At 37.7% G+C, this 60,948-nt stretch overlaps 2 protein-coding genes across 3 annotated transcripts; one reads left to right on the top strand and one right to left on the bottom strand.

Annotated features, from left to right (window-relative positions):
* Positions 1-227: 227 nt before the first annotated feature.
* On the bottom strand, positions 228-18,787 carry LOC127628772 (angiogenic factor with G patch and FHA domains 1-like). Of its 2 annotated transcripts, XM_052105644.1 has the most exons (16): positions 18,732-18,787; positions 18,558-18,614; positions 18,071-18,287; positions 15,979-16,078; positions 15,713-15,894; positions 14,079-14,216; positions 13,745-13,945; positions 10,212-10,278; positions 4,824-4,926; positions 4,660-4,711; positions 4,463-4,564; positions 3,838-4,003; positions 3,497-3,576; positions 2,291-2,418; positions 2,016-2,115; positions 228-1,775 (listed from the first exon to the last, which is right to left on the bottom strand). In XM_052105644.1, exons 3-16 carry the CDS (start codon positions 18,272-18,274, stop codon positions 1,569-1,571), a joined length of 1,830 nt encoding a protein of 609 aa, XP_051961604.1. In that variant the 5' UTR covers positions 18,275-18,287; positions 18,558-18,614; positions 18,732-18,787; the 3' UTR covers positions 228-1,568. The 2 variants fall into 2 exon arrangements, with proteins under 2 accessions (XP_051961604.1, XP_051961603.1); XM_052105643.1 differs by having other exon boundaries at positions 18,558-18,751.
* Positions 18,788-52,702: 33,915 nt separating this feature from the next.
* On the top strand, positions 52,703-60,805 carry LOC127628773 (corticotropin-releasing factor-binding protein-like). The gene is made up of 7 exons (XM_052105645.1): positions 52,703-52,811; positions 55,921-56,017; positions 57,294-57,451; positions 58,604-58,814; positions 59,776-59,918; positions 60,090-60,207; positions 60,333-60,805. The coding sequence occupies exons 1-7, from the start codon at positions 52,725-52,727 to the stop codon at positions 60,485-60,487; spliced, it is 969 nt and encodes a 322-aa protein (XP_051961605.1). The 5' UTR covers positions 52,703-52,724; the 3' UTR covers positions 60,488-60,805.
* Positions 60,806-60,948: the final 143 nt, after the last annotated feature.

The following is a 60,948-nucleotide window of genomic DNA, read 5'->3' as shown; positions in this document are numbered from 1 at the left end:
TAAGCTGTTAGTGTCTTAACAACTGTTCCACAGGTGCATGTTCATTAATTGTTTATGGTTCATTGAACAAGCATGGAAAATATTGTTTAAATGCTTTACAATAAAGATCTGTTTGGATTTTCACAAAATTATCTTTAAAATACATTGTCCTGAAAAAGGGAAGTTTCTTTTTTGCTGAGTTTATATACACATGCATATATATATATACACATATACACACACACAAATATATATACAGTTACAGTAAGGCCGTTACAATGGAAGTGAATGGGGCCAGTCCATAAATGTTCATTTAAACATAAGTTCAAAAGTATTGCCACAAAACAAACATTATACGTGTTAACATTTGTTTAGTGTGATAAAATCGTTTACTAACCTTTTTTTGTGTAAAGTTATATACAACTTCGTTGCCATGATGGCACAATTCTGGTGTATTCTGATGTATATAAAGTATTTCGGTTTAATTGGAGTGGTGGTGGCATGGTGGGCTAAAGCACATAACTGGTAATCAGAAGGTTGCTGGTTAGATCCCCACAGCCTCCACCATTGTGTCCTTGAGCAAGACACTTAACTCCAGGTTGCTCCGGGGGGACTGTCCCTGTAATAAGTGCACTGTAAGTCGCTTTGGATAAAAGCATCTACCAAATGCATAAATGTAAATGTAATTGTATACTTTACATTACATAAATCATAATACTTTCATTTAAAGGATCCTCAGTTTAGATAGCTGATAGAAATTTGCAATACAATAAAAAAAAAACTGCATAATCTGAAATACTTCAAGTGTTTGAGGCTTTGTTTACACAAACTCAGGCCAAACAATAGCAAAACAAAATAAGTAATAAAATTAAAAGCGGTTGGGTTGCATAAACTGGTTACGAGCCATCTAGAGACAAAGTTTGCCACAAGAGCTGACTCACAACATACGGGACACTTGAAAGTAGTTTCACATGGGTTTTAAGTTTCCCAAACTACATTTTTTGTTGCCCTTCAAGGGCCACAAACAGTAGTAAAGCACTTGATACCTTTTGACAGACAGAAGACTAACTGACTAAAGATTCTATTTTTGAAGTTGTGCAACTCGTTATTTTCTGACAGACGGATAATATGCTGTTCCACAGGTCTAACTGCAGCTGTCACAGTAAATGTTGCATATTATCCACAAAACACACACCTTTACAGATATTGTACAGCTGAAGATTGGAAACCTTTAAACAAACATCTCAGAGTTCATCTGCTACTTGTAACATACATGAATATGACATACAACCATTTGCCGTTATAATGGGAGACTACCGCAAACTCAACTGAAACAAATGTATCATTGTTTTATAAACATTTATTGTTTATTTGTCCAAGATATTATGTTTGTATTTGAAATGGGAAAAGAACAAAAAACACACTGTTTGTTTAAAATGAACTAAAGTCTATTTACAAACTGTTACAACTTCAAAAGAAGCGTCTATGGTTTTGTTAATTGTAAGGACTGGTGCAGCTAGCCGAAATCTTGGCCACGCCCTGTTTTTTCTTTGCAAACCCAAAAATGGCCTTAAAGAATGACCGATAAATCACTCCGTGTCCTGACTTTTGACAAAAGTTTTAGGTGATTGGCTTGTTTCAGAATGGGCGGAGTCAGCCCTGCAGGCATCAGAGTACCGTTCCCGTATGCGCTCCCAGTTCCTCTGGGTTTTGGCTCTGGTGAGCGGAGCATCCCCTACTGACATGACGACTCCAGAACCAAGACCAGACTGGGCCTTACGTACCTGCAGCTGGATCTAGAATGCACAAAGTGAAATGAGAACTAGCTTGCCATGCAAAACCCAGAAACGACACGTTTTATCAAACATTTTTTTAGCGATATCGCAAATAAACAATATTTGGCTGGACAAACTAAAACTTGGGAAGGCGTAGGTACTGCGTTTTTGCTTGGTGGGGTAGTAACTTTACAAGTATTCATCTGATACAATGGACATTACATAAACAAAACATTGTGCAACAGGGGAAATTAGTATTACTGGGTCTTTCATTCCAGCTCCATCCTTGCCGAGACCTTCTCCTCGTTTCCAGCCCATCTTCTCCAGCATCTGTCTGCCCTTATTCTCATCTCCAATTTCACTATCAACCAAACAAAAACAGATAATGACGAAAAGCCCAGACTCTGCAGAAATATCTGTAACCTTTAAGACTTTCCATTCAGCTTCACATTGTCAGGTGATACGTGAGAACTATACAGTCATGTACAAGTCCTTTATAGTGGTAAATGTTTGACAATGAAGGTTTCATGACATACACGTGAACAGAAGCAGGGGCATCGTCTCTCTGGAACATTTCCTCGCTCCCAACTGTCTGCCGACGGTTTTCCGCTCTGTCTTTATACCTGCTGTTCTTCAGGGCCTTCTGCTCCTCATATTCACTGTTCTGAAACACGGACCCAAGTGTCTTCACATAACACACACTGAGCAGTTTAAAGCTACAATTCATTTTGATATTACTACAACAACAACATGACATTCAGTTACGAGACACAAGAACCATCAGCACATGCAATCACAGACTGCATCTGAACAAGAATGCAAACACAGGGGGCCTGGGTATCTCAGCAAGTAAAGACGCTGACTAGCACCCCTGGAGTCACAAGTTCGAATCCAGGGCGTGCTGAGTAACTCCAGTCAGGCTTCCTAAGCAACCAATTGACCCGGTTGCTAGGGTGGGCAGAGTCACGTTGGGGTAACCTCCTCATGGTTGCTATAATGTGGTTCTCACTCTCGGTGGGGCGCATGGTGAGTTGTGCGTGAATGCTGCTGAGAATAGCGTGAAGCCTCCACACGTGCTATGCCTCCACAGTAACGCGTTCAACAAGCCATGTGATAAAATGCGTGGATTGACCGTCTCAGATGGGGAGGCAACTGAGATTCATCCTCCGCCACCCGGATTGAGGCAAGTCACTACGCCACCACGAGGACTAAGAGCGCATTGGGAATTGGGCATTCCAAATAGGGGAGAAAAAAAGAATATTTCAAACACAAATGAGATTTGAGAGTTATGGTAAAGGGACAGATTTTCAGTGAATAATGACTTAAAATTCTACTCATCACACAAAGCTATCGTAGAGTCATATGGACTATTTGTATTATGCTTTCCTGTCCTTTTTGGAGCTTGAATGCTTCTGGTCACTATATACTTTTAGTGTATGGAAAAAAAAAAACAGCACCAATATGAAGCAAAATTACTCCTTTTGTGTCATAAAGGTTTAGAACTACACAAGGGTTAGTGAACGAAGACTGAATGAAAACATTTTGGTGAACTATTTCTTTAACGCCTAGGAACCATGTGATGTCCACATTCCTGACCATCAGATGGCAGCACTGGGCATTGATCATCAACAGCACTGATGTTTACACAAACACCTGACAAACATTTTAAAAGCATCTTGTGTCACCAAAAGAGTTTGTGTAGGTTTAAGCATCATTTTTTAATTAAAGAGGTGACAACTTACTTTGAGACCATATTTGACCTTTATCATCTTTAGTTCTTTTTGTCTTTGAATCTCCTTATCCTCCTTACTAAGAACAGGTCCTGAAACAACCACACACACGACACACACACACACACACACAAAATACATGAACACAACACTCAGTCTAAATGTGCGCAGGGAGGGGTTGATATAACTTTAACAATTAAAAAAATCGAATCAGCTATGCCCACGTCTCAAACACAACTTTGTTCTCAAACACAACTTTGACAACCCAGTGACCCGTTTTCATGTGTGCATTAATGTGCATATGTGTGTGTGTGTGTGTGTGTGTGTGTGTGTATATATATACATATACACACCAGAGTTCTCCTCTCTTTTATGGCGATTCAGATGTGCTATGACCTGCCCTGGTTCACAGCCGTCACATGTGTCCGTTCCTATGTGAATGTGGAAGGACAAAACTGTCTCTCCCAACTTCACTTCATCCCCGTGGGTCAAAGGGCAAGGGTCACAGCGAACTTTGGGCTGCAGGGACACAGCAACACACCAGAGTGTTAAGCAGTGATTACATTTTGATTAGTGGTGCACCAATCCAGAAATTTGAGGCCAATACTGATCACCGATATTTTAACACTATAGTTGACCGATAACGATCCGATCACTGATATGATCCCTCCATATTTTTGCAAATTATATGCAGTATATAGTTATATATAAATACCCACACACTGTAAATTCACATTCAATTAATATGAATTATGATGAAATTTGCTAACATTTATTTGAATTGAAAACAGTTCTTTTGTCACAATCAAAGAGCATTGTGACATACTGCAACCAGTAAACACCACGAGAGCATCACGCACAGCAGAGCAACTACTATCGACCCACCGCGATCGATCATGCATCCCTCATTCTGATGTATTTTTGTATAAATATTTCAAATATACTATGAAAGAATGGCTGTGTTAGTTTGAGCGTTACCTGTAGTATTCTGTTCCCATTGATGACAGTTCCGTTTTGACTGCCCTGATCTATTAGCACATAACACTGCTGTTCCTGGTCAAAATAAACCTCTGCATGGGACTTAACACACACAGAATAAAAGGTGAGACTACAATCTTCACATATGCATAAAACTGTATCGCTGATCGCAATGCACCTTTTTGTGTTTGTTTTACCTTACTGACTGCCATCTCAGGGATTCTGATGGTGTGATTACTGTCTTTCTCTCTGTGAACAGATGATACACACAAACATGTATAAAATAACCTTGTCTGCAAACTTCATAACATTAGGGATGGATAGAACCCCCCCCCCAACAACACTCTCAAAATCTATTAACCTGCCGATGGTGGCAACAGTGTCAGCCGTGAGAATGAAGAGGGTTCCAGTCTGCAGAACAGGAGAACGAACCACTGTTACCCGAACACATGGTGGCCAAGCTTCTGTAACACAAATACAAACACATTGGCAGTTAACACACAAGAGAATATCTCGAAAACACATCCAGGTCAAAATTCTCCCCAAAATCCAAAGTAAATCTAAGAAATAATATTGTTTGTTAAAAAAAAAAATGTATCCTCTATTTAGGACCATTATGTTTTTTTGCACTACGACATTATTTTCATGACAACTACACACATTTAAACCCCCAAATTGTAATTGCTGTAATGAAAAAAAATTATCTACATTTTAAAAAAAAAATTCAATAATTTTAATAAGGCTGTTGATTTAACACGTTAATTCAGTTTGATTAATTATATAAAAAATAATGCGTTAAAACATTTGTGCAACTAGCGCAATGTCCCCGGACTGTAATAAGGAATGTTCAAACATGAAGTACCACCTGTTTTCAGCAGGGGGCAGTAAGCAAAACTCCAACTACACAGGCAAGGCACAGCTGATAACAAACCACACCCAGGCTTGCTCGACACTAGCAACAGCACAAAATGAGTTCCCGTAGCTCAGCTGATAAAGCATGGCGCTAGTAATGCCAAGATCATGGGTTAAATTCCCAGGGAACACACAAACTGATATAATGTATACCTTGAATGCACTGTAAGTTGCTTTAGATAAAAGCATCAGCCAAATGCATAAATGTGAATGTAAGATGAAAATGTGTTCTTGCTTTCAAAAACAGCTGGATGGAGTGCAAATCCAAATGCAAGGATCTCCAGATGTGATTTTCTAAGTTTCAAACTAGGTTTAACTTGACAAACCTAAAAATGCTAATTAGGGGTGGATGTGGCTGAGCGGGTCGGCCACTAATCGCAGGGTTGGCGGTTCGATTCCCGGCCCACACGACTCCACGCTTGCATTGCAGTGTGAGTGTGTGAATGGGTACTCTTTTTTTTTAGATGTAAACAATTACTATTGTATCCGTTAGTTTTCTTATTATTATTATTTTGGTTGGGAGTCAATGGCAGCCCTATGAACTGTACATAGGAAAATGATGAAATTTGGCACACTGATAAAGGTGGGCATGAATAGAGCCCACACAAAATTTGTGGTCTCTAGGACAAAATCTATAATGCCATCACCATGTCAAAAATTGTATTTTCTTTTGTGCATATACCGTGAACCATTTGTCCTAGAAACAAAATTATTTTTCATCTGATTAATCTCTCTTGATGATTCAAACGGACCCCTTACATTAAAACTCTGTCCATTACAATGGCAACCAACTTGAAATAAGACGTTTACAGTTTAAACATTTCACATCCATCAAACTTGGTCTGATTTTCCCAAACAACGGCTCAAAATATTCTCCAGAAAGAGCCGCACAGAAATTATAATACAAAACTTTTTTTGCTTTGGTTTAAAAGTATTTTATTTGTTGTATTGAATTGAAACTTGTTCTTCATCAAGACCATGATCTGAGGGTGCATGCAAAGTTTGGAGTATAAATGGCAATTTTTGCCAGTAACTTTAGTCCTAAAATCATGAGGTTGGTGTCTTTGGATTCTGTGGGTCATGAGAATTCCAATGATACCAAATTTTCCCATATCGACTACAATGTGGCCATGTCAACTGAGTAGCTCAGTGTGTTTAGGCACTGGTTTATGGTTTAAAGGGTCCAGGGTTCAAATCCCCAGCTCTGCAAGTCATGCTTTTTGTGTTGTAAGCTTACTGAATGGTTAAAGGGATTTACACAATCAAATTCTAAATTTGATTTCTGTTGAAAAGTTACATGAATACGAAGATGATCAATGTGATTTATTCTCGCAGTGGATAGAGCATTGACTTGTGGAACGGAAAGGGATAGGTTTGAATCCATCCCAAGGTGACTTGAAATGTTTTTTGTGTTTGCCCTGTATGTCATATGTGATATTTGGGTTGTGCAATGGTTGCCATGTTGGTGCTTGGCCTTGTAAATGCTGCTTGCAGCAATATTTATTCTTCTTCTTCTTCCTTCCAATGGGAATCTATGGCAGCCCACCGAACCGTAGCCCCCATACCAAATTGGGGATCTCTAGGACATACCCTATAGCACAATCACCATGTCAAAAATTCATTTTTGTTTTGTGCGTATCTTTTGAACCATATATCCCAGAAACAAAACTATCTTGCATCTAATTACTCTCCTCCTGATGATTCAAATGGACCCTTCCAGTAAAACTCTGCCTATTATAGTGGTAGCCATCTTGAATTATGTCATTTCTAACTTTTTTGCCACTCTTCCTTGAAATTTTGTCTGATTTGCCCAAATAACAGCTCAAAATAATATCCAGACTGAGCTACTCAGAATGAATACAGAATTTTGTATTTGTATGTTATGTTAACAAAAATGTAACAAGTTCAATGTAAAAGTGTCTCGGGCTCGTTGGACCGATACCCGATACATCTAAAAAATTTCAATATCAGATCAGTGCATCCCTAGTGCCATGTCCACGACTCTAAATGATATACAGATTGCGGTTGTAACGTAGTCCAAATAAAATGACTACCCAACGTACAGCTACCAAGTGACATCTCCCTCAAACATTTCTCACATGCGTTCAGTTGCTCTTCCTTCTCACCTTCATGAATTTGCGTTTCCATTGCTCGGTCTGTACCATCATGTTCTGGTTGGATAGGAGATGTAGACGCAGATGATAATTGTGATAAAGGTTCTTTCTTTCCATCAGGCTCTGTGATCGCATGCTCCGAGCGGGACTTCCTGTCTTTGCGAGTCTCAGAGCGTGATCTCTTACTCCCTTTCATCTTCCCGCTGTACGCATCATCAGAAAGCGACCCGCTCTGTCTTCGTGTTTTCTTTCTGTTCGTGGAGCGCACTCTGCTTCTGTCTTGACTTTTGGCTCTTCTGGATCTTTCTGTGCAAGTGGGTGGGCTTTGGGATCGAGACCATCGTTCTTTCTTATGCAAATATGTACCATTACCCTTTCCTCTGTGGTAATTCCTTCAGGCTGTCTGTCAAATTCAGGCCTTGCCTCTTTATGGTTCTGTCAGTGAGCAAACACTCAGCCAATCAGGGATGAGGAATCTACTTCTAGCATCTTCAATAGTGTCTTCGCAATTGTTGATTTGAGGTGAAAATTGTTTTGTACAGGTCCTTCTCAAAAAATTAGCATATTGTGATAAAGTTCATTATTTTCCATAATGTAATGATAAAAATTAAACTGTCATATATTTTAGATTCATTGCACACCAACTGAAATATTTCAGGTCTTTTATTGTTTTAATACTGATGATTTTGGCATACAGCTCATGAAAACCCAAAATTCCTATCTAAATAAATTAGCATATTTCATCCGACCAATAAAAGAAGTGTTTTTAATACAAAAAAGTCAACCTTCAAATAATTATGTTCAGTTATGCACTCAATACTTGGCCGGAATCCCTTTGCAGAAATGACTGCTTCAATGCGGCGTGGCATGGAGGCAATCAGCCTGTGGCACTGCTGAGGTGTTATGGAGGCCCAGGATGCTTCGATAGCGGCCTTAAGCTCATCCAGTGTGTTGGGTCTTATGTCTCTCAACTTTCTCTTCACAATATCCCACAGATTCTCTATGGGGTTCAGGTCAGGAGAGTTGGCAGGCCAATTGAGCACAGTAATACCATGGTCAGTAAACCATTTACCAGTGGTTTTGGCACTGTGAGCAGGTGCCAGGTGCGTGCTGAAAAGTGAAATCTTCATCTCCATAAAGCTTTTCAGCAGATGGAAGCATGAAGTGCTCCAAAATCTCCTGATAGCTAGCTGCATTGACCCTGCCCTTGATAAAACACAGTGGACCAACACCAGCAGCTGACATGGCACCCCAGACCATCACTGACTGTGGGTACTTGACACTGGACTTCAGGCATTTTGGCATTTCCTTCTCCCCAGTCTTCCTCCAGACTCTGGCACCTTGATTTCGAATGACATGCAAAATTTGCTTTTATCCGAAAAAAGTACTTTGGACCACTGAGCAACAGTCCAGTGCTGCTTCTCTGTAGCCCAGGTCAGGCGCTTCTGCCGCTGTTTCTGGTGCCTGTGCACAGTGGCTCTGGATGTTTCTACTCCAGACTCAGTCCACTGCTTCCGCAGGTCCCCAAGGTCTGGAATCGGGTCCTTCTCCACAATCTTCCTCAGGGTCCGGTCACCTCTTCTCGTTGTGCAGCGTTTTTTGCCACACTTTTCCTTCCCACAGACTTCCCACTGAGGTGCCTTGATACAGCACTCTGGGAACAGCCTATTTGTTCAGAAATGTCTTTCTGTGTCTTACCCTCTTGCTTGAGGGTGTCAATGATGGCCTTCTGGACAGCAGTCAGGTCGGCAGTCTTACCCATGATTGCGGTTTTGAGTAATGAAACAGGCTGGGAGTTTTCAAAAGCCTCAGGAATCTTTTGCAGATGTTTAGAGTTAATTAGTTGATTCAGATGATTAGGTTAATAGCTCGTTTAGAGACCCTTTTCATGATATGCTAATTTTTTGAGATAGGAATTTTGGGTTTTCATGAGCTGTATGCCAAAATCATCAGCATTAAAACAATAAAAGACCTGACATATTTCAGTTGGTGTGCAATGAATCTAAAATATATGAAAGTTTAATTTTTATCATTACATTATGGAAAATAATGAACTTTATCACAATATGCTAATTTTTTGAGAAGGACCTGTATTTGCTTGTGTTGTCAAAAACATTTTTAAAGTGGCTGTTTGGGTCTCAGTTTTGAGTTGGTTCAAGAAAATGTCACTTCTGACTTTTAACACACAGTGCGAGGCAAAACCCCCATCCAAAAACTCATAATTTGAAAAGCATCCCAGTTTTTAATGTTGGCCTTTTTGATACTATTATTGACAAGAAATGAGGAGAGGGCAGAATGGGATTGGATAATGTAAAACACTTAATATGCACACTATAATCAATGAAACTATACTATACTACAACAATAAGTGTTCAACTGAATACCATACCAGACTAAAAACAAATAAAAATGAGGAAAATATTAATCACAGTTAACAGAAGTCAAATACATAATATTGGTATTGCATTGCCATGTTTCTCTAATCACATTTCACAGATTTCTAATATATGGTCGCTACATCAACTCCAGGGTAAAATATTACCAAAAACAAATCAAAACAATAATTTGAAACACAGGATGAAGTCAAGAACAACTATAAACATAAAAACGTAAAATATGGCTGCACTGAGTGACTTGTGTTTCAACTTGTACTATCTGCGCAATTATAGCCATTCGAAAACAACTGATGCTAAAACTAGCTGTGAAACCAGACCTGAACCTACCTCTGACTCCAATCCGCCTCAAATGTTCTATCTTCAACTGAGCCATTGAGTTAGTCAAATCCTGAACCTACAGCAAAAGGAACAGCACACTGTCAGCTCCACCAGGCATCAAAGCTTCATTAAAATACAACTGTTTACGGGCCCCTAATTGAGATCACTGACTGTTATTAAGACCCCACAATTCAAAGATGCTATTAATGAGAGCGAGAACCAGAAGCTGTTTTTGGAATGTTGTTAATGGTAACTCTCAGAGAAAATGCTGAAAACTGAGACTCGAACAAGATTTTTTTTTTTATTGAAGACCACCACAAAATGAAAATTGTCATTATTTATTCATTCCAATGTCACTCCAAACCCATAAGACTTTCTTCCATGGAACACAACAGGTGCATTTTTGTAAGTCTTCACAGTTAGGGTTTACTTGCTATATCATGAAAGCAAAGAGTGACTCCGGTCTGTCAAGCTCGACTCGTACATAGAGCTGCACGATAAATCGTTAAAAGATCGCGATCTCGATTCAGACACCCACGCAATCTCATTAATAATTAGTCATCATTAATGACAACAATTCTGCAATGTATATTAACGTTCCCGTGGCATACCTTTGTAAGGCGTTCAAATTTAAATTTGAAATTCACTTCAAGACACCTTTTTAAATGTTGATCTTTTAACCTTTATATGGCATCTACAAAACATAGCGTTCCTGCAAGAGACCCTGAATAAACTAAAACACACAACACCCAAAGACGTTTGTCCAGCACAGTGGTTTACAAACTGAAGGGATGCAGCCACTATTAGCTAGGAGTGTGATGGAATCTTTGCTCAGTTCAATATATTAATAGTAACTGATGCAAAAAAAAAAAGTTAAAAATAACAAAATGACCAAGATCGGACTAAATTCGCTACCCGGGCAATGTTTGATTGCAGCCGGCTGCTTTCAAATGCTCGCTTGCGTGTGTCTACAGCATTCCTGCACGAGACTCATTAATATACAAGCAGATGGGACAAATTCTTCAAAATGTTAGATCTGTGCGATGTCTAAATGTATATAAACTGTCTGATATAGGCATTCAGTATTAATGTATATCTAATAATCACACAGTAAAGAGTGTTAAATATTTCAGTAGTTTCATTTTGCATTAAATTACTTTTTTAATGTTTTTAAATAATCTTGAATGATTCCTTTAAAGGTTTTTTTTTTCTAACAAGAGAAACATTGAAGGCATCATTGTTTTAATTTAAATTAATTATACATTTTTTTGATTGTATATTTGATTGTATATTTGCCTACCAGTGCAAAACCAAGTTAACATCGAACTGTTAATGAAGCTTTTTTCCACTCATTTGGCTTTTTAATTCACATGCGAGAAACAGGCTAAATCGTTTAAATTTTGTATTTTTTTATCAAGAACTAAAAACAGCAACAACATTTTTAACAGAATGTAACCAACAACCGGAACAAAGTGATTTTCAATTGTTCCGGAGAGAAAACTTATTTGCCATTGTGGATGTCGAATTCTGTGAAATTAAGACCTTTTTAACAACCATGTATAATTACAACATATACAGCTAAACAATAATGAATTATTGTTAGATATGATACATTTATACAGATATGATACATTTATACAGACTTGATGCTGTCTGGTTTTGACTGAGAAGCAGATCTGTAAATAAAATGATATTTAACTGTTAATTAACTGCTTATAATGATTTCTATGTCGATAAATCCACTACACAGGAAAATAATTAACTGCTTATTTGTGTTTATTTTGGTGAGGCAAATTACTTATTTTTCCTCTTACAAGATCTGGCAACACTACAATTGGTATTTCACCCACCCCTGTGCGTTATTAACCATTCTTTTATTTTGTTCTAACCGGTAAACATTTGGAAAGGAGGCTGCAGAACTTTTGAACCAGAATGAAACATTTGAATGCAAAACTTTTCCTTTTTAGTACCCGTTTTTTCCCGTCTGCACTTTTTTTCTCCAAAGGGATTTTTATAATTTTTTTGCAAATAGTAACAAGGTGCTGCTTGGTTTATGATTCATATTCGTTGCGCCCTCTTGTGGATTTATGACATTTTAAATGTATATATTTGAATTACAACTTTATTGCATTTTTGCATAGATTGAAGCAGAGAACATTGTCAGAACATCTTACTATGTTTAATACCCTTATGTCCAGGTTTTGTAAATCACTGAAAAAAGCATTTTTCTTCAGAATCGTGATCTATATTCTAAGCAAAAAAAAAAAAAAGTGATTCTCAATTTATCCAGAAAATAAAGCTCTTAATTCAGATATTGTGGCTACGTCATGAACACCAAATCTCGTTATTTCTCATTGAGACTCAAGTCACCAAATGTCATGACATCATGTCCTAAGAACCAAGGTGAGGTTCTGATGCTATCAATGCCATTATGGATGCCCCAGATTATACGGTTTCAATTTTCACAGTGATTAAAAATATCATATAAAGAATTTAGAATCTACAATTAAAAAACTAGAATTTTTGTATTTACAAATTGCAAAAATATGATATATATATATATACACAATCTAAAATAGTTTTTCGTCAGATTTTGTAAGCCTAAATGTGAAAAACTCTTGTGCCTGGGTCGGTAGTAGAGCTGTTACTATGTTACGGACGGTGTCCGCGTGGTGCTTGGCCAGGTGTTGCAGACTAAACGTTAACTGTCCATTGATGTGAAACTGGGGCTACACACGAACTTGAAAATATATACACACACACAAAAAAGGGACTTTAATTGGCTGTTTGGAAGCATTTAAATGACTGAGGATTACTGAACGTGAAGGATTAACAACATGCAGGCAGACGTCAAAAACTGATGCCATTACACGTTGCGCACCCACATTAATCTTGCAGTTATGCACTCCAAGCACTCTGGTTACATTTAATCGCATCATTCTGCACCTGGGATGCGGTGTTGCGCCCTATATTGCAGCATCTCTTATTACATACTTCTTATTTATTTGTTGTATATTTATCAGTTTTCATATTGTAGGGCTGTGCTTAGCATCCAAAGAAGATCCCTAAAAAAACGCATCCACTAACACATTCAATTGCGATATGATGACTTTTTTCAGTGCTGTTGCATAATAAGAAAATGTGCAAATAATCGTAAAGCAGGTTAACCGCAATTTTTTTCTCGGCCAGTAATCTATCTGTCAAAAATGTTCACCATGGCATCACTAGCCGCCATTATTGTTTTACAGAGTTTATTAATGATTGTATTTCATTTGAGATTTATATAGCTTCAGAAGACTTGGTATATCGTGCAGTGCATTAGTCGAATTGATTAATTTTACTGTGGTTTTATGGAGTTTTTTTTGTCACTATTTGAGCTTGACAGAGTCAATATTCACTTTCTTTACATGGCAAATAAAACATTTTTAAAATTTCTGTGTACCAGGCGGGGTGGGGGGGATTGGGCTGAAAGCGAAGATTCTTCAAATTGGGTGTCTGATTTTGATGTCTGAAAAGACAATGCATTTCCATGTGTATCTCACCTCTCCGTCGGGATAGGAAGCTCTATCTGTATTCTTCACTGACTTCCTGTTTTTCCAGTCTTTGGTTTTCCTCTGTGGTGTCTGCTCCGCTTCGGGTTGTGCAGCAGGCACCTCTACTCTAGAGTGGAATTGGTATTTTCCGCTTTCTGGGTCATAGTAATAGTACATGCCTGTGTTGGCATCATAGTACAGCTGACTGGTCTGGAGAAGAGGAAAAAACACATTAGCACAGGCGATTAGTCAAAATTACACAAATAATGACAAATAAACAGCAGTCAAACGTCCCACGAGAACTTCATCTAGAGATTATATAGATTGTGTAGAAAGAACTTACAGAGTCATAGTAAAATCCAGTACTGTGGTCGTAGTACATGCCGGAACTTTCATCAAACACAAAGTTGGTCTGGTACAACGCCTCCTCGGCTGTTGCTCTGAGCATGTCAGCTACCGAGCCACCTTCTCCAGAGGCCTCCTGACATGAAAACATGGTCACACCTTGAATAAACTGGCCGATAAATATCACTGTTTTAATAATAATTCAGCATTTTTATTATCGTTACTGGATATAAATTGGCTATATTTGTTTTGGCAATACTCTGGATTATTATAGACATAATTTAGACTGTTTATGCTATTGATGTTACGTTTCGAAACCGAAGCCTGTGGCAAAAAAACAACACATTCCACATTGAAGCACTGTATCACAGCTTGATACATTTTTTCAAAAACCAAGTGATCCGTGATGTCCGAAACTTATTTTGGCTGAAAACCACATGACATTTACATTTTATGCATTTGGCGGACGCTTTTATCCAAAGTGACTTACAGAGCCCTTATTACAGGGACAATCCCCCCGGAGCAACTTGGAGTTAAGTGTCTTGCTCAAGGACACCGTGGTGGTGGCTGTGGAGATCGAACCAGCAACCTTGTGATTAACAGTTATGTACTTTATTCCACTACGCCACCACCACCTAATGAAGTCGCATATGCACGGTCCCATGTTAATAAAATGTTACTGCCCAGCCCACAAGCATATTTTTTCCCCAACCTACACGTTCAGTTTTTTATGTTCATTCGTGTATTAATGATTAATTCACTCTCATATGCTGTATTTTGACATTTTATCATAACACTTGAGTCTTGAATAACTGGGTTAATTATAAACACTTAAGTGAACAAAAAAATTGATAATAATTGTTATTGCTTCAACCAAATAACATCGTCATCCACTGAGGCTTACTAGGTGGGCTTAATTTTTTGACCAACAGATGGCAGTTTATTGAACTGTGTACAGAAGCTTCCAGTAATGAACCCATTTTCAATACATTTGCATTTAAAGCCCCATTGCTTCAGAAAGCTTAATTTGGCCATCGCTAGTTTATGCTTCATTTTAGATTATTTGAATATATAATAGGTTGTTTTGGCTGCATGTTGGACAATTTTGACCATTTAATAAAATGGTTGGATTAATTTGGCTACATTCTGATCCGTTTTGGCTATATGTGGGATTATTTTGGACACATGTTTGACTGGTTATGCTATACATTAAATATACATCCAAAATAAACTAACTGTTTGGGCTATATGTTACAATATTTAGACTACTTTGGCTATAGGTTGGACAATTTTTACCATGTTTTAGACAATAGTTTATGCTATATTTTAGATTAGTTTGGACTGTTTTGGCTACATGTTTAATTATTCTGTTGGTTTATTTCAGCCATATATTAGACTGTTTATGCTATTTATTTTGGATGTATATTACACTGTTTTGGCTAGATTTTGGAATGCACTGATGTTATTTCTAATTATGTAACATGACCACAAAATTAATCAATATTCAACACTCTTTATAAAAGTCTATTTTCGAAATCTGCCGAGCAACAGGGTTTTGCAAAATGACTCTTCAATATCAAACACACAACCCATGTCAATAGTCTCATACATAACCGAACACGATTCTAATACCTCTGTTTGCAGGAAATCTCTCAATCCATCTGTCTGCTCTGGATTAGATGGTTCTGTTTTTATGGGATGCAACTCAGTGTGTTCCGATTCTTCTTGAGTTTTCGTGACAACATTCTCCTGCGTTTCTGCTGCTGTCTGCGTTCCAGACTGATAGTATCCGCCATAGTAATAATTATAATAATCTGTTTTCAGAAAAAGACTTTCACATCAATGCTGCAAGTGACCCGAGTCATTAAGCTATAACACAGAAAAAGAAATATACTAACCTGTCTCTGTCCAGGTGTATTCCTCCGTCTGAGTCTCAGCATCCACTTTATCTTTCTCTCTTTTCTTTCTCTCATGGATTTCTGCACTCAGTCTATCAACCTAAATCACAAAAACCAACAGCAACAAACAGAATGCCATCAAGAAACACATCACCATCAACAAGCAAATGTCCTACACCAAGTTTTTCAAGACTTTACACTCCTCATGACATTTCAAGTGAAGCATTGTAGTTACTGGTTCAAGCGTTGAGACCAAAAGGTATAAATGCATAGTTCAACCCAAATTTAAATTAGGTCATCATTTACTCATAGTCATGTTGTTCCAAACCTGCACGGCCTTCTTTTGTGAAACAGTAACATTTATTGCATTCTTTTCCACACAATGAATATGAATGCAGACTAAAGGCCCCGGAGCCAAAAAGAAGTTCGAAACAGCAGAGCACCGGCATACTGTTTGAACATTCAGATCATGGCCACACTGCTGGGGGAGGCATTAAAAGGATGAAGCATTTAAATATGAAGACGCTCAAGACCAGGGACTAAAAATCGTTCAAGGAACGAGAACCAAAAACGAATGAAAGTTTTTGCAGAATGTAACCAAAAACCGGAACAAGTGATTTTCAATTGTTCTGGAGTGAAAACTTTATTTTGAAATGCTGCTAACCGGTTATAACCAGTTCATCTTGTTCCGATAACTTTTTCTTGAAACTAAAAGGCCAAAGATTATATCACAGTACATTATTGGAAATACATCACTTCATGTTGCCCCAAAAAATGTAATGTGCTTTGATCCTGAGGGAATCACACATTTGTGTTTTCAATGACTTTATGCCTCATTCGTAGAATTCACACAAGATTAGTAAAATAAAACCACTCTGTGATTTTAAGTCATATATGCAATATATAATGTGTAATTTGTTATGTTTACAGTTTGCAGCATGCTATATGCAGCCATAATATGTGCAGATTACAATCTGTTATCGGAATTTATGATGACACCGATACTACTCCAAAGAGTGGTGTTAAGCAAGCATATCTTAGATGTGTGAATGGCTTTTGGCTGTAGATGGTGCATGAGTGAAGCAGCACATACATTTTTATGTAGACTCATAAAAAAAATGCATGACATGTTCTTGGAAAATGTTTATGCAAACGATCGTACAGATGTAGGTAAATTTGCACTACCTCGCTAATAACTGCTTGCCAGTGTGTACATGTTGACTGATCTTAACTGAATGAATGGGAATTAGCTGTCAGTATCAAAGTAGGTGGAGCTCCAGGTCACACCTAACAATGACGTGGCAGTAAATATGCCTTTAGTAGCCAGCAAGAAGTTTTTCTGATAGTTTGTCCCAGTGAGCATTACAAACTCAAAAACACTTTCTTTTTGGCCACATTTTTTTCAAAATGACATCATCCATTCATTCTTCGATTTCGTAGGAAATGTGCAGGGGTCTCAAGGCTATCTTTCCCTACAATTCTGCCTAACATCATTTTTCGTGCTCCACTGAAGAAAGAAATTCTTTGGAAAAACATCAGATTAACTAAATGATGATCGAGTTTCCTTTTTTGGCTGAACTACCCAGTATATTAGAGCTACTAATACAACTTACTCCTGGAGTCGCAAGTTCAAATCCAGGGCGTGCTTAGTAACTCCAGCCAATTCTCCTATGCAACCAAATTGGCCCAGTTGCTAGGGAGGGTAGAGTCACATGGAATAACCTCCTCGTGATCGCTATAATGTGCGGTTTTTGCTCTCGGTGGGGCGCGTGGTGAGTTGTGTATGGATGAAGTGGAGAATAACATGGGCCTCCACACACGCTACGTCTCTGCGGTAACGCACTCAACATGCCACGTGATAAGATGCACGGATTGACGGACTCAAATGCGGAGGCAACTGAGATTCGTACTCCGCCACCCGGATTGAGGTGAGTCACTATGCCACCACATTGGAGCACATTGGGAATTGAGCATACCAAATTTGGGGGATAATAAAAAAAACTCCTTTGAACTACTACCCCTTTAACAGGAACAGAGTAAGATTGTGAACTGGCTCCAGCAAAGGAATATGCCAGCACAAACTGAAGCTCACCTGCTGTCTGAGCTCTTTATTGTAGCTATCTGTTGTCTTCTGCAGTCGTTCGCTTTGGCTGAGCTGTTTCTGTAACTTCTGAAGTTCATCCTTACATGTATTCAGTTCCTGTTGCAGTGCCTCTGCTTGCGATCTCAATGAGAAAAGCTCTTCTTCCAAACACAGATCATTGGGTTCAGGGTCTGGCCTATCCTCCGCAGCCATCACTGGGTATGTTCTGTTAGAAATATGTACATCAGAAAAATAAAGAATAACAGACAGCGATTACACAGAGAAAGCGTCACATTATCCAAGAAGTCGAACCAATCAGAGAGCAGCACAATGATGAATATGCATCTTATGCAAATGATGTGCTAACCATCACTACTAACAGAAACTAGCCATCACAATTACCTTAATCTGCGAATTGCAATCACATAAACGAACATAAACCAGATTATTTAAAATATGTTTATATTAATGCACATTTGTCACCCGTACTCCTCACCGATTTAAAGCACCCGTTTTCTCTGCCCTTTATAACGGTCCCCACGCGCGCGTCAATCTGTAAATCAAAGGTAAACATCTTATGACTACTGTGCATTGGACACATATTCGTGTAGATGTTTGTGTGATCGTAAAGTACGTTACAGGGAGCAAACTCGACGAACTTTAATCCTACTTCAACTTTCACGTTGAAACGTCATGGCGTACGCGTAGCTCATGCGTCATCTTCTTCTTCTTCTCGTTTTATGGCCGTTCACTCCTTTGGAGTATTACCGCCACCTACTGTATACTTTGCGCACATGAGTAATGGATCTGATTTAAAAAAAAAAAAAAAAAAACTTTTACCATCCCAGAGTATCAGAGCCCGAGCTTCAGCTGACGCTGCGTGTTCAGCTCCTCCAGCTTCCACACTGAGCTCCTCAATCTCCAGGATGATCTGAGCTTGCTCTTCCTCCTCAGGCTCTAGATCCTGTGATCTAGACCTGTAAGCTCTAAAAATGTTATCACGTCCTTAAACCTCTGTCTATCACTCAAACCCTTTCCCAAAAGGTCCATGATACTCACTGGCCTGTTCTTTATATTACTAAAAAGACCACTACGCTGTTCTTCATATTTACTACAGTTAAAAAACACATGTTCTACTGTTTCAATAATACCACATTCATCACACATACCATTTCCATGCTTTCCCATTAATGCCAGTGTTGATTTTAACCCTGTATGACCCATCCTTAGTCTAGAAGTCATTACCTCTTCCTTTCTATGTCTTCCATAGCACGATTCTTTTTCCCTACTGATTTTACAATACTATAATACCACCTACCTGTACTGCTACTTTCCCATCTTTGTTGCCATAATCTTATTATTTCTCTATTAATTATTGATCTAACTTCATTTCTTCCTAAAGGTATCTTAATATCTACCAAGTCTTTCCTTAACGCTTCTTTTGCTAATTTATCCGCAATTTCATTTCCTACTATCCCAATATGTGCCGGCACCCAACAAAAGTATACAATTATACCCTCTATGTTCAGCCTATATAATAATGTATAAATTTCTACTATCAGGTCTTCTCTGTCAGTTTTTGTTGACAATATACTTTTAAGTGCTGATGCAGAATCTGAGCAAATTACAGTCAGCCATCCTATTTGGCTTAGTCTGCTCTAACCACTGCAGTCCTACTATTACAGCTGTTAGTTCTGCTGAATATACAGACATTTTATCACTCAACCTTAAACTTATTTTTGTCTCAAATTTTGAAATATATACTCCTACTCCAACTTTTTGTTCGACTGGGTCTTTAGATCCATCTGTATAGATCTGTATACAAGAATAAAAATGTTCTCTCATAAAACCATTGATTTCATTAACTATTAGTATATCTTCCTTCTGCTTTCTCCCGATCCTCCAGCAATCTCATTTCAACATTAGGTTCAGGAATATTCCACACTGATACCCCTTTTAATGGCATATTGGGACAAATAACTACATTTTCCAGACCACATTCCTTAACCCATTGTTTATACTTCCATCCAAAACTATTCCCATTATTCTTCTTATATTCCCAACAGTCATTTAAAATTGCTCGTGTACAATGACTCTTATTACAACCCTGCAAATTAACCCAGTACATCATTGTAAGCTTTTCCCTTCTTAAATCTAGTGGCATCTCCCCCATTTCAACCCTGATGACATCTAGAGGGGTTGATCTTATTGCTCCACAACAGATTCTAAGTGCCCTAGCCTGTACGTTGTCCAACTTCTTTAGCTCTGATTTTGCTGCACCACCATACACTGCACACCCATAATCTAAACTAGACCGTATTAAGGCTTGATATACATGTAGTAGTGCGCTTTTCCTTGCTCCCCACTCATATTTGGCTATTGAAGTCATGCAATTTATTACTCTTTTGCACTTGTTCTCAATTTTCTTAATATGTCTATTCCATGTTAATTTTCCATCAAATATTAGTCCAAGGTATTTAAATTCTGTCACTCTTTCTAATAATTGACCATATAATTCCAAAGTCAATTGTTCCATTTTTCTTTTCTTAGTAAAAACCATATATTGGGTCTTTAATACTGAAAATTTTAGACCCCATTCCACTGACCACCTTTCAACTTCGTTTATTGATTCTTGTATTCCTTTGATTACATTCCCTAAGTTCCTACCTCTTTTCCACACTGCACCATCATCTGCATACAGTGCCTTCCCTATACTTGGTTTAACTCTTTCATAAATATCATTAATCATTATGTTAAATAAAATTGGACTGATTACACTTCCTTGAGGAGTCCCATTTAGAATATCATGCATTGTTGAGATTTCTTCCCCTATCCTAACCTGAAATGTACGTTTAAACAAGAAATCCAATATCCAGTTGTACATTCTCCCCCCTACTCCGATTTTATCTAGCTTAATTAATAGTCCCTCCCTCCATAAAGTGTCATATGCCTTTTCAATATCGAAGAAAACAGCAACAAGAAATTCTTTCATTGTTAAAGCTTTTTAACCTCACTTTCGAATAATAACAAAGCATCCATTGTAGATCTTTTCCTCCTAAACCCACTTTGGGCTGATGACAAAATCTCATTTTTCTCCAAAAAATAATTTAATCTTCTTACTATCATTTTTTCCATCACCTTACATAATGTAGATGTAAGAGCAATTGGCCTATAACTACTAGATTTTGTAGCATCTTTACCTGGTTTTGCTACTGGTATCACTATTGCATTTTTCCACTCTTTGGGTAAGGTGCCTTCACTGCATATCTGGTTATATACATCCAGTATTACTTTAATGGCTACATCCGGTAAGTTTTTTAACATACTATAGCTTATCATGTCTCTCCCTGGTGTTGTATCCTTTGAATTACTAATAGCAATTTTTAGCTCAAAGAGATTAAAATCATCATCCATGTTACTATCAATTTCTTGTTTTTTCTTACAAACATTCTCATACATTTTATTTAACTCTTGTCTTCTTTTTAAAAACACATCACTCAAGTTTTCAATACTATGGCAAATGTTTTGGCCAATATTTCTATCTTTTCTTTATCCGTTCTGGCCACCTTTCCATCTTCCTCAATTACAGGAACTTGTTTGTGAGTATTAATACCATTCATTTTCCTTACCATTCTCCATACCACATGCATTCCAGTCTCTCTCCCAATTGTGTTACAGAACTCCTGCCATGCTTTCCTCTTTGCACTTTTAATTACCCTTCTTGCAGCTGCCCTTTTTTTCTGATAATCTATTACTGTATCTTGAGTTATTAACCTTTTTAAAACCCGGAATGCCTTATTCCTTTCTTTAATTGCCATGGTGCATTCTTCAGACCACCATGGAACATTTTTCTTTCTTTTTTCCATTGCCTCTTATTAATGGAATAGATAGGTTCGCTGCTAAAATAATTTCACTTACTACTTTTTTATATCTCTCCTCAATACTCCCTTCCATCTTCATATTTTTGAAATTTTCTTCACACAACACACAAAACTCCTCCCATTTTGCCTGTTTAAATCCCCACCTTGCACACTGGTTAAAGGGGTCATGACATGAGAAACCAAATTTGCCTTGATCTTTTGGTATATAAGAGGTCTTTGTATCATTAAAACGTCCTGCAAGTTTAATATTTTAAGACGTCCTCCCCATTCTAAACGAATCATTTATTTAATCAAGCTCAAAATACAGCTCGTTCTGGATTCATGGTTAGAAGTGACGTGTCGGTTAGAAGTGACGTAACAGCGTTTGCATATGACCGCCTCCAGCACAAGATAACTACGCTTTAAGCGCAAGACAACTACGCTCATTTCAGTATCGCCGTCGCCTCACAAGTGTTCAGTCGATGGACAGCGAGCTCTGACAGAGACTACTTGTGCACAGGAAAATTACGATGCCACACAGATGTGCTGTTCCTGGCTGTGGTCAAACAAAACCTCTGAATAAGCTGCCGAAAGATCCAGGCGTCAGGGAAAAATGGATGCAGTTTATTTTTTGCGGACGTCCCAGTCACGGCAGTGTTAACTTAAGTGTTTGTTCTGTACATTTTAAGGATGACTGTTTTGAGAACAAATCTCAATATGATGCTTTCTTTGCCAGAAAACTGTTGCTCAAAGATAAGTCCGTGCCGACTATTCTGGGAACAACGACGACGCATAAACTGTAAGTAGGCCTAATCTATTTTAAACTTTAAACTACTTTTTAAAGCGCAATTTCATTCATTATGAATAATCACAGTGTTTTTACTTAGTTTACTTGCATATTGTTCTGGCTGGGGCGTCAATAATTGATACATAGGCACTGACGTTAGCCAATCATAACAGTGGGCGTTAACACTGAAGTCTTAAATGGAAAACGCCCCCAAAACAGACTGTTTGAATCAGAGGATGAGAAACAGGGTGGGAAAAGGTCATAAATCACTAGATTTTAAAAGTTTTTCTTAAAAAAAAAATATATTAATACTATAATTGCACCTAAGGGAACATAATAATACAATAAAAAAAAACATGTCATGACCCCTTTAAAACTTTGCTTTTGTACTGCACTCTGAATCTCACAGACTATAGGCCAGTGATCACTGCCCAAATTATCCTCTTGTACGCTCCAAGTGCACTTACCTGCTAATGCAGCTGATGTTACTGTGAGATCCAAACATGACAAGCCGCCTTTAACGATATCCATTCTTGTTGATTTCCCATCATTCAAACATACTAATGAGTGTTCTTCTATAAATTCTTCTACAACTAACCCATTATTGTCTGTACTCTTACTACCCCATAGACCATTATGTGCATTAAAATCCCCACATATAATGACTTTACCCTGTGACTCACCCATCACATCTTCTAGAATACTATTATTTATTTCTTTGCATGGGTTATAAAAGTTTGAAATTCTAATTCCTTCATATCTCCCCGTTACTTCTATACTTACACATTCTACATTATTACTTGTGTTTATTCTCTTATATATTATATTTTCTTTAATAAATGTTGCACACCCGCCCCCTCTTCCAGTTACTCTGTCTTTCCTCTCTACTACATATCCATTGATCTTAAAGTCCAAAGAATTGTTTAACCATGTCTCTTGAATGCACATGATGTCTGGTGTCTTTTCCATTTCTGATATATGTTTTTTAAATTCTTGACCATTTGCTATTAAACTCCTAGCATTCCAATGTAGTAGTAGGAAAGACATCGTCCAGCTAAGGTTTATTACTCTGAGTCATACCCATGGCAGCAGTTCCTTCCTCCGCTTTCAAAATCCCATGCACCTCCTCTGCTGAAACTCCTGTTAACTTGAGAAATTTATTAGCACATCCTACGATAATCCTTAATTTATCAGATCGCTTTTCCACTTGTGAAGTGCCATTCACCACCGCACAAATGAATGCCACAAAGTCAATTTTGTTTACTGTGATATGCAGATCTGGCTCATTCCTCTCGTGATTCACTTCTCTCTGAGAATAGGATTCCATCCTTTTCCTGGCACATTATTTACCTTCGGTTCAGCTTTACTTTTGTCTTTTACCTTACGCATAGCTTCTGCATATGTTAAATTTTGCACAGTTTTTATTTTTTGAACTTCGCGGGCTTCTTGTTGTACAGGACATCCTGCGTATGCTGCGCTATGTCCACCGCCACAGTTACAGCATTTAATCACTATGCCCTCCTCACACTTGCCATATTCATGTTCCCCCACACTTTACACACCGCATTCTCCCTTTACAAGAATTTGCAGTATGTCCCATCCGTTGGCACTTGAAGCATCTCAAAGGTGGAGGTATGAACTCTCGCACCAAGAAGCTAACAAATCCTAGCTTCACTCTTGTGGGCAAATTACTCCCTTCAAACAGAATCATCACACTCAGACTTTCACACCTTTTGTTGTCTTTCCACATCTGCAGTCTTCTAGTAGAGATAACTGTGCCTCCACTTAGATTTCCTTTAATATCATCCACACTTACATTAAGAGGTACTCCTGAGATAACCCCTCTGACTCCATTACCTATTTCTGTGCATGATATCTTTCCTCCTGCCAGCGTTTTCATTTTCAGAATTTTTTGTTTTTGCTTTTCATCCTTACATTTAATCATTATTCTTCCATTATTTAGACAAGCTACAGCTTTCACAACTCCTATCTCTTTCTCAATTGCTTTTGATAATTTAACAGGATGAGTTTGTTGTTCTGACTGCTTAGCAAAAGTAATTAGGACCTTGATTTCTCTTTCCTCTTCTTTATCAGCTTCACTTCTCGTTTGTTTTACTTTATTAATTGCTCGTTCACAATCAGATCCATCACCCATGCTGCTCTTTTTCTTCCTTTTATTATACCTTACTTCTTGATAATCCATTTCTTGTTCATTATCGTCATCCGATGTTTCTCCCCACACTTTCCTCCCTTCCGCCGCCATTCTTCCTCAAAAAAAACCAGCTCAAGTCTCTTCTTGCTTCTCTCGACCGCCGATCAGTTTGAATTCAGACGCTGCGTCTCCTTTTAAGATAGCTAAATCAACTTCTGCGATCAAACGATTAGCACATGGAAGTTACTGGCGGCGTCCATCTTGGCACCGAGCAGCTCATGCGTCACTTCCGCTTATTGTGCTTAAAGCACCACAGTACCCCTAGTGTAGACTTCTGCTCACTGCAGTGCAATTTAATTTGCCATAGTACCAGTGGGGGTGTGCAGCCACAAGTGTATGGAGCCAGAAATACGACAAAACCATTTGAATTAGAATTGTAGAGTTTTGAATTTGAATTATAAGTGTGATTTCGCAAAATTTAGTATTACGTGGTATTTAAAATAGGTTTGAATGTTTTAAACACAAATCCTGGACATTTCATATTTAACCAAATTGAATATATTTCTTATGGCACAATTTTATAAATATGTATTTTGAAACAGCACATTTTTTGTTCTGAATTCTTACACTGTAAATATCCCGTTTTAAAAAATACAGCTTCAAGATTTCAAGATGAAGAAGTAATTCAGAAAACCAAATTCAATATTCTCAGAAATGTCATCACAATGAAATTCAGAATGTACAGAAAGTGGGTCAGAGATCAACTTCCGTGTTCCTCAATTTACACAATTCTAATTCAAACAGTTTTGTCATATTTCTGGCTCCATACAAGTGACAACCTTTGTTTATTACCTAAATTATGAAGGCAGATGCATTTATATATTTATTTATGTTTGATAATGAAAACACTTGTTTATCATGACAAGAAAAAAATATCTGTATATATATCAAGAAAGGAATTGTAAATCTGTAATATGTAAATCATAAAAAAAGAAAAAATACATGTCTAATCTCCTTGGACCAATGCATTTATTTGTTTACACATGTTCCAAATTCAATGGAACATCCAGGTCATTATTTAGTTAAAATTTGTATTGAACTTTCTGAATATTCATACAATTACAAGACTTTCACATATATTTCAACACAAACAGTATTAATAGAAACTAAAACAGATTAAAAGTGCATCACAAACATATACAATTCATTAAGAAATGACACGTTTTCCTGGCTTTCAAAGTAAATAAAATGGGCTGTTTGGAACTGATCCACTTGAATATAATATTATTATAATAAAAAAGGCATTTACTAAAGAGTTTGTAATTTTGTGTGGAATTTTTTTTTAAAGAAAAATATTATATGAAATCCCCAACTTCCTTCCTTTTATTATGCAAGTGAAATAACAGTTTTTTTTTTTGTTTGTTGTTGTTTTGTTTATTTCTTTGATTTGATTTTGGGCAGCAGAGGGCAGCACAAGCATGAAAAATTAAACAGCATCTTCATAGTTTCATCTTTTCATAGATGTTTAAAAAACGTTTAGCAAACTGCATTTTAAATATTACAACTTTCATTGGTAGAAAGTTCTGTATAACACCGGTAAAAGCTAAACTGTTTGTGACATCCATCATGAAGCACTTTTAATCAGGATATGAGGCTAAATTAATGCTAACACCTGTGTCAGGCTCCCAAGTCAAAAGGATGAGACTAGAGGTGTATTTAATATGAAATAAGTTTAAAGGGCCGTAAATGAGAAAGGGATGGCATGTGTTGGGGGGTGATTAACTACACCTTGCTCCCCTTCACACTACTTGTCAATTAGCTTACTTGCCTTAAGCTTAAGCTAATTGACATTTGCATCAAGAGCCAACAAGGGTTTAACGTAAGTATTGACACACACACACAAGTAAGTGCATAAACACACACTGATGTGCATCCTTCATTGTGTAACAAGACTATAAACTTTATCCAAACATGACAGAAACTTTGGATGAATGTCATATAGATGAAGGGTTAATTTAATTACTACACTACAGTTGACTTAATTAAGTTGACAGTGTGAGAACTTGTCATCGGGGTGACAACAGATACACTCACACAAGCGAGCGACAAGCGTACACACATCTGTGACATGATGTGTTAATCACATGACCTGCCAGAGACCCCTGATAAAACAGTGGAATTCTGACAAGCAGAACTGTGAAACCATCACACTGTCTTTACCGACAAAATATTAGCAGTTTTAAAAAAATGTTATGTATTTTTTGTAGTCAAAAATAATCATCTACTAACATGTAAATGTAATTAGTGGTACTCGCTAATTATTAAACTTTTGCATGTAACTCATATACCTCAAATCACGCAACTTGTTGAGGAGTACCAGGTCAAATCTAGGGACCAGAATATCGTAGAGACTGGTGAATGGGATTTTACTAGAACCTTAGACGTTGCTTTGACTTTGTGATTGCTACCACAAAACTAGAGTGAATGGATACATTAGAAACCTGGTATTGTTGCAAAAATGATTTCAAAGTCAACAGTGCCATTTGAAAGCTAGAAGAGAATGTTCTCGATATTTTTGCATCGAGTCAAAGGTCAAAAGGCCAATGCCTAATTCATCAGTCTGACATTCTATGTTTGCTCACCCATGCTTTTTTATTGACAATGACAGAGACAGTTCCCCTTTGAGAAACATGGGATTAGGTGTCTTGCTCACAATAATGGGGCACAATAATGCTGATAAGGCAGTTCCCCTTCGAGTCCACACTTTGGTGATGTAATACCCAGTCTTGTGGAGTAGCTAACTAAAATTAAACAGAACTAGTAACTATAGTTCAACCAAAAATTAACATTCTCTATTGATTTACACACCCACATGCCATCCCAGATGTGTATGACTTTCTTTCTTCTGCAGAACACGAACAAAGATTTTTAGAAAAATATCTCAGCTCTGTAGGTCCACACAATACAAGTGAATGGTGACCAAAATTTGAAACTCCAAAAACCCACATAAAGGCTGCATAAAAGTAATCCATAAGACTCCAGTGGTTTAGTCCATGGCTTCTAAAGTGATTCAGTTGATTTTGGGTGACAACAGACCAAAACATAACTCCTTTTTCTCTATAAATCGTGACATCAGCAGTCTGCTTGGCGATCATGATTTCAAGCTCGATTACAGTTCCTAGCTCCATCTAGCATACTGCGCATGTATCAAATGCTAGGAACTGCTAGGATTTTTTTTTTTTTAGCAAATTCAGTGAATAGTTAATCCTCAAATGTGCTCATTGTATCAACTATTAATAAATCTCAGCATCTAATGTTTTGATCTGAACATATTCACTGTAATACATTAGGTTTCTCTATCAAATCGATGATTGAAAAAAGACAAAATCAGATGCATCAGAGATAAACAGAGGATATTTCAATTTTCATTCTTGCATGTTCCACCCCGATCTCCCATTTCAATTGCAATGAGAATTCAATCAGTGTTTGTTTGTGCATGGAATTGCTGCTCATTGTAGCATCATCAATTACAGAGATTCCTGTTGTGCTCTCGGAATCAGGATTCAAAATGCTAATGCCTAGTTTGATGATTTCAGCGCGCTGGGGCTTATACAGGGAAATGTGTTTGCGCGAGACCGTGTGAGTGTGTTTGGTATGAGACTGTAGCATCAGTTTGCAGTAGATTAGAGAGAGAAACTACGTGAATGGGTTTGTTATCTTTTAGGAGTAGGATAAGTCTGTTTTAGAATTTGCTTTATTTAAAAAAAAAAATTCTACATTGTGTTCCTCTTTAGATATCTAGGTAAATCTGAGTGTGAGTTTGTGTGTATGTCAGAAAAGTATGTTTATTTTGCCTTGTCCTAGAGCCAAGCATATCATGCTTATGTGTGTGTAGTATCATACACACAGGGGACGGCTCTGCAGGACTTGCATTGTGATGACATGGAATTGTGCGTAACAACAACGTCATCCTGGCGAAAACCAGCTCTCAAAATGACAAAGCACATAGATAATATCAAACCAAAGCAGCTCATATCCCCCGCTATCAGCACTTACATCAGTACATTTTTCAATACCTTTTTATTTCCAAGTATTGTAGAGGCCTATCAAGTTTTCATGAATTGAATTTGAGCAATAAATAAAAAATATCAATATTAAACATTATTGCTCAAATGTTGCTTTATCAAAGCTCCAGAGACTTAATGGAGATGCCAGTTATGTCTTATTTAAATATTAACTTTGCTTCTGATGTATCTCCTCCTTGGAAAAAAAAAATCAATAAAAAGACACAAGTTAAAACAGACACAAATGAGACAAGTGTAAGCATATATAGCTATAAAATGAATGTTGATAGCACCGATCAGATCATTTGATGTTGAACGATTGTCATGAGAAATGTTTAAATTCATATTCTGACTTTTGATTACAGATTGGCAAATATGAGCACAATCTGATATATTGTTGAGATCTTTTCTGAAATTCTAGAGGAGACACATGTGAAATTACAGGGGTCTTTTCATCAGGACAAAAAACTGAGAAGTCAGAGAATTAAAGGAATACACATCTGGGATGGCATGAGCGTGAGTAAATCACGAGAGAATTTTCATCTCTTATACTGCAGCATTTGAGCCAAAACTTGAGCGGGGGATGCTCGCTGTCATTTACCGCATATCGTGCCGGCATTTGCTGGTCCTTACTGCCCATTTGGCCCGTTTAGCGACTGACCCATTGGCCCGCTCAGTTCTCCCGATGGCCAGAACGCCCCTGATCGGCCCCAAAGTGTGTTGGCCCACCGGGAAAATGCCCGGTATGCCAGATTACCAGCCCTGGCCTCGCTGTAACAGCAAGATTTACATTTCTAAGAAAAAGTGAGTGGTGCTAGCCCATGCAATCCTCGCTGCCACAATGCTAGGGTGTTGTAGGTGTTTGCCAGGGTGTTGCGATGCGGTTGCTAGGGTGTTCTGAGTGTTACCCGGGCATTGCTAAGTGTTTGCTATTAGCCAAATTCCAATGATGATCTGGTAAATGAAAGGTCAAATGAAAGTCTATGGGATTTTTTCATTCCTTTTTAATGGAAAGTCTTGTGTCTTTCATCCCTGTAGCACAAACTAAAGTTTAATAGTTGGAGTTTGTGGTTTGCTTCTAAAAAGTATGATCAAAAAGTAATAGTATAAAACTAATATGTCAAATAGCACCTCATACACATGTAACATACTTAAAAAAAAAGTAATAAAGCTCACATTTCTCAAAGAACGACACTGAATATATGACTCTGACATGTTCTGTTGAGGAGGGATCCTAAATCTAAGAATGTCCAGCATTCACAACCCTTCTGCTACATCAGACAGGAAGAGCACACAGGCTGATAGATGCAGCAGATGAAGAGCCAGAGGGCGAAGAGGCTACAGCCAGAATCAAGCCTCAATATTATATAGGATCTAAATTTAGAGACCCCATTACAGTGTGTTTTTAGACACACACACACACACCACACACTGTCTCATTACTTTGTTTGCGTCTGTGCTTTTGAACTTACACTCTGCATTACAACAACCTGTCGGTCTCTTTTGGCTGATTGCCTGTCTGGTCTCATTTTTTCCTCTTTCTTTTGTCAGTGTTTTATCATTTTCTGCCCTATGGCTGTTTATGCCATTTGTGTTGGTAAGATGTCAAAACTGTCACTCTAAATGAAGTGTCTTGCTGTAGGGAAGCCCGAGGCTGATGGTCTGTTTGATGTATGCGCTGTTGATTTATTATCAAATGCCACATTGAAGTCAATCAATGAGGTATTTCCTCAACAACTAACCCCTGGCACACAGCGCTCTTGGGTGCTAAAACCCCAAAATTAACCCCAAGATTTATTTTTAGGGTCTAATACTAGATTTCTTTAAGATTTGTTAATGTCTTTGCAAATGCTTTCTCAGTTCTCAGTTATGTTTCTTTGAAGAACCAACTTTGTCACAGCTGTTTCTTCTAAAATGCCTTAGGAGAAATAAAAGGCAGCACTAAGATAAAAATCTGCCATTAGATTTTTGGTCTAGCTGGATGAGAAAGTCCTCTGATACTCAATGATGTTATTGGCAGGTTTGGGGAGTGTCTAACAAAATGTACTGATGCTACTAAAGAGTAGCTTAATTTTAATTGAACTACTTCAAATGATGAGACTATAGTTTGGGAGGCTACCGATTCTAAGTAACTCCCCAACACTGGTTGTCTGTCCTAGTATAGTTATAGACAACACTAGCTAGCCGGTTTGAGTTTTTGTTATTTTCTAATTTCACATGGTATTAGCATTATCCCACTCACCGGCCCATTACATTGCTGCTACCTAGTTCAAGGCCAGTGGTTTTTGGAGCCATCAGCAACCAATTTTTCTTGGTTTCTTGTCTTGGTACATCTATTCTCTGGTAGATATGGGTCCAAATTGAGGAGCAATGGCCAAATGTTGGTGGAAAAGGGACAAAAGACAATTCGAGGAATATAATAATTTGTACTGAGTCTGTTTGGCAGTTCGTTTGGAAATAAACATCTCTACAGTTCCTGTAGATGAAGCCCTATTTATCTTTTTTGCAACAAATGTCTATGAGCATCCTACTTCGGGTCATGTCAATGTTTCATGCAAGCTTGACTTCTGAAATTGATTTGAAAAATATTGTAAATAAATCAGCATATGTAAATGTAAACAGCATAGTTTAAAGTAATACATGTTTCAATTTGCTAACATATTTACACATACACATTAATACACAATATCTCCTCATTCCTCATACATTTTGTCTATACTTTCTATAGTTTGAAAACATGTTATAAATAAATTAAAAACATGTAAAAATTATGTTTTGTCATATGGATACACTGGTGTTCCAAGTTCTAATATTAGTTAATGTACACTTTGATTTCTCATCAATCGATCTGGCAGCAGGTCGTGTGATTGCAGCTTCTTTTGAAGAGTGATCATTGAATTTGTTCCTTACATGTAACAGCGGTACAGAGGAGATGTCCTATGAGACAGCTCAACAGCTGAATGGCCAGATGCATGTTTTATTGATGGCCCTGTGATTCAATCTGGCTCCCAAATATGTTTGTCATCTGGGACCAAAAAAATTGTCTTTTGAGCAGTGTCAAATCGACTTCATCAGTAACTAGGAAGATGCGTATCCATGACCCATACATCTTGGGGAATTTCAGATAAATATAAAAGAGAATGCACTGCTGACTCTTCAGACATAAACATTCTTAAATGTTGCCGCAAACACATAAAAGTAAAAAGTGAAGCGCTGATGTATTAGAGGGCTGAGTGGACACTTTTTCATTAACCACAGTATAAAGCCTATTACTGTTACGTCTCTGCAGATCAAATGTTTAATTCTTTTATTTCGTCTCTTGTCTCATTACATCACTTTGACTCACTTCTTCTCATCTCCTCTCAGCATGTCTCACCTCACCTCCTCTCCTCTCAAACCTTTACCTCGTCTCTTCCTCTTCCTCTGCTCTATTCATGGGATGTCCTTTGTTGGATAAATTATTCATATAAAATAAATTGTTGTTTTTAGTCTAAAAACGCAAAAAGTGTTCTCTTAGGGTTAGGTTTGTACGTGACCACAGAGTGCCTAAAAAAATTAGCAAAGCAAACAAAAGCTAAAAACAAAACAAAAAAACTACTAATCACAGTACAACAATGATAAGGCACTGCATAACAGAACAGCCACAACACAAAGGAAATAAGCCCCAACACACAAACATTAAGACACAACACAATGAGTATAAGCCACAACACAATGAGTATAAGCCACAACACAACAAAATTAAGACACAACACAATGAGTATAAGACACAACACAATGAGTATAAGACACAACACAACAAAATTAAGACACAACACAATGAGTATAAGACACAACACAACAAAATTAAGACACAACACAATGAGTATAAGACACAACACAATGAGTATAAGCCACAACACAACAAAATTAAGACACAACACAACAAAATTAAGACACAACACAATGAATATAAGCCAAGACACAACAAAATTAAGACACAACACAATGAGTATAAGACACAACACAATGAGTATAAGCCACAACACAACAAAATTAAGACACAACACAATGAGTATAAGCCACAACAGAACAACATTAAGACACAACACAATGGGTATACAACAAAATTAAGACACAACACAATGAGTATAAGCCACAACACAACAAAATTAAGACACAACACAATGAGTATAAGCCACAACACAACAAAATTAAGACACAACACAATGAGTATAAGACACAACACAATGAATATAAGCCACAACACAATGAATATAAGCCACAACACAACAAAATTAAGACACAACACAATGAGTATAAGCCACAACACAACAAAATTAAGACACAACACAATGAATATAAGTCACAACACAATGAGTATAAGCCACAACAGAACAACATTAAGACACAACACAATGGGTATACAACAAAATTAAGACACAACACAATGAGTATAAGCCACAACACAACAAAATTAAGACACAACACAATGAGTATAAGCCACAACACAATGAGTATAAGCCACAACACAATGAGTATAAGCCACAACACAACAAAATTAAGACACAACACAATGAGTATAAGTCACAACACAATGACTATAAGCCACAACACAATGAGTATAAGCCACAACACAACAAAATTAAGACACAACACAATGAATATAAGCCACAACACAACAAAATTAAGACACAACACAATGAGTATAAGCCACAACACAACAAAATTAAGACACAACACAATGAGTATAAGACACAAAACAATGAGTATAAGCCACAACACAACAAAATTAAGACACAACACAATGAGTATAAGCCAAGACACAACAAAATTAAGACACAACACAATGAGTATAAGCCACAACACAACAAAATTAAGACACAACACAATGAGTATAAGACACAACACAATGAGTATAAGACACAACACAATGAGTATAAGCCACAACACAACAAAATTAAGACACAACTGTTATGGTTACCCTGTCTTGTTTCACTGTTGCCCTCTTGTTTTCCATCTTGTCACTTTTGCACTTCTTAGTTTTCACTTTAGTCCCTTATGTAACTCCATAGTCCTCTGTTAGCGGTCGTGTTCCCTGTTATTGTTTTCACCTGCCCTCATTAGTTTGCCGTTTGCTTCTGTTAATCACCTTATTATCTTGTTTGAGTTCTGTTCGTTCATTGGCCCCTTTTTCCCTTGTTTGTGTATTTATAGCCCGTGTCTTTGTTCAGTCTTTGTCGATCGTTGTTTGATGTCAACCCGGTGTGTGTTTCCTCCTCGAGTCCCGTTTTGCTCACGTCGTGTGTAGTTTACTATTTTATGTTTAATTTCCCCATCGTGGGTTGTTCCTTTGTGTTTTCCTGTTTTGGTTCGTCTAATAAAGTTCAAGATGCGTTTGGATCCGCATTTCCTCTTCTGCCTGGTTACTCAAGCATAACAACAACACAATGAGTATAAGCCACAACACAACAAAATTAAGACAACACAATGGGTATACAACACAACGAGTATAAGCCACAACACAATGAGTATAAGCCACAACACAACAAAATTAAGACACAACACGAGTATAAGACACACAATGAGTATAAGCCACAACACAATGAGTATAAGCCACAACACAACAAAATTAAGACACAACACAATGAGTATAAGACACAACACAATGAGTATAAGCCACAACACAACAAAATTAAGACACAACACAATGAGTATAAGACACAACACAACAAAATTAAGACACAACACAATGAATATAAGACACAACACAATGAGTATAAGCCACAACAAAATTAAGACACAACACAATGAGTATAAGACACAACACAATGAATATAAGCCACAACACAACAAAATTAAGACACAACACAATGAGTATAAGCCACAACACAACAAAATTAAGACACAACACAATGAATATAAGCCACAACACAACAAAATTAAGACACAACACAATGAGTATAAGACACAACACAACAAAATTAAGACACAACACAATGAGTATAAGACACAACACAATGAATATAAGCCACAACACAAGAAAATTAAGACACAACACAATGAGTATAAGACACAACACAATGAGTACAAGCCACAACACAACAAAATTAAGACACAACACAATGAGTATAAGACACAACACAACAAAATTAAGACACAACACAATGAATATAAGCCACAACACAACAAAATTAAGACACAACACAATGAGTATAAGACACAACACAATGAATATAAGCCACAACACAACAAAATTAAGACACAACACAATGAGTATAAGACACAACACAATGAATATAAGCCACAACACAACAAAATTAAGACACAACACAATGAGTATAAGACACAACACAATGACTATAAGCCACAACACAACAAAATTAAGACACAACACAATGAGTATAAGCCACAACACAACAAAATTAAGACAACACAATGGGTATAAGCCACAACACAATGAGTATAAGCCACAACACAATGAGTATAAGCCACAACACAATGAGTATATTTCACAACACAATGAGTATAAGCCACAACACAATGGGTATAAGCCACAACACAACAAAATTAAGACAACACAATGGGTATAAGCCACAACACAATGAGTATAAGCCACAACACAATGAGTATAAGCCACAACACAATGGGTATAAGCCACAACACAATGAGTATAAGTCACAACACAATGAGTATAAGCCACAACACAACAAAATTAAGCCACAACACAATGAGTATAAGTCACAACACAATGGGTATAAGCCACAACACAATGAGTATAAGCCACAACACAATGAGTATAAGTCACAACACAATGAGTATAAGCCACAACACAATAAGTATAAGCCACAACACAATGGGTATAAGCCACAACACAATGAGTATAAGTCACAACACAATGGGTATAAGCCACAACACAATGAGTATAAGCCACAACACAACAAAATTAAGACACAACACAATGAGTATAAGACACAACACAATGAGTATAAGCCACAACACAACAAAATTAAGACACAACACAATGAGTATAAGACACAAAACAATGAACATAAGCCACAACACAACAAAATTAAGACACAACAAAATGAGTATAAGACACAACACAATGAATATAAGCCACAACACAACAAAATTAAGACACAACACAATAAGTATAAGACACAACACAATGACTATAAGCCACAACACAACAAAATTAAGACACAACACAATGAGTATAAGCCACAACACAACAAAATTAAGACAACACAATGGGTATAAGCCACAACACAATGAGTATAAGTCACAACACAATGAGTATAAGCCACAACACAATGAGTATAAGCCACAACACAATGAGTATATTTCACAACACAATGAGTATAAGCCACAACACAATGAGTATAAGTCACAACACAATGAGTATAAGCCACAACACAATAAGTATAAGCCACAACACAATGAGTATAAGCCACAACACAATGAGTATAAGTCACAACACAATGGGTATAAGCCACAACACAATGAGTATAAGCCACAACACAACAAAATTAAGACACAACACAATGAGTATAAGACACAACACAATGAGTATAAGCCACAACACAACAAAATTAAGACAACACAATGGGTATAAGCCACAACACAATGAGTATAAGTCACAACACAATGAGTATAAGCCACAACACAATGAGTATAAGCCACAACACAATGAGTATATTTCACAACACAATGAGTATAAGCCACAACACAATGAGTATAAGTCACAACACAATGAGTATAAGCCACAACACAATAAGTATAAGCCACAACACAATGAGTATAAGCCACAACACAATGAGTATAAGTCACAACACAATGGGTATAAGCCACAACACAATGAGTATAAGCCACAACACAACAAAATTAAGACACAACACAATGAGTATAAGACACAACACAATGAGTATAAGCCACAACACAACAAAATTAAGACACAACACAATGAGTATAAGACACAAAACAATGAACATAAGCCACAACACAACAAAATTAAGACACAACACAATGAGTATAAGACACAACACAATGAATATAAGCCACAACACAACAAAATTAAGACACAACACAATAAGTATAAGACACAACACAATGACTATAAGCCACAACACAACAAAATTAAGACACAACACAATGAGTATAAGCCACAACACAACAAAATTAAGACAACACAATGGGTATAAGCCACAACACAATGAGTATAAGTCACAACACAATGAGTATAAGCCACAACACAATGAGTATAAGCCACAACACAATGAGTATATTTCACAACACAATGAGTATAAGCCACAACACAATAGGTATAAGCCACAACACAACAAAATTAAGACAACACAATGGGCATAAGCCACAACACAATGAGTATAAGCCACAACACAATGAGTATAAGTCACATCACAATGGGTATAAGCCACAACACAATGAGTATAAGCCACAACACAATGAGTATAAGTCACAACACAATGGGTATAAGCCACAACACAATGAGTATAAGTCACAACACAATGGGTATAAGCCACAACACAATGAGTATAAGTCACAACACAATGGGTATAAGCCACAACACAATGAGTATAAGTCACAACACAATGGGTATAAGCCACAACACAATGGGTATAAGCCACAACACAATGAGTATAAGCCACAACACAATGGGTATAAGCCACAACACAATGGGTATAAGCCACAACACAATGAGTATAAGCCACAACACAATGGGTATAAGCCACAACACAATGAGTATAAGCCACAACACAATGAGTATAAGCCACAACACAATGAGTATAAGTCACAACACAATGAGTATAAGCCCCAACACAATGGGTATAAGCCACAACACAATGAGTATAAGCCACAACACAATGGGTATAAGCCACAACACAATGAGTATAAGCCACAACACAATGAAAATAAGTCACAACACAATGAGTATAAGCCACAACACAATGAGTATAAGTCACAACACAATGAGTATAAGCCCCAACACAATGGGTATAAGCCACAACACAATGGGTATAAGCCACAACACAATGAGTATAAGCCACAACACAATGAAAATAAGTCACAACACAATGAGTATAAGCCCCAACACAATGGGTATAAGCCACAACACAATGAGTATAAGCCACAACACAATGGGTATAAGCCACAACACAATGAGTATAAGCCACAGCACAATGGGTATAAGCCACAACACAATGGGTATAAGCCACAACACAATGAGTATAAGTCACAACACAATGGGTATAAGCCACAACAAAATTAAGACACAACACAATTAGTATAAGTCACAACACAATGGGTATAAGCCACAACACAATGGGTATAAGCCACAACACAATGAGTATAAGTCACAACACAATGGGTATAAGCCACAACACAATGAGTATAAGTCACAACACAATGGGTATAAGCCACAACACAATGGGTATAAGCCACAACACAATGAGTATAAGCCACAACACAATGGGTATAAGCCACAACACAATGGGTATAAGCCACAACACAATGAGTATAAGCCACAACACAATGGGTATAAGCCACAACACAATGAGTATAAGCCACAACACAATGAGTATAAGCCACAACACAATGAGTATAAGTCACAACACAATGAGTATAAGCCCCAACACAATGGGTATAAGCCACAACACAATGAGTATAAGCCACAACACAATGGGTATAAGCCACAACACAATGAGTATAAGTCACAACACAATGGGTATAAGCCACAACAAAATTAAGACACAACACAATTAGTATAAGTCACAACACAATGGGTATAAGCCACAACACAATGAGTATAAGCCACAGCACAATGGGTATAAGCCACAACACAATGGGTATAAGCCACAACACAATGAGTATAAGTCACAACACAATGGGTATAAGCCACAACAAAATTAAGACACAACACAATTAGTATAAGTCACAACACAATGGGTATAAGCCACAACACAATGAGTATAAGCCACAACACAATGAGTATAAGTCACAACACAATGGGTATAAGCCACAACACAATGAGTATAAGTCACAACACAATGGGTATAAGCCACAACACAATGAGTATAAGTCACAACACAATGGGTATAAGCCACAACACAATGGGTATAAGCCACAACACAATGGGTATAAGCCACAACACAATGGGTATAAGCCACAACACAATGAGTATAAGCCACAACACAATGAGTATAAGCCACAACACAATGAGTATAAGCCCACAACACAATGGGTATAAGCCACAACACAATGAGTATAAGCCACAACACAATGGGTATAAGCCACAACACAATGAGTATAAGCCACAACACAATGAAAATAAGTCACAACACAATGAGTATAAGCCACAACACAATGAGTATAAGTCACAACACAATGAGTATAAGCCCCAACACAATGGGTATAAGCCACAACACAATGGGTATAAGCCACAACACAATGAGTATAAGCCACAACACAATGAAAATAAGTCACAACACAATGAGTATAAGCCCCAACACAATGGGTATAAGCCACAACACAATGAGTATAAGCCACAACACAATGGGTATAAGCCACAACACAATGAGTATAAGCCACAGCACAATGGGTATAAGCCACAACACAATGGGTATAAGCCACAACACAATGAGTATAAGTCACAACACAATGGGTATAAGCCACAACAAAATTAAGACACAACACAATTAGTATAAGTCACAACACAATGGGTATAAGCCACTACACAACAAAATGAAGCCACAACACAACCAAAAAGACAAAACAAAATTAATCCACAAAACAACAGACATGCCACAACACAAAAAGTATGCCGCAAAGAAAGCAAAAGCGCAACAGAAAACAAGAGTAGGCCACAACAGATAGAAACTACAACTTACAGTAACACAATAGAAGGGCAAGACACAATTAAATGAAATTAAATCTTTAAAACAATGATGTACATATTTGTCTAGATGTGCTCTGGACCCAAAGTTCAGTCTAATGTTTGATCTCACCTGCATTGCATCAGGACTGCCACAAAACCTAAAATGCTGTTTTAAAAAATATTTATTTTAATTTCATTGTATTGTGGCTCATTTCAGCTGTATTTTCAACTTTAGTTTGATTTTGCGATTTGTGTTGTATACCACAGGGCCAATGTTGGGGTTGGGTTTGAGTCAGTCTATATGATTCAGCATCACAACATGTTATCATTACTGTTACTATAATCATTACATTTTTACCTATAGAGTAATTTAGTGCTAGAGGCGTTCAGAACAGTGCTGCCTTGAATATATACATCTTTATAATTTGTAATATATCTCAAGTGGACAGCTTCTCTACTGAGGCATGTAAGTATATCTGTGAGTGTGTGTTGCCCCTCAACGTCCCTGATACAGTGAACCATTAAATGTATAATTCTATGTCTGTCAATTATGAAACGACCCCCATTTACAGAAGGGTGCTGCTTTTATTTACTTTTGCATGCAGATTTTGCCTGCTGTTTATCCATCTGTTTTGTCTCTCTTCCACTCTCTCTGTCTCTTTCTCTCAGGTTGAAGTGTTTATAAGAGCCTCTTTTACAAATTCCCTCTTCCTATTGTCATATATGTACACAGAAACACACACAAAAAAACATAATTCTTTCTCTGTATATCTGTATAAGTGCGTAGACCCCCTCAACCAGAAATTGTTCATGTTCGTCATTATAACATGAAGCGTTTTTGTGTGACCTCGTCCAGCAATCTCTCATCAAACACTCAATTTTACGTGTCAGGAAGAGAGTTTCAGAGAGTATTGAACACAAACTGCATCCCACTGAAGTTCCAAAAGTAGTCTATACAACTTGTGCAATAGTGTTCTTCTAATAGAGTCTTCTGAAGCCATACAATAGCCTTGTGTGTGGAACAGACCAATATTTTAGTTATTACTTATTAATAATCTTGCCCTCCACAGTAGCTCGAAAATTTCACCCGTGTTTGCACATATTTCAAACATGCCACATCGCAATCAGTCATGAGAGAAGTGAGAACCAATGCAGTTTGCCAATTTTAAGTCAAATCTACTGTAATATTATAAGTTTACTATGCCCTTGTACAAAGGTATCTTTAGCAAATTATAACATTTTCTTAAAGCATTAGTGTTCATCCTATTTTCGTTTCAAATTTGAGTAAAATACAAACTTGAATAGAACAAGATACATCTCTTCTTGGTACTGAGGAACTAACAATTCTATATATTTATAATAATGTCTAAATAATCCACATAATAGACAGTAAGTGTAATAATTAAACTCTTGAAACATGAGTTTTCATCTGCTCTGACATAATGAAGATATGGTTATATTTTATTTGATATTATTCTGCCATCATCGAACATTCACAAACAATTGCAGAACATCTCATAAACACATCCATCAGAGAATGTTGGAGCCAAATGCGCCATGTGTTGCACACACATACACACACGCAAACAAATGTGTTTGCCTCCCTCACAGCAGAATGATTGCCTATTACACGGGTTCAGGCGCTAATATGAACGCTTTCCTCTTTCCATGACCAGAGATGAGAATTCATCCCACCGTTTCTCTCTCATTCTGTTTCGTCAGAGTGAACATAATTTGTAAGAGGTGCTCTCTTATCTCAAATAAGCACAAAACAAATTAACTGGCCTTGAAATGACCATTGTGTGTTCTCTGTTGCTCATTATACATTACACGTACACACACACTGTTCCTGTTTTATTGTGTGATTTTTACTTGCCTCGGGACTTCCTGGCTTTTCTTACTTACTGCAAAATACTGGTAACCTTCAGTACAAAATGAGAATAAAAATGAATTCAACTGGATAGCTTGCGACTCTTCAAGTCAATATGAAATCAAAATTGTCTTAATTTGCTTTCTTGATACAAGTTCTTATTTTTGTACAGTCCTTTGAAGTAAAAGTCCTGCCCTAGATCTTTTTTTTGTTTGTTTAATATCCTCTTTAACTCTGACAAAACATCACATTATGGAATAAAACGCAGATTGCATTTAACTTCCAGGTTTAAATAGAATTTGTGCACTAATAATAGCAATAATATAAAACATTTTAAATTAAACATTACTGTAAATGTGTTTTTTGTACTACGTGAAAGAATATCAAAAAGTAACGTGAAATAAATGTGTACATAGAACAAGTTATACACACAGGAATTCAGTTTATAACACATAACCAGAAGTTAATCTGCCTTTTAAAAGTAAAACTATTTAAACAACTTTTTGGCCCAAATAATATGTTTTTGTACAAATGAATAAGTGCTTTAACAAAAATACAACATTCACATCTCTGCTTTTAAACACTCCAGAATGCCTTGCCCCATAGATGTCCATTGTAAGTACACAAAACAACATGCATGTTTTTACAGATTGAGGGACGAGTTGAAATCATTTTCTTTGGCAATCGACGCCATGGTATAGATGCTGTCTATAGAGTCTGACATGTATTGAACCCAGAACATTCCTTTAACACTTATAAAATCTCATAGAGCCATTCTTCCACCACAATAAGGCAACAGATAAACACATCACAGCTCCCCACAGAGCAGACTTCCTGTGCTCACTAATACTGCATCACTTTCAACATCCCTATCTGTGCCTGCTGTTCAAGGACTGGAGTGATGGGGTGCAAATTGGAATGAAAAGCGGATTTAATTTTGGATACGTGAAAGTCGGGGGTTTAGACCGGTTTTGGTCCACTGACCTCTTAACATAAGCACCAGTTCGTAACAGGGTGAGTGGACAGAACCTGAGTATCAGGCTTTTGAGTGGGAAACAAGGGGGCTGATAACCGAGGCTACACTGGAAACAACAACGGCAACGAGTCGTGAGCATACTCGACCCAACCTAAACTCTTGCTCCAAGAAAAGGTTTTCGGGAGGCCATGCACCACAGGGTATTTTTTTTTTTGGTTAGCTCGCTCCATTTGCCCATTCTTCTGGGGATGAAACCCAAAGGACAAACTAACTGTAGCCCCCAGCTTTCAGCAGAACTCTGTCCAAAAACTCAAACTGGGGGCCTCTGTCAGAAACCACATCCACCTGGAGGCCATGAATACGGAAGATGTGATTAATGATCGCTACCACCGTCTCCCTCGCTGAGGGGAATTTGGGGAGGGGAATAAAATGAGCCGCATTCAAAACTAATGTGTTGCCATGGGAGGGGGAGATCAGTTACAAAATCCATGGCTATGTGCGACCAGGGTTTCGAAGGGACTGACAACTGCTGGAGGAGCCTGACCGGGGGACTAGAGGAGGTCTTACTAGTCGCACAAATTGGACGAGCAGCAATGAACTGACAAATGTTATGCGCAAGCGATGGCCACCAAAAATGCTGTCTAATGAGTGTTTGAGTATGAGCAGCTCCTGGGTGGCAGGTGACATTGGACGAGTGAGCCCACTGAAGGACTTGCGTTCGAACTAATCGCAGAACAAACAGCTTAACCGCTGGGCATGCGGCGGGCAATGTTTTTATGACTTTAGCCCGGACGATACGAGAACGTAAAATCAAAAGGAGTGAAATATAACACGAGCCTGCCTAGGGTTAAGGCGTCTAGAGCTAAAGATGTACTATAGGTTATTGTGATCAGTCCAAACCACGAAAGATATCCCTGCACCCTTTAACCAATGATACCACTCAGCCAAGTCCAACCAGAGAGCCAGTAATTCCGTTCAGCCGGAGTAAACCCGTGCGAAAAGTACACACAAGGATGCACCTTCACACACAAGAGAGAGCACTGAGAGAGAACCGCTCCAACACCGACCTCTGTTGCATTCACCTCCAGCACTAACTGTAAAGCAGGGTCAGGGGTAATTAAAATGTGTGCGGTGGAATACCGCTCCTTGAGTTCAGCAAATGCGGACTCTGCCCGCAGAGACCAACTAACGTCAGTGCACGTGGAGGTAAGATCCAACAGAGGCATGGCGAGTTGTCTATAGTTCCTTATAAATCTTTGATTAAAGTTTGCGAAACCCAGAAACCTCTGCCAAGCCTTGTGAGAATCTGGGGTTGGCCACTCAGCGATGGCTTTAACCTTAACCTCTAGCAGTCGCTGAAGAACCTGCCTGATGTTTCGCACATGGTCTTGCATATTCTGGGAGAAGGTCAGAATATTGTTGAGATAAATGAAAACAAAACGATTGACCATGTCTCGAAGCAAGTCATTCACAAGCCCCTGGAAGACATTGGGGGCGTTGACCAATATGAAAGGCTTGATCAACTATTCAAAGTGCCCCTATTGGTGTTACATGTCATCTTCCACTCATCCCCCTTCCTAATATGGACCAGATGGCAAGCATTTACGTAAGCCCAAATTCGTAAAGACGGATGTCCCCTGCAAGAGTTCGAAAGCTAAGGACATCAGTGGCAGAGGGTAATGGTTCTTATCCATGATGTCATTCATCCCACGATAATCTATGCAGGGTCTAAGCGTGCCGTCTTTCTTCTCCATGAAGAAGAACCCTGCCCTTGCTGTCGATTGGGAAGATCAGATGAGGCCAGCTTCTAAAGATTCATTTATATATTGGTTGATGGCCTCCCTCTCGGGGGCCAAGAGCAAATACAACTGTCCTCGAGGCAGAGCGGTTCCAGGACACCATTCAATAGTGCAGTCAAATGGGCGATGAGCAGAAAGGGTCAAGGCGTGGGATCGGCTGAATACCGCCCTCAAATCTTGATCCTCCAGTGGAACTCCCGAAACATCTGCCGGCTCATCCTGCCACGAAACACAAGATTGGACCGGGAGACAGCAGAGTTAAGACAGTGTGAAGAACAGAAAGAGCTCCAAGACAAAACAGAATTATTTGCCCAATCAATTTGGGGGTTGTGTGTTACCAACCACGGGTGTCCAAGAACAATTGGGGTAGGTGGAGATCATATGAGGAAGAATGACAGCGGTTCAGTGTGATTCCCAGAAACCATGGTAACAGGCTTAGTAGAGTGGGTGATGACAGAGTCGGGCCATTTTAGGGCTAAGTCATTGTCAATGAAATTTCCCTCGCCACCAGAATCCTCAAGAGTCGAGATTGCGTTGCAGCTAATACCATTCTGCAAGTGAACCGGAAGGAGGGAGAAAAGTCCAGGGCTTTGTCTCGGGGTATTGCGCTCGCCAGTAACTCCCTTGCTACCGATGAGCAGGGTCTTTTAATGGAAATGTAGCTGAGAGGTGGCCAGACTGGACGCAAGTGAAACACAAGCCATTCATTTCTATGGTGCAGTTCAATGTGGAAATCTGCTCTTTATGTTGACCAAGTAGAGCACCTTGCTGAGACAGGGCAGAGCAAACAGTGGTCTCCTCCACTGGGTCCATAGCTGGCTGGTTTATTCAGTCAGACAGGGGGAAAGACAGGACCCCAATGCAGAGGTAAAGCTCACAGTCTTTAATTGGACAGTCAACACAAAAAAGCTTCAGCCCCAGCTCAGTCAAGCACAATAAGAAAGCCACTGGGGTAAGGATACTGTGTTTGTCGGTGTAGTGCATTGGAGGTCTGGACAATCTATTGAAGGGTGGTGTGGTGCGAAGTAGAGTCCAGAACAAGTCTCCCGACATGCAGGCAGAATCCAAGGATTCCTCCTCGAGCGTGATCGCCAGGCAATGGTGATCCGATGGGCAAACACCATTCGGAGACAAAGCAACCAACAGAACAGAACTTCACACTAAACAGGAGAACAACGTTAAGGTACAGCAAACAATAAACCAGCAAACATACATGGAATACACAAGAGATAAAGTAGGGTGTGCAATCAGAGGAAGACAGGTGGAGTGTGTGAGAAACCGATTCCCGTAATCAACGCCTCCCCGGAGCGATCAGCGATGCCATGGAAACGGCGATTACGCTAAGAAAAACAAACAACAGAATGAACTGGCAAACACAGGATGACAGGATGTCTTATAATAAGAGGTTACTAAAGCTGGAAACTTGTGCTTGTCATTATTTTCAGTTCACACAAACTGCTGCTCAAAAAATGTTTTTCTTCAACTAAATTAAATGCTGTCTGTGCTTTGATGATGATACTACAGGAGCACTGAATTAGTTTAACTGCGGATCTTGTGTATGGGTTCCTCCTCTTTATGTATCTATTAAAGTCTCAATCAGACAGTGTTTTTGTGTTTTTGTCTGCATTCAACAAAGTTACACAAGTAAAGTATGCCCTATATTTTATTAAATTTTTTAAGCAGCATATTGCATTTGACATTGTGTGAATTTCCTCATCCCTAATAATAGGGTACGAAGCAATATTTGTTCATTAACCTACTTTGTCTAATGCTGCTTGTCTGCTCAATGTTGTTGCACAAATTTCCCTCTTGAAAGAAGAATAAACACAAAACTAACAGAGAACGTTAAACTTTGCTTTTAACATTGTGCAATCAGCATATGGTCATTCTACAACTATCACGCAAGTTATATAATGTAAGTTATAACTACCTACATAAACATCTGGACTTATTATAGAGTATAATGGAGCATCTGCTTATGGTTCTACACACGTCTACAAATAACACAGAATGGCAGTGACAACTAGTTTGCCAATGCGCCCTCATTCACTTTTATTAATTTCTGGCTAGCCACAAGCTAGTCACTGTCGGCCAAGGGCCTTTGTAGATCAGTGATTAGATGGACCAATCAGACATTTGCATTTTTTCACTGTCTTTGTGCACAGGGCAAAATGGTACATTTACAGTCCTTTCCAGGAATAAACTGTAACGTCTGTTGATGTTTCTGCTTGGGGACTTGCTATTGGCTGTTGTGTTTACATAATTAATGAGGTACATCTATGTAGGTTTTGGGGACTGTTTGGGGGTTTTATTTTACATTTAAAAATAATTGGGGTTATAGTTGTTTTGAGTTCAGCTTAATGTTAAATATGTTGTTTTATGTTATGAAAAAGGTTTTTTTAGTTACCCTTGGTGAGATTAGTGTTGAGACACACTGTGTTTGGTCCCCCAACTTTGATCCCAGTAATACCCATGCTATAGTATGTTTAATGCAAGTTTCATTTCGTGCCACCTCAGCGTGGGTGAGATTATAAGCTGATCGTCACAGTTGCGATGCCTCTACTGCTGTGACATAATCTTAAACATGACACAAACTGACAAAAGCAATAACACGACCACTAGCTGTTAGCTACTAGCTCATTGTGATGCATAAAGCAGTTGTTGCATGGTGATATTACACAAGTGTAACAGTTAAATTGGCCTGGTTGTTTTAGAAGCAAGCTTCCAGTAGCTGGTCAACCAAATAAAGTGAAGCTTTCAAGCAGAGTGTAGAGTTAACATAACAAAACGTACCATCCTCCATCGTGGATCAACGCCAGACCAGGGCACTCTCCCTCCCATAGCATCCATTTGGTCGAACCACTTCCACTTTTCCTTGATAGTTCTGTAGTCACTTTTAAGTTTTTTTTTTTACTTTTCCCTATACTATTGTTTGGTCCAGTGGTCATAAGTCTGACTTCAAAAGCAACATAAATGGAATTTGCATGTCTACAAATGTATGAAGACATTTTAAAAAGAGATTTTAAACACCATAACAGTTTTCACAGTTTTCATCACAAATGGCAGGTCTTATTTTCCCTATATTTTGTCAAATGCTGAGCTTAGTTATTACCAAGACAAAGAAAAAGTAAAAGAAATGTTTTTAAATGTAATCTTCAGTCATTTTCACACATTCATAAATTGGGAATTAAGTTTTGTGCATACTTATAAACTTGACAAACATGCCGAACTGAACTGAACAACATGTCTTCTATCGTTCAGTCATTCAGCAGATGACTGAGTCATTCATTTCGTTCGCAAAAGCCCGCACTCGAATGCTAATGGTTCATGCTATAGTCAGTCTTTACAGGCATGAAAAGCAGTAGAGCTCATTAGCTTCAGTGAATGAGACGTCAGTGAATGAGAAATTTGAGTCAATGTATGGAGGTGAACGAGAACGATTCATTCACTTAAAAGATTAATTCACAAAGACCAATTATTTTATAAACAAAACATCACTATTGCATACTGCATAATTAGTCTGGTAGTGTGCCATCTGAATACATTCATTCAGATTCTGTAAAAAATATGAAGTGTATACTAACCCCAAAGTTCAGAAAAGGCAAACGTTCCCTGCTGATAAGCGAGTGAGTGTGAGAAAGTCCGGGGGCAGGTAAGACTCTGATAGAACCGGACACCTGCACAAGACCTGGGTTTCAAATGCCAGAACAGGGCATTTGAGGGGTAGCAATGTCTGCCATTCCCAAACATCAGGTAAGGATAGCGGTTAAACTGAAAGAGAGGAAGATTGGAGGAATAGGTTAGTTTTGTATCAAAAAAGTAAAAAACTATATAACTGAATGAAAGTCAGCTAAACTCATTTTAAGTGTCAGGTCAGATCCTTAAAGGGATAGTATAGCCAAAATGTAAATTCTGTAATTATTTACTCTTTACTCAGTCTTTCCAAACCATGTGACTTCTCAATGCGTAAATATTTGCAACACATTTTACTTCCAAAATTTGACGTATTTCTGAGTGAAACAAGATATTTGATGAGAATAAATGTAGGGCAGGAGGAGTCTGGATTTTATTTATCAGTAATTGACTGGATCATGACAAGTTGTCTCTATGTGACAGTAGGTTGGAGGGGAGGGGTTGAAAAATAAAAGGGATCTGTAACATCATAAGTGTTAAAGATCCCTGTGGTGGTTTATTGGTCTAAAGCACATAACTGGTAATCAGAAGGTTGCTGGTTCGATCCCCACAGTCACCACCACGGTATCCTTGAGCAAGACACTTAACTCCAGGTTGCTCCGGGGGGATTGTCCCTGTAATAAGGGCTCTGTAAGTCGCTTTGGATAAAAGCGTCTGCCAAATGCATAAATGTAAATGTAAATGTAAAGTAATTTTAGTTCTTTCAATGCTGGGACATTTGGAACTCACAAGGAAAAACAAATGATCACTACCACACAAGTACACATCCTCCGGGAAAATGCACGGTATGCCAGATTACCAGTCCTGATGCCCATCCAAATTGTGAGTTTTAACCTGAGATGACTAGTGACTTTAATTGTCAAAGACGTTTAAGCTGAGAGCAAATAGGTTTAACAGGAGTAAATATCTGGTTTTACTGAGGTTAAACACTGTTATTCAGCATATCTGACATACAGCTGATACACTGTAGGTGTAAGAAAATAACACCAGTCTAGGACAATTAGTGGACAGTAATATTAATATACAAGTGAAAAGTTCAACTGCCTCATTACATTAAAATTAATAAATGTTAAAAGGTTAGTTTACACAGAAATTTAAATTCAGTCATCATATACCTCATGTCAGTCCAAACCTCTCAGGAGCACATAAGCAGATGTTAAAGATGTGTTGATGTGGCTCTTTTTCTTATAATGAAAGCATACAGTGACTTTGGGCTGTCATAAAGGAATAATTAACCCAAACCTTCTTTACTCAGCCTCATGCCATCTCAGATTTGCATGACTTTCTTTCCTCTGCAGAACACAAACAAAGATTTTTAAAAGAAAATCTCTGCTCTAATATAGGTATATATGTATAGGTCCAAACAATGCAAGTGAATGGTGGCCAGGACTTTGAAGCTCCAAAAAGCGCAAAGGCAGCATAAAAGTAATCAATATGACTCATGTGTTTAAATCCAATGTCTTCTGAAGTGGCCCAATCTGTTTTGGGTGAGAACAGACCAAAATATAACTCCTTTTTCACTACAAATCTTTTCATCAGCAGTCTCCTTGGCGATCATGATATCAAGCTTGATTACACTTCCTAGCGCCATCTAAATCAAGCTTGAAATCATGATCTGCAGTGGCAAAATGCACAGTGAAAAAGCAGTAATATTTTGATCTGTTCTCACCCAAAATCGATTAGATTGCTTCAGAAGACATGGATTAAACAGAGTTTTATTTTGTGAAACCTTTAAATGCTTTTTGGAGTTTCCAGGTTTTGGTCACCACTTGCATCATATGGAAGTACAGAGCTGAGATATTCTTCTAAAACCTTTGTTTGTGTTCTGCAGAAGAGAGAAAGTCATGCACATCTGGGATGGCATGAGGGTAAATGATGAGAGAATTTTCATTTTTGGGTGAACTATCCCTTTAACTCTCATGCACTCTTTGTTTTAGAATAACACTTGTAATATTCTGGTCAAATTTGACATGAAAACATCAACGTAATGTTTTTATTTTTATGAGAAAATTTTTTATATAACACTTATGCCAATAAAGTAAAACAAAAACACTAAAGTTGTGCATTTTGGGGGGAATTTATGGTATTTAGACCTTATTTACCTCTGTGGGCTAAAGCACATAAATGGTAATCAGAAGGTCGCTGGTTCTATCCCCACGGCCACCATTGTGTCCTTGAGCAAGGCACTTAACTCCAGGTTGCTTCAGGGGATTGTCCCTGTAATAAGTTCACTATAAGTTGCTTTGGCGTCTGCCAAATGCATAAATGTAAATGTCTCAGCTCTTTTGGTCCAAACAATGCACGTGAATGGGTGCCAAAATTTAGAAGCTCCAAAAATCACATAAGTCATCTTAAAAGTAATCCGTAAGACCCAAGTGGTTAAATCAATGTCTTCAGAAGATATATGATCTGGGTGAGAAACAGATCACTTTTACATTATTCTTGTGTTTTTGGTGATTCACATTCTTCATGCATACAGCCCCCTACTGGTCAGGGAGGAAACCTTAAAGCCATAAAAAGTACAAAATATTTATCTGTTTCTTACACACACCTATCATATCACTTCTGAAAATATGGATTAAAACACTGGAGTCGTATCGATTACTTTTATGAGGCCTTAATGTGCTTTTTGGAGCGTCACATGTTTGGCACCCATTCACTTGCATTGTATGGACCTACAGAGCTGAAATATTCTACTAAATATCATAATTTGTGTTTTGCACAAAGAAAGTCATACACATCTGGGATGGCATGAGGGTGAGTAATGATGAGAGAAATTTGTAAATACAACTTGCAAGCATGTTTCAAGCCATGTCATAAAATTTGAGGAACAGCGAACATCTAAATTCTATTTATTTGCTGAAAATCACCCTTCTGCCATAGATCTCAAATCTCATTAACACTTGCGCATATTCAAGCTTTACGCTTCAAATTGTACTTCACCAGTTTCAATGACAAATGCAATAGTTTCTCGTAATTGCGACGCCATGCTTCGAATGCTTTGACTTGAATGCAGCCGCAAATATGATTTGAGAGCTACGAAGAACCAATTGTAAGATTAATGCCATCCATCCATCCATCCATCCATCCATCCATCCATCCATCTTCAACCGCTTATCTTATCGGGTCGCGGGGGCAGCTGCTCCAGCAGGGGGCCCCAAACTTCCCTATCCCGAGCCACATTAACCAGCTCTGACTGGGGGACCCCGAGGCGTTCCCAGGCCAGTGTGGAGATGTAATCTCTCCACCTAATCCTGGGTCTTCTCCGAGGCCTCCTCCCAGCTGGACATGGCTGAAACACCTCCCTAGGGAGGCGGCCAGGGGGCATCCTTACCAGATGCCCAAACCACCTCAACTGACTCCTTTCGACGCAAAGGAGCAGCGGCTCTACTCCGAGCTCCTCACGGATGACTGAGCTCCTCACCCTATCTCTAAGGGAGAAGCCCACCACCCTTCTGAGGAAGCCCATTTCGGCCGCTTGTACTTGCGACCTAGTTCTTTCGGTCATGACCCAGCCTTCATGACCATAGGTGAGGGTAGGAACAAAAATTGACCGGTAGATCGAGAGCTTTGCCTTCCGGCTCAGCTCTCTTTTCGTGACAATGGTGCGATAGAGCGAGTGCAATACCGCCCCCGCTGCCCCGATTCTCCGGCCAACCTCCCGCTCCATTGTCCGCTCACTCGTGAACAAGACCCCGAGGTACTTGAACTTCTTCACTTGGGGCAATACCTCCTTCCCTACCTGGAGTACGCACTCCATCGGTTTCCTGCTGAGAACCATGTAAGATTAATGCCGTTTGACATAAAACCTGCCGCGACACTTCCAGATCAGAAAATGCAAAAGCAAAAATTTGATTACAGAGCTATGATGGAAGACAAGATTTTCAGAGTAAAAATGACTTGAATTTTGGTCTGTTTTTTTACTCAAAGCTGATGTAGAACTTGGAAAATAGCGCCTGAATCATACAGACTACTTTTATGTTGCTTTCTTGTACTTTTGGAGGTTGACAGTACAAATCACCATCCACTTTCCTTGGATGAAGGGGAAAGAGCATTGTAGACATTCGTTACACAGCTAAAGAAAGAAAATCATACATGTTTGGAACAACATGCGAGTATGGTGACAGAACTGTCCTTTTTAGTTGAACTATTCGTTTAAACTAGAACACAATAATGCATCACTGCCTCGAGGTTTTCTATACAGTCAGTGACATCTAATATTAACAACTTTGACATCCTTTACCCACCTCCCAGCTTAATGTATAGAGTGCTCTTTTTCACAAGAGATAAAGACAAGTGTCATTCTCATGGATGTGTTTAGATGATTCTGGATGCTCACCGGGATCTTATCGGGAGTTTTAAGCCGTGAGGCATCTGTCATGCCCCGGCTATCCTCTCTCTCTCTCTCTCTCTCTCTCTCTCTCTCTCCAGCTCTCGTCACAACCACGCAAGTTACTCTCTCATATCAATTGATCTATACAGGCAGCCCCCCTTCCTCTATCGATGTGAGGGGGTATAAAAGGAGCAGCTGAGGCGGGAGCTCTCGATATTTCCCTCTTGTTGTTAACACGCGGACGTACGGAACGGAGATGTCGACCACTTTGCGCGCGCAGTTGTGTTTCCTCCTGTTGAGCGTCACGGCTCTCCGGGGACACGCGCGCTTTCTGGACATACAGGTGAGATATTTACACCGACATACTTTACGTAGGCAAACGTGCATTTGTATTTATTTTACATAGCTGATTTATATAATTGTGTTTATTTGTGAAATAACCGCTTTGATTGTGTATAACCTTTATTGTGACGTGTATATAGGCTAACGCGTGTATGTGTATTAATGTTTGAGTAAATATTCAATAGGGTGAATTCAGGCATATTAGTTTTTTATTTTTTTTTTTTATTTATTTATTTTTTTACAGTGATCTGAATATCAAAAGTGGCAAAAATTACTTGAATTCACCCCAATATAATTTTTGTATATTATATTATTTAAACGTTATGTTGCGAGCGCACTCTTAAAATAAGGGTTTCACACTCAATTTACAAAGAAGGCGTCATTTAATCCTTGTGCGTCAATTAAAAAAAGTTTCTCAGAGGTCCTTAGAGGACAAAAATTTCCTCGTCAAAAAAACTGCCTTAATAATATTATAAATTAAAATTATTTTCCACTTTCAGTGAGTTAAGTTTTTTAACCAACATCAGTCCTGATCAAAACTACCAAATATTCATTCAGTTTCAGGATTTTAACCCTTTAAATGCCAGTTTGTTTTATATAATGCCACTGTTGTTTTTTTTATGAAACACTTTTTTTTTTTTTTTTTTGGATTATCGCAATCTGGGATGTCAGTGATTTGCAACAACATTGATTTTGATGCATTGCTATTTTTGTGCAGTGTCATATTTAAATAAAAAACAGGACATTAGAGGACAAAAATGTCCTTACATATAAAACCTGCTATAAAAATATTATATATTAAGATTATTTTCCACTTTCACTGATTTAGATTTTTTAACCAACATCAGTCCTGAGCACACATATTCATTCATTCTAGGATTTTAACCAATTAAATGCCAGTTTGTATTGCCACTTGTTTTTCACACACACACACACACACACACACACACACACACACACACACACACACACACACACACACACACACACACACACACACACACACACACACACACACGTAGTGTTTCCATGTTTTATGGGGACTTTCCATAGACATAATGGTTTTTATACTGTACAAACTTTATATTCTATCCCCTAAACCTAACCCTACCCCTAAACCTAACCTTCACAGAAAACTTTCTGCATTTTTACATTTTCAAAAAACATAATTTAGTATGATTTATAAGCTGTTTTCCTCATGGGGACCGACAAAATGTCCCCACAAGGTCAAAAATTTCGGGTTTTACTATCCTTATGGGGACATTTGGTCCCCACAAAGTGATAAATACATGCTCTCACACACACACACACACACACACACACACACACACACACACACACACACACACACACACACACACACACACACACACATCTCTCTCTCTCTCTCTGTGACATCCATACCAACACACCCACACAATTTTAGCTGCATCATTTATTCATTATTGGCCTGCAGTGCTCTATTATACAGCAAACAGAAAATAGGAAAAAGCATGTATTATCTCCATAGGCTAAACATCAGAAAAATGGCGCCATCTGGTGGAAAATATTAGAATTTTACATTTTGAAGCTCCAGAATGAAAGCATAATGTCATATAATTCATGATTTTATGCTTAAATATTGCAGTTTTAATGAGTTTCAATGGGGACATTTTTGTCCTGAAGGTCCTGAGTGTAACTATTTTTTGTACACAGTGTATTATGTATGATAGAGTTTTAAATATCCAGAAATACACACATTTGGCTTAATGTATGCCGTTGGCATTAACACAGACAAAATTATAGAAAAAAACAACAAAGAAAAACACAAAAATGTCCCGAAAATCTCACAAGAGTTAAGGTAGGGATGTGATAGACATGTCCCTATCAACTTTCAGAAAATATTAATTGTCCCGACCAACATTTGGGCAATTTAACCACACAGAAAATATTTTAACTTTATACTATGTTTCTATTTTCAGTTTAAAAACTATTAAACGTCCATAGTATAATTATTCATGTATAAATTATTGTCTCCTGGCAACTGTTACTTTTCTCAGCGCTGTTCAGGATGCACCAATCACAGTCGTTTGTAAGTTTTTTTTATTATTATTATTATTATTATTATTGAGAGTACACGGGCGGGTTTCCATTAGTATTTTATGTCCAATCCTTGAAATTAGTAGATTTAAAAAAAGCATACTTTTCGTGTACAAATGTTTCCTGACAAAACGTCCTGAGTTTTGCATGCAGCCCACTGGAGGATTCTGCTTTTTCGGCCGGTAAGCGCCCTCTTGAGAAAGACACCTTAATATTTGAACGATTCAGAGGTGCAGAATTTTAAGATGCCAGTATAGCTCCCAATAAATGTTTTATGTTAAATGTGTAACTTCATGTCCCTTGGATATTATTTTCTCTTGGTAAATACTCTTAAAAAAGATATTCAATTTTTCTATTCTAAGATATTTTGACCCATTAGATTTAGGATTATCACATTGCAAATGCGAGAAACTTGGATAATATGCAGTGATATCACATTTGTCCTGCTAATTGAGCAGCACTAGTGGTCAATTCTTAATTTGTAAATTCTTAAAAAAATTCAATCATAAAAAAGCCTAATATTTAATATGTTAGGGCAGAGAAATACTTTAAGAAATTAGATTTGTTATATGAGGTAATAATATTATTTTGCCTATTTTACCATACAGATTTTCTCGCATTTTCTTAATTCCAACATTTTGAATATTATCCTTGCAATATGTCCCAACCAGCTTTCAAACCAAACCTACACCCTTGCAAAGAACATTAGCCTATGTATTTTTTAGCATACACTCTATGTACCAATGCTTTAAAGAACAGAGAAACTAATCATCTCCAAAAGAATATAGCCTCAACTCAAAAAAATCATAGGCTACAATGGGGAAAATTAGACAATTTGCATTGAAGGAATCCTTAAATCCAATATTTAGTCCATGAATCCTAATATCTTGACTTTTCGCATGGACAGCTGAGTTTATTGAGATCATAATTAAACTGAATTCTAAAATCAAACACAATGGAATTTATTACAATGTTTTATTTTATTATCTAATCTGGAAACTGTTATTCATTCCTGTTTCTTGGTCTTTTAGCAGGATAACGAGATCAGCCCGGAAGGGTTATTATCTCTGCTGAGCTCTGAACTGAAGAGAGAGTTACCAGAGGAGTTTGTGTACCGCAGAGTGCTCAGTGAGTACTAACAGAACCATATTTCAACCAGTTCTCAAACCATTGGGATTTAATTTGCCCAATCTTCACATCATGGACATTTAATTAAAGATTTAAATTATGTTGCTTTAATAAATAACTTTTTTATATAGTTTAATTGACCCTTAATTTACCTGGATGCACAACATGTTGACTTGATTTTTTAATTAGATTTTTATCTGCCACTCAAAAAAAAAATATATCTATATATATATTTAGCCTATTCTTAAGGTTTACGCAATTACATTTCATAAACAGAAAGTTTTGAAAATGTATACAAATTAAAATATATATATATATTTTATTTAAAAAAAAATAAAAAATTTAAATTCTCAATTCAATTTGATGGAATTTTCTTATGAAATTGAAATGAGTAAATATTTTTTATTTTTAGTGTAGTATTTAAAGAGTGGTCATTTATCACATTTCTAATTTGTATATACACTGTACAAATGTTTTGTCAGGTAAGCTGAACATGTCTTCATGCACTTAATGTGGTAGCATCTAAATGAACTGGTTTAATTCAAGTAAAAATTAATATCATCTGAATCAACCTGAATAAATTAGGTTACACCTACAAAAGTAATTTATAAGGCTCAGATCATGCAGGTAGGGCTCCTCAAGGCAACAGTACTCCATATGTACAGACGAGTCAATAGTAATCAAATAAAATCAAATTTTACTCTGCACACTAGAAAAAGTCTTGCATTCCAGTAAAAACTATGAAAACATACTCTGGTAGGGCGGAGGGCGGGGATGGGTCTTGATTCAGCACATCCGTCCCCTAATCAGTCTAATTAGCCCTCGAGAGGTATAAAGGCCGACCGAAGATGGCAGTGCGACAGAGAGAGAGATTCTCTGACAGCTGTGTGTGTGTGTGTGTGTCTCTTTTTGGTTCAGTTTATAATTAAAATATTATTTATATTGTCAAGCTGGTTCTCGCCTCCTCCTTTCCATTAATACCCTTTACACTATAAATAATAGTTTAATATAAAACTGAACCAAAAAGGCAAACACACACACACACACACAGGTGTCGGACAGCTGTTATTATCCTTACTAGAGGATAATTTACCTCAATGTCAATTCTTTATACATAAACCTCACTAAATTCTGATTAATGTTTAAACCAGATAAAAACACCTAATTCAACTTAATTCAAGATACATTTTCTGCCGTGAATAAGGCACCACAACAATGTTTTTTCTCACCTTTTGTTTTCTTTTATTTCTCCTTTTTCTTCCTCTCGGTCTCTCAGGATGTCTGGACATGGTGGCTATAGAGGGTCAATTCACATTTACAGCGGAGCGGCCACAGTTAAACTGCGGTGTCTTTTTCATCGGCGAGCCCAGTGACATTATTAGTATTGAATATGATTCTGTCAACATCGACTGCAGAGGAGGAGATTTTATAAAGGTGAAATGATCACACACACATACAAACACTCATAAAAACACAGATTTATTCACATTTAATGTAACAATTACACTACTGAACCTCTAATAGCATTGTGTGAAAGCTTAAGGATTTTTAACTTTATTACAAAAAGCAATTTAATAGTATTACACAGACTTGAATTATCTTTATGTGTGGATGCACTTGTGGTTGTTAATAAGTTTGTCTGTATATTTTTAGTGTTTGTGCATCTGTGTATTTTACACTAAGCCAGGTTAAGTCAGGGCGCGAAAAGATCACAAAATGATGTCATTTTAAGCCTGATGCAAACACACACAGCGGCAAAACTGAATTAAAAATCTAATTGAACAAAACAGCAATATGGCGACAGCTCTAAGGCAGTTAAAGTTATTACAGACAACTAATTCTGTCATGAGCGCAGTTCAGATTTCAGTTTACAGACTGTGCAAGATTTATGTCAGATTAATGTGGTTTTATAGGACTGGAAAAAAAGAAATCATATGGAATACAGTTAAAGTTAATCAACTGAACCCGAATTAATTCCTGTTCAATGGAACGTAAATTAAATGAGCGGAAATCCAATTTATTAGCAATGAAACCAAACTGATGTGCAGCTCAACTGAACTGAAACAATTAGAGCAGGGTTCAACTGAAGGGAATTGAACCTGACCTGACCGGAACTGAGTTGAACCGACAGAGCTAATCTGAGCCCTACACAGTTAAATGGAACAAAACCAAGCTGAAGAGAATCAAAGGTGAAATGTGTAATTTTTTCAATGTTAGAATATTACTCCTATCCTAGCTTAATAAGCAGAGACAACTATAAGCAAACCTTTTGTTGGCTGATTTCCCTGAAAAGTGTAAACACTGTGGCGCTTTTAAAATATTGCTCTGTTAATAAGCATCCTGGCCAGCCTGAAATAGCAACAATGGCTCAACCAATGGCATGAGTTTGGGGCGGGCTATATGTTTGACCAATGGAAGATGGCAGGACTGTTTGGCTTTAAATAGAACTCAAGCCAAGCTTAACTGTGCTGAATGTAAAATGTAATTACATTAAATGTAAAACATTTGCAAAACATTAAATGTAAATGTTTTAAGTTTAGTTTCATTGACTTAAGTCTCTGTATTTATGCTGTGATTGCCTTTAAGGTGTTTGATGGCTGGGTGATGAAGGGGGAAAAGTTTCCGAGCTCACAGGACCATCCTCTGCCTCTGTACGAACGTTACTCTGATTACTGCGAGACTGGAGTGGCTCGGCCAATCGCACGCTCTTCTCAGAATGTCGCCATGCTGTTCTTCAGGCTCCACCAATCAGGGAGCAGTTTCACAATATCATTTCGCAAACTCATCAACCCATTCCGTAAGTGCTACTGGAAACCAGTGTGACAGAAGTAAATGTATTTCATGGGGAATTTTCAGCCTGATCTCTTGAAAATGACATTTTCGCAAAATGACCGATGTGAAATGTCCACTGGGTGGCTCTAAAAGCGATTTAAAGCGGTTCTCCCAAACAAATAACTTTTTTTTTTTTAGGTTAATGTTGATTAATTGAGTTTCAAATCAACAAAACCTACCAACCTTCCAACCCTAAACCTAACCAATAGTATCATAAAAGCAAATGTTAGATGAAAAATGTAATTGCTGAAGCAACCACGTCATTTTGTGGTGCTTCTATGGCACGTTCGCCTTGTGTGTCGACTCGTATGCCCTACAGAACTCATACCACAGTCCTTTGCATCCATCGAATGAACCAGCTTGCAACTTGATCACACATGAATAAGCTTGTAAATGTAGCTGGTTATGTAATGTAAATGTTAAAATGTACCACCTTAATACCCATGACCAAGTCATGTGCTATAGTAAAAGTATTTTGATGTTATAAGATAGCATGGTGTGAGGAACAGGGCGAAAAGGAAGTGTTTATAAACTGATAATATGCCGTTATACTCATGAGTTGTGTGAAAAAAAAAAGTGAAAAAAGTAATTGCTGTAGCGCCTCTAGTGCTCATTTCACATAAAAACCATTTTGCTGAAATGTAGGTATAGTAACGTGATTCTATAAGACCAAGTTTGGAATTATGCATTTGTTATGCATTTTGCATTTATTGAGTAAATCAATAAAATAATAAAAAATGGCTCTTTGCAGTACTCAGTGTGTTAGCAAGAGTTTTGGTTTTTAGAAAAACAACCATTTCCACTATTATCCCCTCTTAGCGTATCATAGTGGACATATGGATCATGCAGAAACCACAAACAAGTCAAAACCTAAAAAGAGCCCAATGTATGATCCTATTGTTAACCATCTGTTTCTCTCTCTGTAGCCTGCAATGTTGTATCTCAGACCCCAGAGGGCAGTTTCACCATGGTAATACCACAGCAGCACAGGAACTGCAGTTTCTCTATAATCTATCCAGTAGAGATCCAAATTGGAGAGCTCAGTCTTGGCCAACACAATGATCTCAAGGTGATTATAGAAATGGTCTAGAAATGTAGCCTGTACATCAACCATCTTTCCAAATATCCAAAGAGCTTTATTCAGAAACATTTAATTAGCTAGTTCATTGTTTAAAGGTGAAGTGGATTATTTCTGTGCCATGATATGTGAGTGTGAGACATCTATGTGTGTTCCGTGTAGAGATCCATACCTGGTTGTGCAGCGTCTGGAGATTTTGTAGAGCTTCTTGGAGGAAATGGCATGGACACTTCCAAGATGTTCCCCATGGTAGATCTTTGCTACTCATTTAATGGACCAGGTAAGAATTTCAAATATAATTATTGGTCACTCTACAACTCTTATATATTCTTATACAACATTTTATAATCTCTGTTGTTACCTGTCTCTCCAATTGTCTGTCTTTTTTATCTCTTTTCCTATCAGCTCAAATGAAGGTTGGTTGTGATAACACAGTGGTCAGAATGGTGTCGAGCGGGAAATTTGTAAACCGGGTTAGTTTCCAATATCGGCTACTGGGCCATCAAGAGCTTCAGCAAATGAAGGGAAACAGTGTTGAAGACATTTGTTTAAGAGCATAAGACCTTAAGACCTTCCTCACTCTCTATTTATATTGATCTCTATACCTCGCTCTTGTTATGGAGATTGGTTGATGCCAAACTAACTTGAGTTTGATATTAAGGGGCCTTTGGGCACTAATTGTATATTTTCCATACAAAATTATTTATTTTTTGGCTCATCTTTTAAATTTGTCACATTTGTTCTTTTTAATATCATGAACGTGTACAATCTGTGGCTGATGTTAAATAAAATATGTACTTGTGTTAGTGCACATCACTATTTTGTTCAGCATGTTTTATTTTGAAGCGTAAAATTAAAATTGGTCACTGACTGTAGAATCTGAGCTGTAACGATTATTATACAAGTATTAAAATCCATTATGTAATAGACATGTAATTGTTTTTATTTATTTATCTGTATAAAGGACTTTTGTAATAAAATCAGTCAACATGTGCTAAGCAAACTATGGTTATAGTAATTT

Source organism: Xyrauchen texanus, chromosome 35 (genome assembly GCF_025860055.1).
Source record: "Xyrauchen texanus isolate HMW12.3.18 chromosome 35, RBS_HiC_50CHRs, whole genome shotgun sequence".
Classification (NCBI taxonomy): domain Eukaryota; kingdom Metazoa; phylum Chordata; class Actinopteri; order Cypriniformes; family Catostomidae; genus Xyrauchen; species Xyrauchen texanus.
This window is presented reverse-complemented; position numbering and strand designations above follow the sequence as displayed.

What these genes read in the sequence shown, in the direction of transcription:
- LOC127628773 (XM_052105645.1), top strand. Translation starts at nt 52,725, where the DNA reads ATGTCGACCACTTTGCGCGCGCAGTTGTGTTTCCTCCTGTTGAGCGTC. An exon ending in TGTGTACCGCAGAGTGCTCA is followed by an intron (nt 56,018 to 57,293) that starts GTGAGTACTAAC and finishes TCGGTCTCTCAG; the next exon opens with GATGTCTGGACATGGTGGCT. An exon ending in CAAACTCATCAACCCATTCC is followed by an intron (nt 58,815 to 59,775) that starts GTAAGTGCTACT and finishes CTCTCTCTGTAG; the next exon opens with CCTGCAATGTTGTATCTCAG.
- LOC127628772 (XM_052105644.1), bottom strand. Translation starts at nt 18,274, where the DNA reads ATGGCTGCGGAGGATAGGCCAGACCCTGAACCCAATGATCTGTGTTTG. An exon ending in CTGAGATGGCAGTCAGTAAG is followed by an intron (nt 4,565 to 4,659) that starts GTAAAACAAACA and finishes GTGTGTGTTAAG; the next exon opens with TCCCATGCAGAGGTTTATTT. An exon ending in GAGCTGGAATGAAAGACCCA is followed by an intron (nt 1,776 to 2,015) that starts GTAATACTAATT and finishes TGTGCATTCTAG; the next exon opens with ATCCAGCTGCAGGTACGTAA.